Raw genomic sequence first — 72,089 nt, forward strand, 5'->3', positions numbered from 1 at the left:
GTTGAGGTAACCTAGTGCTATTCGAAAATTCTCCGGTTTCATGCGATTCGGAATGAGTTTGTTAACAAGACTTGATCAACCTTGTTAGTGGATTCCTTTTGATGAGCATGAGATGGATGAAGTTAGAAAGCACAACTCTCTGTACCCTCCTTTTACTTTCTGTTATTTAGAATAAATAAAGCAAAAATAGTATTTTCTGTCTGTTTTCTGAATTATCCATGCAATAAAAAATACCCCAAAAATAAAAGTTCTCCAAATGCCCTGAAATTGAAATATGATTTTTTGTAGAATATTTAAGAATATCTGGCACTGAGAACACACCAGAGGGGGCAACCACCTGGCCACGAGGGTGCAGGGCGCGCCCCACCCCCTGGGCGCGCCTCCCTGCCTCATGGGCCCCACGTGACCCCCCTCCACTTATTCCTGCACCCACACACTTCGTCTTCCTCCAGAAAAAATCACCACACAGCTCAAACCCGTGTTCTAGCTCGTTTTGCTGCGATTTTCGATCTCCTTGCTCAAAGCTCCATTCACAAAACTGCTTTGGGGGATTGTTATTTGGTATGTGACTCCTCCAATGGTCCAATTAGTTTTTGTTCTAGTGCTTTATTTATTGCAAATTTTTGCTACTTAGGTGACCCTGTTCTTGAGCTTGCATGTCAAATTTATTTGGTCCCAAGTAGTTCTAATGCACGATATAGTCTCTAGGCACTTGTGGGAGTAGTTGCTATCAATTTTGTTGAGTTTGGTTCACTTTTATTTTGAGTCACTAAAATTTCAGAAATTTTCAGAAAATGATGAACAGATTATTGAGGGGCTCTTCGAGCCGAAGCTCAAAGGATAAGCAAAGTGAGGAGAATAAGAAGCCCAAATATAATCTCCCTCGCACTGCGGAGGTTCGGCCGTGTGAATGGCCTTGTGATGAGTTCCTGAGAGCCGCTGGAATTTATGATGATTTTTATCACTTGGCTGAGAATGCAGGCCTCACTGACTTCCTCCGCGACCAGCGCGAACAACACGTACTTCATTTTGCCGGAGGCCGCATGCATACTTAAGCGTGACACCTGCTCCAGAGGCTGAGCCGGAGCCACCACTTGACCCTTATCGGCAGTCTGTTTATCAGTGGGATCCGGAGGAGATCGCCAACCAGTGGCACCCAGAGGGTTCTTCTCAGTACACTAGAGAGGACCACTTTGATCCTTGGGCATAGACCAAATTAGGCCAAAAGCCTAATCTTGGGTGGGGGGGACGTATTTCTCACCGGGGGAGTATAAACTTTACCATTCTGTTTGGGAACCGCCTATAATGTGTATAGCATGGAAGATATCGAGATCTCTCGGTTGTTATGTTGACAATGAAAGTATGCCGCTCAAAATATTATTTATCTCTATTTCAAAACTCGAGCTCTGGCACCTCTACAAATCTCTGCTTCCCTCTGCGAAGGGCCTATCCATTTACTTTTATGTTGAATCATCATCTTCTTATTAAAAAGCACCAGTTGGAGAGCACCGCTATCATTTGCATCCATTACTATTAATTTATATTGAGTATGACTATGACTGGATCTCTTTTACCATGAATTACAATGTCTAGTCAGTCCTTGATCTTCAGAGGTGCTCTGCATTTATGTTTTGCGGTCTCAGAAAGGGCTAGCGAGATACCATCTTGTTATATTATATTATGATTGTTTTGAGAAAGTGTTGTCATCCAAGATTTATTATTATTGCTCGCTAGTTGATTATGCCATTGATATGAGTAAACATGAGACCTAAGTGTTATTGTGAATATGGTTAGTTCATAATCTTTGCTGAAAACTTGAATGTTGGCTTTACATATTTACAACAACAAGAGCAAACAAAGTTTGTAAAAGTTTTTCTTTATCACTTTCAGTTTGTCAAGTGAATTGCTTGAGGACAAGCAAAGGTTTAAGCTTGGGGGAGTTGATACGTCTCCAACGTATCTACTTTTCCAAACACTTTTGCCCTTGTTTTGGACCCTAACTTGCATGATTTGAATGGAATTAACCCGTACTGACGCTGTTTTCAGCAGAATTGCCATGGTGTTATTTTTGTGCAGAAATAAAAGTTCTCGGAATGACCTGAAACTTCACGGAGAATATTTTTGGAAATAATAAAAAATACTGGCGAAAGAATCAACCGAAGGGGGCCCACACCCTGGCCACGAGGGTGGGGGCGCGCCTACCCCCCTGGGCGCGCCCCCCTATCTCGTGGGCCCCTGGAGCTCCACCGACCTCAACTCCAACTCTATATATTCACGTTCGGGGAGAAAAAAATCAGAGAGAAGGATTCATCGCGTTTGATGATACGGAGCCGCCGCCAAGCCCTAATCTCTCTCGGGAGGGCTGATCTGGAGTCCGTTCGGGGCTCCGGAGAGGGGAATCCGTCGCCGTCGTCATCATCAACCTTCATCCATCACCAATTTCATGATGCTCACCGCCGTGCGTGAGTAATTCCATTGTAGGCTTGCTGGACGGTGATGGGTTGGATGAGATTTATCATGTAATCGAGTTAGTTTTGTTAGGGTTTGATCCCTAGTATCCATTATGTTCTGAGATTGATGTTGCTATGACTTTGCTATGCTTAATGCTTGTCACTAGGGCCCGAGTGCCATGATTTCAGATCTGAACCTATTATGTTTTCATGAATATATGTGAGTTCTTGATCCTATCTTGCAAGTCAATAGTCACCTATTATGTGTTATGATCCGGCAACCCTGAAGTGTCAATAATCGGGACCACTCCCGGTGATGACCGTAGTTTGAGGAGTTCATGTATTCACTAAGTGTTAATGCTTTGGTCTGGTACTCTATTAAAAGGAGGCCTTAATATCCCTTAGTTTCCAATAGTACCCCGCTGCCACGGGAGGGTAGGACAAAAGATGTCATGCAAGTTCTTTTCCATAAGCACGTATGACTATATTCGGAATACATGCCTACATTACATTGATGAACTGGAGCTAGTTCTGTGTCACCCTATGTTATAACTGTTGCATGAGGAATCGCATCCGACATAATTATCCATCATTGATCCAATGCCTACGAGCTTTTCACATATTGATCTTTGCTTATTTACTTTTCCGTTGCCACTTTTACAATTACTACCAAACTTCCACTGTTACTTTTGCCATCGTTACCGTTACTTCCATACTTCTTTGCTACTAAATATTTTGCTGCAGATATTAAGTTTTCCAGGTGTGGTTGAATTGACAACTCAACTGCTAATACTTGAGAATATTCTTTGGCTCCCCTTGTGTCGAATCAATAAATTTGGGTTGAATACTCTACCCTCGAAAACCGGTGCGATCCCCTATACTTGTGGGTTATCAGTCTGCAACATTCAGATCCGTATGTATTTTGCAAATCTCTATGTCTCCCTCCTTGACTTGATCGCGGATGGAATTGAAGTGTTTCTTGATGTGTTTGGTTCTCTTCTGAAATCTGGATTCCTTCGCCAAGGCTATTGCTCCAGTATTGTCACAAAATATTTTCATTGGACCCGATGCACTAGGTATTACACCTAGATCGGATATGAACTCCATCCAGACTCCTTCATTTGCTGCTTCTGAAGCAGCTATGTACTCCACTTCACACGTAGATCCCGCCATGATGCTTTGCTTGGAACTGCACCAACTGACAGCTCCACCATTCAATATAAATACGTATCCGGTTTGTGACTTAGAGTCATCCGGATCAGTGTCAAAGCTTGCATCGACGTAACCATTTACGACAAGCTCTTTGTCACCTCCATAAACGAGAAACATGTCCTTAGTCCTTGTCACCTCCACTCCTGGATTACTTTGGTACCTCCCTGCCAAACTTATAGCAAGGCACACATCAGGTCTGGTACACAGCATTGCATACATGATAGAACCTATGGCTGAGGCATAGGGAATGACTTTCATTTTCTCTCTATCTTCTGCAGTAGTCGGGCATTGAGTCTGACTCAACTTCACACCTTGTAATACAGGCAAGAACCCTTTCTTTGATTGATCCATTTTGAACTTCTTCAAAACTTTATCAAGGTATGTGCTTTGTGAAAGTCCAATTAAGCGTCTTGATCTATCTCTATAGATCTTGATGCCCGATATATAAGCAGCTTCATTGAGGACGCGGGTGCTTTGTGTGGAACTACGAGGATGCTAAGGAGGCGGCTTCTATGACTTTTAGAAAACTGAAAATTCTTCCTCCAACGTGGTCACCGAGTTAGGAGCGATAGATCGCTACGAGCTGGCTAACAAAGCTCAAGATGGTGGCAGCAATTCCAACAATAAATTAACCGCCCGACTGTCGAGGCGGGTCCTCCACGACGAGCGGGGCATGAGAATCCCACTCAGGTGAAACCTAATCCTTAAAAACTCAAAGTATACGCAATTTGCAAGTCTGTTAGGCATGTTCCTGTGCAGTGCCATCAAGCTTTTTGCAAGTGTTGCAATAAATGGACCATTTAGCTTCTGTTTTCATTGCTTTTCCTTCTTGGGAATGCGTTGCTGCTATGTGTGGATTTCAAGCTAGAGGGTAGGGTTTCTAATACATTCGTCATTCATGTACGACTAAGCGAGTTAAGAATAGATCTAGTAGCAGTGTGATCCAGGTTTTGGAGGGGTTCCCCACTTGTAGAGAAATTAAGCAATCTTTTGCAGTTACATACTTCTCGCCCTATGTGATGAGGTTTCCTAATCCCAGGGAAGTTAAGAAACCATGTTTTCAGGAGCGGATGAACCTAAAATCATTTGGGGTTCTCGTGAATGTGTCACAGTGGTCCGTTGTTGTAGGTGCTAAAGGAGTACTGGCATGGGTGAACGTTAGTAACATTCCCATTGATAAGAGAGTGAAAAAGATGTGGCATGTGTGGGACTGGAATTTGGATGTAGAGATGTTGATGATTTTCCCCTGTGGCTGAGGGTGCTTTCTTTTGTGGGGTGGGGGTGGGGGCGCTTCTATGACTTTTATTATGAAGTTGAGAAGGCGTTGTCGCATTGGTGAGAAATCCTAAGAAAAAATAGGGAGAGCTGAATGTGGATAGTGAAAAAGAGGCCTCCGTGCATACGCGTAGGAGGATGAGGACATTTGGTCCTTGAGATAACAATAAAAAGCACTAAATGGGTTTGATGAGTTGTTAGATCTCGATCTAGTAGTCCTGAAGGCGTGAGTGTGACCAAAAGAAGGATAATCTTCTATGACATATGATGGCATCAAACTTTATTTACCATTGCAAATATCGAGTACGAGTTTTGCACAACTAAAAAAACCATCCGAGACTAGCCTTTAGAGGCATATTTTCATAGAAGAAACTCTAAGCACCACAAGTCATTCCGTGACTCAAACCCGAATGGGCTAGATAGCTCTGTGCTATCCTAGCAAAGTAGCAAACAGGGTGACACCTTGTTCTCATTTTTTGCACATACAAAGGCTGAGGACCCGAGTATGCATATACATTTCTTTCACATAAAAACATTGTTTGTCCCTGTTGACCAGTCAAGGGAATGTGAATATTTGGAATGACAAAGTTGTTGCTAGATTCATGTTGTCAGATAAAAACTATTCTCTCCGTTCCAAAATAATTGTTGTGGTTTTAATTGAAATTTGAACTTAAACCACGACAAGAATTTTGGAACGGAGGGAGTACTTGAAATTCTTTTGAAAACTTGAAAGAAAAATTTCATGCGCACACATGTGAGTAATTTACCACTATAAATGTTTGATGATTTTTAAAAAGAATTGTGATTCTGTAATGTTTTTTTACTTTATTTGTGGACTAAATTGTTCCCAAACCACAAATCCCACGACTAACCACGCAGTTTGCAAGGGTGTATTACACTGTTAAATTTCGGTAAGATCAAATCCCACATTTTCGGTTTTGTAAAGCAACTATAAAATGGAAAATCACCGCAAATACATACAGTCTATACAGTCTCTCTGATAAGGTTCAGTTCTTTGAACAGTCAAAACGAAAATGCACCAAAGGCTGCACAGGCTCAAATTATTGTCCTGTTTCTTTCCGTTTTGGGGTATGCGATGCTGGCTCGCAATGGCCTCTCCAGTTTTCCTCTTCCGCTGCCCTCCGCTTTGACGTCAAATCAATCGGCTGGTGAGCCAGCTGGGCATTGATTCACGGAGCCGCGCTTGCTTTTACCATCCCTCTACTTCTGGTCCTCTTCCACCTCGCGAGCAGAGCAGTTCACACTTGAGAGAGGCAGAGACGTTGAGGATGCAGGCTGCTGGTGCTACTTCGGAGGAAAGGAGCAGGGGCTCGCCGTCGGCCATGGAGAAGGGCGGCGACCAGAGCGCCAGGAAGGCGAGGCTGGAGCTGGTGGTGGCCAACGGCCCTGTGAAGCGACAGATGGTCGTGCACGAGGCGGGCGAGATCGTGCCGGCGGAACAGGGCCCGACGATGGAGGTCTCCGTCAAGATGGACGTCGCCGTGCTCCACTGCCCCTTCTGCTTCCTCCCCTTCAAGCCACCAGTCTTCCAGGTTCAGACTACACCCCATCGATCTTTGTTTGTTCCGTGCACCTGATCCAGGAAGGCGCGGGTTTCTTGATGTGGTGTTGGATCAATTTGTGCAGTGCAGCGGCGGCCACCTGGCCTGCGGCGACTGCCGCGGCGAGCGGCCCGGGAGCCAGTGGCAGTGCGAGAGGTGCGAGCGCGGCGGCCCCTTCCACATACGCAGCACGGCGATGGAGGCCGTCGTCTCCTCGGCCAGGGTCGAGTGCCCGCACGACGGCTGTGGGAGGTACATCACCTACCACAAGCTCGAGGACCACCAGAGCGCGTGCCCGCACGCGGCATGCAGGTGCCCGGTTCCCGGCTGCGACTTCGCCGGCCCGCCGCCCGCGCTCCTCCACCACCTCAACACCCTCCACTCCGTGCCCGTACATAGCGTCCAGTACGGCAAGGTGCTCCAGCTGCAGGTGCCGGTGTCGGAGCCACGGCGCTTGCTGTTCGCGGAGAAGGACGGCCGCGCATTCCTCGTGGTCGGCGGCACGCTTGGCCTGGGCGCGCCTATCGCCGTGTCGGTGGTGTGCATCAGGACGGGGGCGTCCTCGCTGCCGCACTACGCGACCAAGGTGTGGGCCAAGGGGCCACCGGCGGCGGCCAACGGCAGGGCCGACATCGTCAGGGCGGACATCGAGGTGACGAGCAGCAAGGAGCCCGGCGCCATCGCCGTCGAGGACCTGACGTTCTTGACGGTGCCGTCCAAGCTGCTGGGTGGGGCTGGGCCGTCCAGGACGGTGTCTCTCCACATTCGCATAGACAAGATCACCTCCTAAATGATTCCATGAAGCTTAGTAATCTACTGACCTTCTTATGCTAATAGTACATATGATCTAGTTTAGTTTGGTTTACTTCAGCTTGTGAGCCTTGCAGCAATTACTTCAACATTCGACAAGTATTTCTACTTGTTAATTTCCAACAGTGCAAGAGGTATTCTGTGGCTGTTGGATGTAAGATATTTTGGGGTAGCAAGTGAACTAAATGTATGGTGGTTACATGTGTTTATTAAGAAATTGCCGTATACTTATTCCACTAAGTTATGCATTATGTGATGGTTCGTTGCTTTAATTTTTTTAATATATACCCTCTGTAAAGAAATATAGAGTGTTTAGATCACTAAAGTAGTGATCTAAATGCTCTTATATTTTCTTTACGGAGGGAGTACTAGCTACAACGCATTTCAGTTGTACTAGTATTTGTGAGCAGAGTGTCCATATAAGTTGAAGATAGCTTTATATGACGATCAGGTAATGTGTTATGACATGACATTGGGGACACATAATTTGGCATGCCGCAAAATATCTCTGTTGAGCACACAAACAGAGGATAGGTATAACCACTGAAAAAAGAGAAAAAGGAATAATAGATTAACTCTAAAAGAGGATATATAAGAATAGATTTACAATGTAAAAATCACTGGCGCACGCACGTTGACATTCAAGTTTGTTCCATGTGTTACACACATCAAGTGTGAATTTTCATAAACATTTTACATATGAATTTCCTTTTGTACCCTAGGACCATGCTCTCACGTGCAACTTGAATTACCACACATATATTCCACACTTTTGAATTAGTAATCCCATGATACTACCGTACTATATTAGTATTAGCATTTCGGTAAAAGTACTAGACTAGTATAAAAAATGTAGAGCTCTACTACCCAACTGAATTATGATGTCATGCTGGTCTAATTAATATGAAACGCAAGTACACAAACAGAATTAAATTAAACCATCTAAGTTGAAGTTTCATTTAACTAACATCAAACAGGTCTCACAACTGAAAGGACCAAGTTCAGATTACATTCAAGCCATTTCCGCAAAATAAACCATACATGGCTTGCATAGTAGTTGCATGCCTCCATTCCCATGTCAAACAGAAAACATGTGCCAATCTGCTGCTGCTTCAGTTCCATTTCGACAGGATGAGTGGATGATGCCCTCATGCTCCAGATTAAGTTACTTCTAGCAACTTGACCTGAAATCCAAAGATCTAGATTTGTTCCTTATAGAGCACACATGGTGATTGTTTTATAGGGTATGCATCAAATGTAGATAACTATGTAAACCATCCAACCACAAACTTGTTGGGAATCGTAGCAGAATTTTAAAATTTCCTACGCATCACCAAGATCCATCTATGGAGTATACTAGCAACGAGGGGAAAGGAGTGCATCTACATACCCTTGTAGATCGCGAGCGGAAGCGTTCTAATGAACGGGGTTGATGGAGTCGTACTCGCCGTGATCCAAATCACCGATGACCGAGTGCCGAACGGACGGCACCTCCGCGTTCAACACACGTACGGAGCAGCGACGTCTCCTCCTTCTTGATCCAGCAAGGGGGAAGGAGAGGTTGATGGAGATCCAGCAGCACGACGGCGTGGTGGTGGAAGTAGCGGGATCCCGGCAGGGCTTCGCCAAGCGCAAGCGGGAGGGAGAGGTGTTGCAGGGGGAGAGGGAGGCGCCAGGGGCTGTGGTGCTGCTGCCCTCCCTCCCCCCACTATATATAGGCCCCTTGGAGGGGGGGCGCCGACCCTGGAACCCATCTACAAGGGGGGGCGGCGGCCAGGGGGGGAAACTTCCCCCCCAAGTCAAGTGGGGCGCCCCACCCCCAGGGTTTCCAACCCTAGGCGCAGGGGGAGGCCCATGGGGGGCGCCCCAGCCCACTAAGGGCTGGTTCCCTTCCCACTTCAGCCCATGGGGCCCTCCGGGATAGGTGGCCCCACCCGGTGGACCCCCGGGACCCTTCCGGTGGTCCCGGTACAATACCGATAACCCTCGAAACTTTCCCGGTGGCCGAAACTGGACTTCCTATGTATAATTCTTCACCTCCGGACCATTCCGGAACTCCTCGTGACGTCTGGATCTCATCCGGGACTCCGAACAACTTTCGGGTTTCTGCATACTAATATCTCTACAACCCTAGCGTCACCGAACCTTAAGTGTGTAGACCCTACGGGTTCGAGAGACATGCAGACATGACCGAGACGCCTCTCCGGTCAATAACCAACAGCGGGATCTGGATACCCATGTTGGCTCCCACATGTTCCACGATGATCTCATCGGATGAACCACGATGTCGAGGATTCAATCAATCCCGTATACAATTCCCTTTGTCAATCGGTATGTTACTTGCCCGAGATTCGATCGTCGGTATCCCAATACCTTGTTCAATCTCGTTACCGGCAAGTCTCTTTACTCGTACCGTAATGCATGATCCCGTGGCTAACTCCTTAGTCACATTGAGCTCATTATGATGATGCATTACCGAGTGGGCCCAGAGATACCTCTCTGTCACACGGAGTGACAAATCCCAGTCTCGATCCATGTCAACCCAACAGACACTTTCAGAGATACCTGTAGTGTACCTTTATAGTCACCCAGTTACGTTGTGACGTTTGGCACACCCAAAGCACTCCTACGGCATCCGGGAGTTACACGATCTCATGGTCTAAGGAAAAAATACTTGCCATTGGAAAAGCTCTAGCAAACGAACTACACGATCTTTGAGCTATGCTTAGGATTGGGTCTTGTCCATCACATCATTCTCCTAATGATGTGATCCCGTTATCAATGACATCCAATGTCCATAGTCAGGAAACCATGACTATCTGTTGATCAACGAGCTAGTCAACTAGAGGCTTACTAGGGACACGTTATGGTCTATGTATTCACACATGTATTACGATTTCTGAATAACACAGTTATAGCATGAACAACAGACAATCATCATGAACAAAGAAATATAATAATAACCATTTATTATTGCCTCTAGGGCATATTTCCAACAAAACTATGACAGTCCTTTGTCGAAAAACAAACTATAACAGTCATGGGTCACCTCGAGGTCAGTTGATACACAAATGCACCATTTTTGACTACTAGATACTTGGAAATGGGGGAGCATGGTTGACAATTTGATTGTGATTCATGCATTCCAAAGTAATCAAATACTCAGAGCATTTTGCAAAATTATTTGGTAGAGAAAAATTATGGAATTTAAGTTTGTCATTTTTACTGAGATAACTGAAGAAAAGATAGTGAAGTTAAGCATACAAGTCAAGGATGCAAATTATGACCCGATACTAAGCCTTGATGTGTTCCTGAAAACCAACTCAACTGTAGTGTGTTTATCCACAACGAATTCAGCTGCTAACTACAGACTATAAAGTGAGGTCTGAAGTGACAAAAGAAATAGCAAACAAGCAAGAAAATTCAGTTATTTGCAACATGGCAATATCAAGTAATCAGTTTTCACTTAGCACACATGAACTCACAAGTTTAACTCTAATGTTATGTTTGTAATGTCCGAGAAAAAAATTACTATTAATTAAACAATTAGGTAGGCCTTCTTAAATTTTCGTCAACATATCAATAGCCTAATAAACAAGATAGATTACCACTCGATCAAACAAGATAAATTAATTCAACAGCTTCTGAAAACAAATCAACTACTACTTCTACAAGTGATGGTGATTTCTAGAAAAATAATCTGAAAACAAGGGTACATTCATATAAATAAACAAGTCACAATTCAAGCAACAAATCGTACACAAGATTGTGAGTTCTGGGGGGGGAGGGGGGGTCTAGGAAACTGATTGGTGCCAGGGAAGCTGGACCCCCAGTAACAAAACAGGCATTACGCAACTGTTTATAATGCTAACGAATCCATGAAAAAAAACCAGAGCAGGGCACACATGATCCAAGTGACATGGTGAGCAATTTGTACCAATGAAGTAGACACGAGACAAATAAATGTAACAAACAGATCGCACAGGAGATCACCTACTCCATGTTATCAAGCATCTTGAAGCTTCTCGTCGTCATCTGCGGCAGGTAGAGGTGCCATCCGCAAAAAGAACGGAAAAGCAGGACCCGAAATTGCTCTGCGTACGACTTTAAAATGTACGATTCAGTCCGATCCAGTGATCCCACGATTGCCGCTGATGCAGAGATTTGATCTGAGGGTGACTGAGCAGTGTCGTACAAAGTCGTACAAGTATTTATCGTATGTGTAGCACTGCTCAAGCAGGACCTCTGTAGAGTTAATTGCACGTTGGTACCACACTTGCGCACCTACTCACGAATCAGTACCACTACTCGTGCATGTCGCAGTTCAGTACCAACTCAGGGCCTAAGTGGTGCATAACGGGCTAAGGAGCGTATAAGCGCGTATTGACCGCGTATCCGACAGGTCGGGCCCACATGTCAGGTGACACGCTGGCCGAATCGGCGCGTGGACGGGTCGCTGACTCGGACGAGTCCGGCCTAACGGGCTAGGTCGAACCGAGCCGCCGGTTCGAACCCTAACTCTCGTTCCCCTCTCCCTCTCCTCCCCGTGCTCCTCTGTGTCAATGGCGACGGCGAATCCGGGCGGCGGCGGTGTAGGCGGCGGCTCGAGCAGCGGTGGCGGTGTGGGCGGGTACGGAGATCCTCCTTGCCTCGGGGCCGATGTGCACCCAGGATTGGCCGAGGGCGACGGCGACAGTTCGTCGTACTACTCGAGCGGCGAGGAAGAAATGGAGGAGGCCCCGCTGACCATGGAGCAGTGCCTACGGATGGCAGAGATCTGGGTCGCCAACCCTTTCACGAGCCATCACTGGACCCATGGATGTGGTGGAGTGTTGTAAGTCCTCCTCCCTCTCCTCTGTTCTTTCTTCCAATTTGGGGGCTAGGGTTAGTGTTAATGAAAATGTCCAAATTTGCTGGCACTTGTAGTGTGGAGGAGGCTATCTGGGATGTTAGGATTCACTTTGATGCCCTACATAATTTGGATAGGAAGATATGCAGTTCTGATGTCACTTTTCTCAATCTGTATGCACTGTTGCATACACAAGGATTTACATTCTCTGATGAATTGTATCACATGGAGAACACATGCATAGGAGAGCAGAGAGAGCATGGCCTAGACTTGATTGACACAAACATTAAATTGCAGCAAATTAAGAAGCAGCATGAGCATACTTTAGTTTTGAATCTGTTAGTTAGAGCAACAGCCACTGACAGTGCTGCAATTCAGAGAAATGCTGAACTACAAACCATTCTTTATGCACCACCAGTTGTGTATGATCTCAGTGAGCCAGATGTGCTTGCTGTTGATGACCAAGGGGTTGTTTTTAATAGTCAGGGCAGTAGTAGTACCAATGTTGAAGCTAGTGGTTTTTGCACACAAGAGAGCAAAAATCTAGGTAAACAAAAGCTGAAATCTGTGATGGAGGATGAAGTTTTGTTGGAGGAGGGATATTACAGTAGTGATAATTCAGAAGGGGCATATGACAGTGACAACTACTTGGAGAAGTACAGGATTTCTCAAGACACAGAGATAATAGATGGAAAGAGACAAGCAGATGAGGAACAACTAGCAGATGATCAAGATGAATATTCAGATGATGAGTCAGAAGAGGAGGAACAACTGCATTATGAGGGTGACACTGAGGTTGAGGATCTGTTTGAGAGGGAGGAGGAAGAGAGTGGGGATGAAGAGAGGGAGGAGAGCTTGAATGTGGAGTTAGCTCAACAGTTGCAGGTAGAACCTCCAAAGAAGAGACAGAAGCTGCCAATTAGGAGGTGCCCCACCACTAGAACACATTCTAGTGTTTTAAAGGAGGTGAAGAAAGATTTCATTCCTTCATCAGATGAAGAAGAAACGGGTTGGCTGATGGATAGTGAAGATGATGGGCACGAGCCACTGCAATTTGTCCTAAAGAAAAGCAAGAAGAGTAGGGCACAGAAAAGAAAACCTAGGATATGGTTCAATGAAAAAATGGAGCACCCACACCAGCAATTATGTAAGTACATGTGCTTCACAAATCAGCAGCAATTCAGAGATGCTCTGTTGAGCTTGCACATTTCACAGGAAAGAGATTTCAGATATCATAGAAACTCTGACCAAAGGATCATTGCATGTTGCAGAAATGAGCACTGCCAGTTCCACATTGTTGCTGTTGTGATCAAAGGTGAAAAGACTTTTGCTATAAAAAATGAACCTGGAGCACACTTTCCCTACCACTACAGAGTCTTCCAGGGTTAGTGCAAAGTGGCTTGCAAAGACATATGAGTCATTGTTCAGGTCTGATCCAACCACTAGCATACAAACTCTGATTGATGCCTGCAATGAGAAGTATGGTGTTGAGGTTCCTAAGCACATGGCCTATAGGGCCAAAAACTTAGCTGTGGAAGCTGTCTTAGGAGAGCACAAGAAGCAGTATCCCAGGTTAAGGGACTATGCAGCAACCATCATGCAGACAAACCCTGGAAGTAGGGTTGTAGTTACAACTCTAGTTCCTAAAGCAACAAAAAAATACCACATCCAGGGCCAAGGTTTCATGCAATGTTTTTCTGCTTAAATGGAGCAAGGGAGGGATTTCTCAATGGATGCAGACCTTTCATTGGTTAGTTAGTTGTTTCTTTGCTTTAGTTTCATTGCTATGTACATGATTACACCTTTGCTGTAGTTTCTTTGCTATGTACTGACTTAATTGGTTCTTTTTTTTGCAAAACAGGTGTTGATGGATGCTTTATTAAGCTGACCACAGGTGCACAGATCCTTGCTGCAACTGGCAGAGATGGCAATAACAACATTTATCCAATTGCATTTGCCATTGTTGGTCAGGAGGATACATCAAATTGGTGCTGGTTTCTGCACCAACTCAAGATATGTCTAGGAGGAGAAGTTGGCCAATTTGGTCCTTATACTATCATGTCAGATAGACAGAAGGTAAGTACTTAGTTTGCTGTGTGATTTCAGTAGCATACTTTGTTGGGTTTTTTCAACTGTATCTGTAGTCAGTAGCTTAGTTTGCTGTTGTAATTTCAACAAGGGCTACTCAATGCAGTGAATAGAGTATTTCCAAACTGCCACCAGAGATATTGTCTTAGACACTTATATGCAAATTTTCAGAATGCTGGTTTTAGGGGGGAAGATCTAAAGAAATGCATGGATAATGCCAGTTATGCTTACAATGAATATAAGTTTAATATTGCTATGAATGATTTGAGAAATGAGTGTGAGGATGCTTGGATCTGGCTTAATGCAATTCCTAAGAAAACATGGGCAAGGCATGCTTTTGACGCTAACTGCAAGACAGATTTGGTTGTTAACAACCTATCTGAGGTGTTCAACAAGTATATCCTTGATTTTAGGAAAAAGCCTATTAGGACTATGGTTGATGGTATTAAGGACAAGCAAATGGTGAGGTGGCATGAGAAGAGAGAGAGAGGAAAGGCAGCTTTCTGGGAGATCACACCACACTATGCTGAGAAGCTAGAGCTGGAAAAGGAGAGGGCTAGATACTGCAAACCCATTCAAGCTGGTGTTAATTTATGGCAAGTGACCAGTGGGTAGCAAACACACCCTGTGAACTTGGATAATCATACATGTGGTTGCAAAAAATGGGACCTCAGTGGCCTACCATGCAACCATGCAATTTCAGCAATTAACAAGGCCAAGAGGTTTCCAGAGGACTTTGTTTGTAAATTCTTCAGAAAACCATTTTATGTGGCAGCATATGAACCTATGATCTTTCCTGTTCCTGGTGAACATGACTGGATAAGGACACCTGGACCAGACATAGAGCCACCAGAATTTCATGTTAGGAGAGGAAGAAAGCAAGAGAAGAGGATCAAGGGCAAGTTTGAAGTGCCAAAGCCAAAGGACAGCAGTAGAATGGCCAAATAACATGCTCTAACTGTGGTTTCCAAGGCCATAGATACACCAACTGCCTGAAACAATTGAAACCAGATTTGGCTATGAGGAAAAACAAGCATGTGGTAATACCAAATCTCACTTCTTTTGTATTAGTTGACTAGTGCATTTGTTAATATTTTAATGTTGTCTACTAATACCAATCTCACTTCTTTTTGCAAGACCAAGAGGTCACAGCAGCAACCTACACCTGCAAGATCACAGCCCCCACCCACAAGATCACAGCAGCAGCCTCCACCTGCAAGATCCTAGCCTGCACCAAGATCACAGCCTCCACCTGCAAGGACTGGTGCAAGATCTGGAGCAAGGTCTGGTGCAAGGACTGGTGCAAGATCTGGAGCAAGGTCTGGTGCAAGTTCACAGCCATCAACTAGTGGTGCAAGGCCATTCACTGCCCCAAGATATGCAACTCCTTCTACATCTTCTGCCCCATGAAGTCACACTGGTTGGATGACCTGGTTTTCTCCTAGGGGTAACAGATGAGTGTAATGAGTTGTTGTTTCTCAAAACTATGGTACTGATCAATGTTTTGTGTCCTGAACCATGGTTGGATGCTTAGGTTTGATTGTACTGAACCAACAAGTCAAACTGGTTGGATGATTATGTTTGAGTGTACTGAATTGCTATCAACTATCTTAGTGTTATGGGCAATGTTATGCTATCAATTTGGCAATGTTAAGGTTTGATGATTATTTGATGATTAGTGTTATTGGCAATGTTAAGGTTTGATTATGAGATTTGATGATTAGTGTTATTGGCAATGTTAAGGTTTGATAATGGTTTAGGGGGTTCTCAACGTCGACGGAGCCTAAATGCCTAACCACTTTGGTTTAGGGGGTTCTCGACGTCGGCGGACCCTAAATGCCTAACCACTTTGGTTCAGGGGGGTCCTCGACGTTGACGGACCCTAAATACCTAACCACTTTGGTTTAGGGGGTTCTCGACGTCGACGGACCCTAAATACCTAACCACTTTGGTTTAGGGGTTCTCGACATCAGCAACTAAGAGTTAACAAACTGGTTCACAACAACAACATATTGATTAACATAGTGGTTCACAGCAACTAAGAGTTAACATAGTGGTTCACCGTAACAACATAGTGGTTCACCACAACACCATAGTGGTTCACAACAACTTAAAGCAACAACATAGTGGTTCACAACAACTACACATCCATAGTACATAACTTAGTTCACAACAACACCATACTTCACAAAAGGTCAGCAAAGCAAGCATTCTTCTTCTTCATGTTGATCTGGATCTTGCTCTTGCTCTTCCTCTACATCTTCATTCTGACAAGATGTCCAGCATCCCCTTCAATTTCTACTTGTTCTTCTCCTTTGACTTCAACAGTTCAGCAATCTAAATCTTTAGCTGATCCCTCCTTGCTGTGAGCTTGTCATGCCCCTTCTTGAGATCACCCATGTGAAGGAGCAGCTGGGTGTTCTCCTGGATGAGCTTTTCCTCAGATTTTTTGAGTTCATCAACCTGGAATTGCAGGTTCCTGGTGGATGTACTAAGCACTTCCTTCTCTTTTAGATAATTGAACTTCAGGTTCCTGATGCAAGTGCCTTGAGATTGTGTCAGGTTCATCCGTACTTTATACTTCTCCTGCAGCTTGAAGATCTCTGCATCTTTCTTCCCCATCTCTGTCTTCATGTCAGATACAACTAAATCAGAAACATGCACATTCTGCATCTTAGCCTGCAAATAGCTGAAATCTACCATCCTATCCTCTTGAGCATTGAACAATTGGTGCACATCCTCAACCAATTTGTCATAGTTGGCCTCTAGATTATTTTTTTCTTTAATCAAATGGTGAATAGTGAGTGAACTCTCCAGGTTATCCTTCCCCCTATCACTCTTGCTGTCATGATACATTTCCCATAGCTTCAACAAGGCATTCTGCAATGTAGGAGGCCACTCTGGGTCAATACAGAGAACAATACCACAGTTGTCATCTTCCTGCAATATAAACAACCATAGCATGTGCAAAATCAATCACCTAGGCAAATTATTTGAGCAATAAACTTTGAGCAACTGGCTTTAAACAATGAACTTTGAGCATCTTTAAACAATGTAGGACCCTAAATGACTAGCCACTGAATTAAAAAAATGAACTTTAAGCATCTTTGAGAAACAACTTTAATAATATAGCCAACTAAAGAATGAACCTCTAACACTAAACACTAACTGGATTTTGAGCTTCTGACATTGAATCTCTCTGACATTGAGCTACAAAATGACCATCACAGCTACAAAATGACCATCACAGCTATGGTACAAGAGTACTCATTAAACAATGTGCATCAGCACATGGCTAGATTAAAGAACATGAATTCTATGCACTGGACTGGACAATTCTATGCACATGGCTAGATTAAACAATACAATTAACACAGAGTTTGGACAGAATCTTACACTCTTAGGACAGACTAAGAACCTCCTGCCCGTGTTAAATGCTTCGAATGCTACACGCCTCTCAGCCGCCACACCATGCTGATGGCAAAGAGCTCTGGGTGCTGTCTCAATGCCACTATAGTCTTGGTCTTCAATGCTAGCAGGAATCTACAGGAACAAAAGGAAAAGAAAATCCCCAAATCAAATCAAATCCCCCCAAATCAGATAACCAAACCCTAACCCTAGCTCTACAACTCACCCGGTAATGCATGGCTTCGTCGTCAGAGAGGTTCATGTATTGCACGCTTGAGTCCTGGCTGCTCTCGTCCTCCATGGCGCGACGGCGAGCCGGTTGAGGTGGTGGCGGCGGCGGGCGGCGAATCGAAGAAAGGAGGGAGAGCGAGAGTGAGAGTGAGGTCGAGCGAGAGTGAGGCGAGTCCGACCCACGACCGAGCCGACCGAGCCCATGTAACCGACCGCACCGGCCTCGTCCTAGTCAGCGCACCGGGCACACACCGATTGGCCACCGTGTCACCTGACAGGTGGGCCCGGCCTGTAAAATACATGGTCAATACTCACTTATACGGCTGTCAGTCAATTTTGTAATAGTTAGGCCCTGAGTTAGTACTGAACCGCGACATGCACAAGTAGTAGTACTGATTCGTGAGTAGGTGCGGAAGTGTGGTACCAACGTGCAATTAACTCACCTCTGTAAGGCTTGCCCTCGTTGTTGAGCCCATTGTTGAGAAACATTTCCAGCTTGACGGTGTTGAGATTGAGCACAAGAAGATAGGAGTCATTATTCCTTATGGACCAGAACTCCATGTAGACATAGCCAGCTTTCATTGCCAGGATGCGCACCCTCTTCATCCATTGGTAACGACGAAGCCTTTTCAGGGAGGGAAACTGATTCAGCAGCGAGACCTCCTGCTTGACCACCCATCCACCATTGGCGTCACGGACCCACAGCAGCACGCGTTGCTCCTTGCTGGACACGATGCACAGCCCGCCGTGCTCCGCCATGTGCGCCACACAGTAGGATTCGCCGACGGGGAACGGCGCGGTCATGTACGACCACACCATGGTCGTCGTGTCAACCACCAGTATACCCTCCTTCACTTCGTTGTAATCGTCCTTCTTGGTGTTGGACCGCCAGTAAGCGAACCGCCCCGCGGCAATGCCGTCAGTGTAGCACTCGGAGCACACGGAGCCATTCTCGACCCAGCTGCCGGTGCGGGGGGAGAAGACGAATGAGGTCTCGTCGTCCCCGGGCTGTATGGCGATGACCTGGAACGAGGCGTCGGCCTCGTCGGCGACGATGGCGTAGAAGAACAAGAGCCGGTCGTCGGGCGGCTTGAAGAAGACGACGGTGCGGTCGAGGGGGCCGTAGACGGCGAGGTCGGTACTGTAGCGGCCGAGGGAGAAGAGGAGGCCGCCGTCGCAGCCGCGGAGGCGCCACTCGTCGTGGTCGTGGACGTTGGGGTGGTGCATGAAGTAGAAGTCGCCGTCTGCCGCGGCGGAGGCCAGCTCGGGGTTGTTGCGCGAGGGGGCCTGGATGAAGCAGACATCAGGGCGGTAGAGGGGGAACTTCTCGCGGCCGCGGTCGGTGACGAGGACGCCGACGAGCGGGGGCCTGCGGAGGGAGCCGAAGCGGCGGAAGACGGCCGGGTCGGAAGCCACGCGGCCCCAGCGCTTGCAGACGCGGGCGGCGCTGGCGAGCGACGCCATGTCGGGGAGGCGGCGGAGTATCTTCCCGAGGAGTTCGGCGCCGAGGGCGGCCAAGGGCGGGGCCATGGGCTTCTTGAGGCTGGACCCCTCGCCTCTCCGCCATGGCTCCATTTCTTTCTGACGAGATTGCTGGACCGCTGAACTGCTCTGCTTCGCTCTGTCTTGCGAGGGAGGGGATTTCTCCTTTCTTGCCACGTTCGGCGCCAAGATGTTTGGGATGTACTGATATGGCGCCAAAATCGTTTCGCATTAGGCGCGCGCCTACTTTTCGCGCCAAAATCGTTTGGCATTGGCGCGAAAATAGACCCGAGCCTGCCGAGGGCCTGTATATGTTTTAAGATCCTTTTAAAAAAAATTAAGAAAAATAATTTATGTGTGGGAGCACTCATTCATCATGTGACCGAAAATTCATGATAAAAAAAACCTGTTCATCCGTCGATTGGCACGGGCAATTGGATCGGCTGCCCTGCCTTCTTCATCGTCTAAATAATCTAGTTCATCTTTCTCTCCACGCCCACACGATTTCTTCTTCCTCTGGTTCCCGCCCTTGTCTGCTTCGGTCGAACCATCCGCTCCCACCCCCAATGCCGGGCGGTGCTCCCCTGCGCCTCGTCAGCCCCTCCACTTTGCCAACTGTTGTGTTGTTGCAACCTCGGTCGCCCCTCTACCCCACGACCTCTCGCACCGGCACCCCCCCCCCCCCATCCGATGGTCAACCCTCACTCCATCGGACTTCCCTCTACCTGCGATGTCATGCCATCGTCGTCAACTTCATGTCGTTTCTGTTCAAGCCCTCGTCGGAGTCCCCCCTCCCCTCCCACGCGGATGTGCCACAACAACAAAATCCTTTAGTGATTTTGTGTGGATAGTTGGGGTCTAGCTTGTGTGTTGGTATCAATGGTGTGTGTGCGGATTGAGTTTGTGCATGAGCTCATATACTACCGTTGTACCACATAAGAGGACTTGAAAAGGAAAGGTACTTCACTTGCACTCACTCATATACTTGTGGTCTCAGATCCACTTCAGATTTTTTTAGCCTCCATTATTGCTAATGGTTTGTCGTGGACATTTCAGTCTCATAAGTGCCTTGTCACTGACGGGAATGTCCTTTCCGCTAGAAAATAACCCACGTTAGCGAGAAATCAAAGTGTTAAAACTGGGAATGAAAACCAAGCTTCGACTACGGATGGAGTGTGTGTCGTCGTACTCATCTCTCCTCCTTGGCGATGTCGCCTTGGCGATGGTCTTCTGTCAAACTTCGATGGTTTGTGTCATCCTACAGTTTCGTCATCGGTTAGGTGGATGCGCGGTCTAGGGACCGGTGTGGAACCCTGACGGCGGCTCTGGAGAGCATGGTTGGTTGTAGAGCGTCGAATTTCATCACTTGGATGGTAGAGTTATCTGCTCGTGTGCGACACGTCCTCGTGCATGTGTGGAAGCCAGAGCCATGACTCTGGAGGGTGTCTTCTATTGCAAGATGTCGATTTGGGTCTCTTGGGAGACAGAGTCGTCGACTCGTCTGTCAAGAGGCCTCGGGATGGTGTGCGTTGTTGTGGTCTGTATGCCGGAGCGACGGCTCTGGTTCGTATTGTAGGGTGTTGACTATGGCCATGCGGGTGACGTAGTCGTCGACTCACAACATCGGGGGGGGGGGGGGGGGGGGTGTATGGGGCATTTGTATTGATTTTCGGCCGTCTCTCCTTATTAACCGGACAATTCTTTTCTCATGGTTGCTCAAAACAAAGTCTCCCTGGTATTTTTATCCAATTTTGACCATAATTTGTTTGCGGCGTAATTTTGACCATAAATTTAACTAAGTATGAATTATGAGACCAAAATAATTACTGTAACATATACTACTTATATTTTGTTAGACAAATTTATGGTCGAAATTTGACCAAAATAGAGGGCCTCAAGATTTTTATCGCTCTTGAAAATGATGGACCCACACATCAGTAACGGCATCTTTCCATCCCTCCATCCCCTTGTCCTTGTGTCAACTGATGTCCGGTGGATCCGTGGGAACACATCGCCGCGGCGCAGCATGGCCAGCGGCGCCGGCGAGGATGACGCGACGTCAGGGTGGGCGTGGCGTTCAAGTACGGCCTCTTTCACCCTGACTCGTTCCTCTTCTTACTTGCCTAGGTTTTGCTGGCCCAATCTAGTTCCGCTGACACCAGATTCAACGGCGAATTGTATGCGCTGCTGAGGTCAGGGGAGACACATCCCCAATCTCTCAATTCTTTTTCTCGTTTCCTTTTCAATGGCGAGCGACAGATGGAACTGTCCAAGATCGAGATATGGAGGAACGGGTCTTGGATGGATTCAAGAATGGAAGAGCATGGGAAGGAAGGAAAGGTTTCAGCTTGCCGTCCCTTTCCCTCCCCGTTAGTCAATCCCCTCTCCAACATCCAGCACAACACGTACTCCAGTTCTCTACTGTCTAGAGAACTCGGTGCTGCTTACTGCCCACACCTTTTAACTGGCCCACCGCCACCATTCTTGTCTCCTTCTCCTATGTTTGTCATTTCACTTCATCATCGTATCGACCGATTCCTCTCCACCGGTGTCTTCCTTGCGCGGTATCGAATCCATTCCTTCTTCCGTAAAAGCGTAGACATTGTAGCTTCCTTCATGCTATGGTGTGGTGCCATGACCATGATTATTAGGTTCCTCCATGACCATGATTGTTATTTGTTAGCTTCCTTCATGTTATGATGCCATGACCATGATTGTTAGCCTCCTCCAGTGGATATGCACGCGGTGCGCTGAGCATCGGCGGCAGGATTTGGACGCTTCTTCCTTCACCAAATCTCCCATGTCATATCAAGTTTATGCCTCCAATCACATAACCACTTGAATCCATTTTTGGTGTTTATTGTGGTTACTGGTTGCCAAGCTCTTCATGACTGTATGCTTTTCACAGAGTGTTCCTCAGACTTTTGAGAATTCTCGGATACACATGTCAACAAAGTCCCAAGTACTATAAGGGCACATCGTCACGAGTTTGCTGACAAGATCATTTTCGTGTTCCTGGATCTGGACAAGTAACTGTTTCTCCTCTGCTTCTTTTCAGGAAATTGGCTCTGCCATCACAAGGAACCTGCATCGCTGAACTCTGAATATTACCGCCAAATCAGGGATTTTTTCTCTGCAACGGCATCATGCTACGGTCCCGACTGTTCTATATTTGCTCCATTATCTTCACATTCTATTTTGCCCATGTGCAACAGACGACTGCACAGATCACGGCACCATGGGAAGGTAAAATCCACCTTCACCACCATACCTCTTGTTTAGTTTGGTAGGTGTTCTTGTTCATTTTACATTTTCCTCATAACCATGGCCCACTTGAGGAGAGATGCAAAGGAGCACACAAGTCCAGGGTGCTACATTTTTTTTCTGTATTCTTCCTGCATTATGAGACCAACTTGCTGTACATTTGGTTCAACTGGTCTGCAGTCGATGCTTTGAGAGCTATCAGAGGCAGCTTGAGTGATCCACTGGGACGTCTCGATAACTGGAACCGTGGAGATCCATGCGTCGGAAATTGGTCCCGTGTTATCTGTTACAATGTAACAGCAAGCGATGGATACTTTCATGTGCGGCAACTGTATGTGCATAAGTGTTCTCCTTGTCAATCATGTCCATATCATTTATACAACCCTTCTCCTTTGCTTCTATTCTGGCTTGCTTTTGGTCAGGAGTTGAGAACATGGGCTTGGTCGTATACTGTTTTGTTGACTTTCTTAATAGATCATTTTGCCATCCTTGATTCTGTTTTGATTCGTTGACAGATTCATTTAAAATAAACCAGAAAAATGTTTCAGCGTTCATTACCTTCTTGCAAAATAAACCATATTATTTATGGTATCAGCATATTTGATGGAGCTGAAAGTGCAGTAAAAAAGGATGCAAAATGTGTATAGATGGAGTAGAGGAGCATTTTCCCTCTGAAAAGTGAAAAGTCTCATGCTTATTTTAATTCCAGATGAATCTAATTCCTGTGACATTTTATTATAATATGTTTTGCTTGATGATATCCTCGTATTATGTGATTATAGGGAGCTTCTACGGTTAAATTTATCTGGGACTCTAGCTCCTGAGCTTGGCCAGCTGTCTCGCATGAAAATAATGTAAGTGCAGTGAGCTGAGCTCGCTAATTATCATGTGGATTGCCTGTTCATTTAATCCAGTCCTACATGCACAAGGGGTGACTGAGTACTTCTTTTAATTTCCTTTCAAGGGATTTTATGTGGAACTCAATTGGTGGGAGCATTCCTAAGGAGGTTGGCAACATTACTTCCCTGGAACTATTGTAAGTCGAAATCTACACCACGGATTAGAAACATGGTCTACCTGAATCAATTTCCTTAATATATTTCTGCTTAGACATGGAGGTTATCATTTTTCTGTATATGTTAACTTAGTTATTGCTTGCAGGTGTTTCAATAAATAGTTGTTTCTCTGAGATGATTTCACAGTTTGTTTTGCTCCTGTAACAAGGTGTGCATTGTTTATATTTGCAGGCTCTTAAATGGGAACCAGTTGACTGGTTCTTTACCAGAGGAAATTGGCTTCGTTCCTAATTTGAATAGGATTCAGATTGATCAGAACCATATATCCGGATCCATACCTAAATCATTCGCTAACCTGAACAAAACCGAGCACTTGTAAGTAGGATATGTTGTAGCCTCTCTGTTAACGAGTGATAGTTATCCTTATCCTAATGGATTTCCATTTACTATCCAGTCACATGAACAATAATTCGTTGAGTGGTCAAATTCCACCTGAACTGTCCAGATTACCTTCACTTGTTCATCTGTAAGTACCTGACCTCTGCACGTGCCATAATATTGGTTCTCATTTATACCCTACTGACAGTATAATTGGTTTGCAGATTGTTGGATAACAATAACTTATCGGGCTATCTTCCTCCAGAATTATCACAGCTACCAAAACTGCTTATTGTGTATGAAACCTACTATTGTGCAGTAGTTTGAATAATATACAGTTCTTGATTATTTTTGTTGGGTGGGTTGGATATCAATCTTTGAGCTTGAATTGGACTAAATTTCTCGGTCTTAAATGAAGCTCATAAGCAGTAGTTCTTTATTTGTTGTTTTGTAGCTTGAATGAATAGTTTACGGTTTACTTACAACTTAGAGAGCAACACAAACAAAGAATGTCTGCTCCACTGTTCTCTTTTACTGAAAAGTAGCTGCTGGCATGTTCCCTGTGCCAACTTATTCAATGGTAAGTTGCTTTAACTAGCATTAGCTGAGTTAGTTGTTTAGGATTACTTCTGATTTTACCCTGATCTTTACGGCATTATTTCTTGCCAGTAGTAAACCACTGAAAGCTTATATGCTGCTGAAACAATATAACTGCTAGTCGATTTTGCATTTTTCTCTTATTTATATACCATGAGTAATTCAAAGTAATTGGAAAGAAGACCCATAGCAATTCGAGTAACTTCCAGTTCATTTTCTTAGTTTTTTTGTCATGTCTTTGAGATATCACATTTATAAGACATATATACACTCACTGTATGTCTGATTACCTCTTTTCAAAATGATCCCAGCCAGCTAGACAATAACAACTTCTCAGGAAGTTCAATTCCTTCATCTTATGGCAATATCACCACACTTCTGAAATTGTAAGTATGTTCTACATCTCTCTGCTTTTGTAGCCAGAACGATTTTCACATTGGTCATCATTATTGCAATGAGAATGGCCCTTAATTTGGTTGATTAAAAGAAATAAAGAATCTTGGCTTGCTTTTCTTTTAAAGTATTATGACAGTTTCAGATTAATCTAATTGATATGGTCTACATTAGGAGTTTGAGAAACTGCAGCTTGGAAGGTCCCGCTCTTGATGCCAGTGGAATACCGCAACTTGGCTACTTGTACGTAGAATTCTGAACTACGTACTACCTATTTGTTTAGGAAAAAAAATCTCACCCGTGATGCTTAGGGGAATTTGGCAGCTATCACTTGCTCTAATCTTTTTTTTCGGGAAAACGCAAAGGACCTTTGCGTTTCATTGTATTGAAAAGAGAGAGTTTAATGTTACTTGCTCTAATCTTTGTTGTGTTGTTTCAGGGATATTAGTTGGAATCAGTTGACGGGTCCTATACCATCTGGCAAACTAGCGAGCAACATAACTACAATGTATAAAAATAAGGCCCTCGCAAAGATTTCATGCCATTTTGTTTTTTAAGTATTATTTATTGATCCCTTTCCCCCCAAGGAAACTTCTATTTTCAGTTTACACTCACTTTTGCAAGTTGTGCAGAGATCTTTCCCACAATCGTCTTAACGGTTCTATTCCTGGAAGTTTCTCTGGCCTTCCTAATCTCCAAAGATTGTAAGTCTGATATTACATTCACCATGCTATTATGTCCTTTAATATTTGATAAGGGATAAATCTCTAGAAAAGGGGGATGCTCTTACTTCATTATTGCTCAATAGTAGTGAATCATTCCCTTTGTCCCTTAGGGTATTCTCGCATGGACAATGATTGATTGCAGAGTACCTTCTGCGGGTCCATGCCATGACAACAACTTTAATTTTCAACAAACATAAGTTTAAACAGTTTTGCATGACAGTACTGTTCATGAATGATCATTTGAATCAGGCTGAGCTGATTTTTTTTTGGTCTTCATTTAGGTCAATGGAGAATAATAACTTGGATGGTTCTGTTCCATCTGATGTCTGGCGAAATATTGATTTCAGTGGAAATAGAAGCCTGATATTGTAAGATCATCATAAACTGAACCTTCTGCTTCAGCTTTTTGATTTTAGAGAACGGTATATAATTGACATATTTCTTCAGGACTGGTAATCTAATATCCCCCCTTACATATTTTGCAGGGATTTCCATAACAACGCTCTCACGATTCTATCAAATCCTCTTACACCCCCTGCGAATGTTACCATCCTGTACGCATTTCTATTGAACAATTATCTTTTCCATTTTTCAGATCCATTCGTCATTTCCGGTACCTTATATTTTCTTTCCTTTACCATCCATGTTTTTAGGTTATCTGGTAACCCCATATGCACATCACAAAATCAACTGAATATATCTCAGTATTGTCAATCAACTTCAGTTGTTGTTCCTGGAGGTTCCACAAATAACGATACACTTTGCCCGCCATGCTCAACTGACCTTCCTCACGAAAACATACTAAGGTCACCAATCCCGTGCTTATGTGCTATTCCACTTCACGTCGATTACCGGCTGAAGAGTCCAGGATTCTGGGATTTTGTTCCATACGAAGCCGAATTTCAACACTACTTATCATCTGGTCTTTCATTGTCCTCGTACCAATTGGAAGTCTCTACTTTTATGTGGGAAGAAGGCCCGAGGCTGAAGATGAACCTGAAGCTTTTCCCAAACAACACTGCGTTGTTTAACTCAGGTGAAGTGCTGAGACTGAGAGACATGTTCACAGGGTGGCTAATCACGGACTCGGATATATTTGGGCCCTATGAGCTTATCGACTTCATCCCAGGGTGGTACGAAAATGGTATGCATATATGTTACTCTATCTTCACTCCATTCTATATTTCGTTTGGTTGCAATTTTTTGTCACCATGTTTATTTGGTCGTGTATAGATGTTTGTATTAGTGATCACACGTGCAGTTACATGCGCACATTCGAACTGCCGAGGCCTCCTCTCTTCATCTTCCCCAACGCAGATCCCCAAACCCCACGAATAAGCATATTACCGTTGCCCACTTGTCCTCAAATGTCTTTTTAATTAATTGGTCAAGTATACCCCTGTGCTGGAACCTTGCCGTATTCCCTGGGCCAAAGGCCAATATATGTATATGTACATGCATGTAAAAATAAGCAAAGAAGAGAGTAACACAACATCTAACGGTTTTCCCAAACCCCACGAATAAGCATATTACCGTTGCCCACTTGTCCTAACTTAGTAAGCTTCATTGTATGTCTCAAATGTCTTTTTAATTAATTGGTCAAGTATACCCCTGTGCTGGAACCTTGCTGTATTCCCTGGGCCAAAGGCCAATATATGTATATGTACATGCATGTAAAAATAAGCAAAGAAGAGAGTAACACAACATCTAACGGTTTTCTTGGCTCACGATAAATAAAAAATAGTTTGGGATCACGAGGATCGAATACAATATATCTAGGTCTACAGAAAAGAATAGTTTGGGATCTTAAATGAATAGTTTGGGATCTAAGAGGATGTGGATAGCACTGTTGTGGAAGTATCCATCATATATGGTGCTCTTTATCAAATGTAACCACTACAAAAGTGTTGCCAGCTTGGTATGCAGCAGTTGTACAATTATTGAAGAGAGAACTCACATGTTCCCATGCTTTCTTTTCAGTACTACCGCGTCGTACAAAGTCCAGTCTCACTACAGGTGCCACTGTTGGTATTGTCATCGCAGCATTTGCTGCAGCGGCAATTCTTTCATCCCTCATTACTCTAATTATATTGAGAAGGCATTCAAGTCAAATTTCAAAGAGACGCAATGGTAAACCATTCATTTGTTCTTTCTATGGTCTAAAATTGTTAGATTATTCATCTCTTTTTCAAATACATTGTAATATTTCAGTTATCCACCTTTTCTTATTTAAAACAGTTGTCACTTCTTTTGTTTCTGATTTTGTTAGTACAGAGTTGCAGCATTGTACGTATTGTCATGATTTTTTTATATGAGTTGCTATTCATCTGAGCTTGTTGTGATGAAATTGTTATGGTCATTCAATGACAAAATTCTACTGACTTTGCAGCGAAAAAAATTCAGATGAAGATTGATGGCGTAAAAGACCTCACTTTTGAAGAATTATCAAATTCTACAAGCAATTTTAGTGACTCGGCACTAATTGGTCAAGGAGGGTATGGAAAAGTATACAGGGGGGTTCTGGCTGATGGAACAGGAGCTGCAGTAAAACGTACACAACAGGGATCTCTTCAGGGTTCAGAGGAGTTCTTCACAGAGATAGAATTGCTGTCCAGGCTGCATCACCGAAACCTGGTTTCTTTGGTTGGCTATTGCGACGAAGATAATGAGCAGGTTGTCCCCCCAACTTCTTTTTTATATATAGTTATATACTAATCAGAAATACTAATTTCATCAAATGCTGCTTTATTATTCAGCTGCTTTCGTGTTCTAGAATGGGCCATGGAAAATTTGATATCCATATCTATTGCGATCCATGTATCTGGTGAAGTACATATGCATCAACACATTATCAACCCATTTCTATACATCAACACACGTTTAGGCTATTTCTGCTAGATTAATTCAACATATTGTTTATTGTTTAGTGCAGAAGTGATTCCTTGTCCATAGACATTGTAAGCTCATTTTCTGTTGATTGGCACTTGGTATCGAGAGCTCATCTTCAGGGCACTCTTAATGGCAGAAGCTGGCCTGTTGCTGTTTATGCCTAATGTTACTTAATTTTTGGTCCAACCTTATGACGATTAAACTCATACTTTGAACCATGTATTGCAGATGCTGGTGTATGAGTATATGCCAAATGGTAATCTACGCGATCATCTTTCAGGTCAGAACTTCATTTCTGTAGCCACTAAACTGCACCTCAGAATTGTACACTTGGTCATAATTTCTGAAATGTGCTTATCTTACTGAATTACTTTGTTCCATGTTTATCCTGTCAGGCAAGGGTGTTTTTCTATTTATCTACCATGCACAGATATGCAATCTTTGGCCTTTTCTCTTGCCACAGATCACATAGTTACAGACTTACAGTCACTCAATTAGATGTTAGATCCAGCTGAGAAATGATATCGAGACAAACGTATGAAATCTCCCTGTCGTGATCATTGTGACACACATAATAGTCTAGTGCATGCCATCTTGATGATAAATGTCTCTGTTCCATCAATAGTTCCTCAGCTAGAACTCACAACTGATCACAGCAGGGAAATTCAATCACTCATGAGGTGTGAAGGAACCTAATTTTGGATATCTATGTTTTGGATTTTGATGGTCAGGCTCAAGCCAATGAAATCTCCATGCATTTTTGCTTGCTTGCAAATTATTTTTGCTTTATTGTACGTGTGTAAGATATCCCTCTACCTTGCTTTTGGTGTGCTGCCTGTCCTGTAAAGTTCCTCTAACTAGTGCTTTATTTACGTAACAGCTCAAGCTAAAGAGGCTCTAAGTTTTCCCATGAGGTTACGAATTGCACTGGGATCATCACGAGGGATCCTCTACTTGCACACGGAAGCGGACCCTCCGATATATCATCGTGACATCAAGTCTAGCAATATTTTATTGGACTCGAAGTTTGTAGCAAAGGTTGCTGATTTTGGTCTCTCGAGGCTTGCCCCACTGCCGGCAATGGAGGGGGTCGCCCCTGGTCATGTGTCCACTGTCGTAAAGGGTACCCCGGTGAGTATAACATTTTATATCTTGGCATCAACTAGTTGCGCATAAATAAGCATGTGGCACTTGAGGTGAGGATCTGTATTAGTTTTGAGTGTCACGTATCTTTTAACATGCCAGTTCTGTCGAGCGGGGGTTGTAGTGGTTTGTCTCTGGTGGGCGTAGCGGTGGCGGGTCATTCGCGCTCTGTCGAGCTGCCGTTGTTGGCATTTGCTTCTTCTTCTTTTTCTTTTGGGCTTGTTGTGCTGTTCGCCTCAGCGATCCTGTATCGGTGTTGGTTGCTTTGGAATACAAAGCGGGGGAAAACCCTTTTTCGGTAACATGCCAGTTCTCGGCGTCATGTTAACGACACCGCATTGTTGATTTAGTTGCTGTTGTTTACACCATGCAGGGTTATCTTGACCCGGAGTATTTCCTCACGCATAATCTGACGGACAAGAGCGACGTGTACAGCCTCGGTGTCGTTTTTCTGGAACTGCTGACTGGGATGCAGCCCATTTCTCATGGGAAAAACCTGGTCAGAGAGGTAATCATCAAAGTTCAAATCGATGGAGCAGGGAATATATTGCACTGTGGTGATTTTTGTGATGGTAGCAAACTGAAACTGAATTGTGACAAAAATACATTACATGCATATGCAGGTTGTGGCGGCGAACCAGTCAGGGATGATATTGTCGGTGGTGGACACGCGGATGGGGCCGTGCCCTGGGGAGTGCCTAGAGAGGTTCGCGGCGCTGGGGCTGCGGTGCTGCCGGGACGAGACGGACGCGAGGCCGTCCATGGCGGAGGTGGTGCGGGAGCTGGAGACGATATGGCAGATGACACCAGAGACGGATAGCGTGCCGTTGGAGTTGGAGTCGGAGTCGGTGTCCATGGACCCCAGCCGCACAGGCACGCAGCCGTCGTCGTGGTCCGCCGGGGGGTCGATGATGGCCTACCAGTACATGTCGTCGTCGGACGTCTCCGGCAGCAACCTGCCCAGCGGCTTGGTGCCCAGCACTAACCCTCGCTGAGAAAATGTGAGAGCCTAATTAGTTGGTGATGATGTTTGTCCTGGTAGGCAGGAGTATTAGAAATTTGTGAGTTTCATTCGTGCTGGTAGTTGTTTGAAATTCGTTTCTACCCCCTGTTTGTAAATAAATAAAGATGTGTGTAATATTAAGGTATTAAATAAGAATGCGCGGGGTATCATCTAGTGTAGCAGGTGCGTGCCTAGAAGGCTACAATATTAACGTGCGTTTGCTGCCATACGATGTTTCAGATTTCCTTGCCACCACCAGGTACCCCACTAGACTTCCCTCGGGTCTCGCTGAAATTTTGATCCAAGATTCTGGAATTTATTTTGGTATAATTTTGTCTAAATTTCATTGAAGTTGGACATAATTTGAATTTGTCGCGGGAAGCTATTTGGGCACCCTCTGGAATTTTCATTGAAACTTTGAAGCCCAAGTACAAACCGTTGCACATGACCCTTGTCAGATCCACGGTAGAACACAAAATCCCATTTCAGGGATGGCACGTTCCTTTCTCGGCTTCTCACTCCTGAAACAATCCGGCAGACTGTGAGGATTGTCTCAGGGACCTCCTGTACATGCCTCGCCGTCGCCATGTCCACGTCCACAAGACCACAACGCCCGGAGCAACGCTCCCCGTCACCTCCCTTCCCCGTGCATCGACAACTTCCCCCACACCACGCTGGCTCTAGTGTATTGAGTGGCATGCGCTCGTCGCCCGTCCATGCCTCCCCGAGAACCGAGGGCTTTACCGGAGCCGCTGAGGCATTGCCGACCATGGTGGTAGTGCGAGTGCAACTAAGCATGTGCGGTCGAATGCCAGGAGTACGCGGAGATCATCATTGTGGTGGACGAAGGACAAGTGAGTACTATTTGATTAGTACTACACGTCCGTCACGAGCTCTGGGAGTCCAGGGGTTTAGTAGCATATGCGCCAACTTTTAATGGTCAACCATGATAAACCCCCGGATTTCGTTGCTTCCTTCACCAAATCTCTTTCTCCATCATCACCTCTGGATTTTGTGTGGCGTGTGGTGCTCCGTGAGCCTCCACACAACAATGAGAGTTGATGCGGGGTTTGTTGGCACTAGGAGCTGCCAAGATATATTGGTAGCCAGACGCATCGACAAAGCTTCATTAGGGCCAAGGGAGGCAATGCCCCCCCCCGCCGCCAAACTAACGGTATGTGTGGAGTGAGGTTCTCAATTTGCTTTGGAATGACGTACACACACTAGGGCCAGGGTATACTGAGGTTCTCAATTTGTTTTACTTCAAGGAAATACCTCTAATATTAATCTTAAAATTGTCACACGGGAGGCTGGTGGAAACTAGCGCTATGCATGGTTCAACTTGCCGCGAACGTTAGAACAATCATATTTTTTGTTGCTATTTTATGGAAGTATGGTTGGTGTTGTGTTTATTCCCTTTGCTCTATACTTTGAAAGGTTATACCATTTTTCTATTCAATTTATAGATAAATAAAACTTATAATTTCTGCTATAATTGACTTGAGCAAATGGCATATCTGCAGTTGGAAGTGGAAAGAGTTGGAGACAAACCTGTCGGGTGTCTCTTCTTGATCGTGTTTGTCGGGTATGTTATGGATGTAACTTCCCTGTAGAGACCAGGAAGTACTGCTACACCATAGATGTGAGGGAGAGGGCGCGGTATCTGCTTGTGGGTGCAACTTTTCTCTAGGGCAGCTTCGACGAGCTCTATCTACCCCAAGTTTGAGATCTTACTCAGGGCTGCTCAGTGGTCCATTGTCATGATCGACAATCCGAGCTCGGTTGAGGTTGTTGAGGTCAATGTGCTGATAAGGAGACATATGCTTGTGACAACGGGCCACCATTCATTTCGACGTTGGAGCTTCGAACGTTCATCGGATCGGTCTACTCTATTCCGTACGAGGCTGATTTTGATTTTTTTTCCTTGGTCTTTCCGCGAGGATAAGTTTTGGTGTAGAGTTGGTAAATTATTACTCATTTTCATATTTGTTCCCACAATATGGTTTCATTATGTAATAGGAATATTTATGTTAATACTGAATAGTAGTATACTTCTCTAGTTACATTCAATGTTAACTTTCAACTGAGAAAAAACACTTTCAGAGTTCTTCAGTGTCTTATATATATGGGGTGCTAGTGCTACCGAAGGGGGCCGCTGCCCCCCTCCCCCTAACCATTGGGAATAACTTCGAAGGTTTTTTATGGGCTTAGTGCATCTCCAATGCAAACCCCAAAAACGAACACCGTAAATGTAAATGTCTGCGATGCGGGAGGGACCCATGCATGTGGTTGCTTGTGGTGAACGGGGCTTGCCTGCTCCGCGGCTGTGCTCCCATTCATGCTCCGCAGCTGTGCTCCCATCCGTGCTCCGTGGCTTGTGGTTTATTTGTTGGTTTTTTCTCTACTGATTTTAGGGAGACGTGGGTAGCGCTGAGGGATTAGTGGGAGCACAGATGGGAGCACAACTGCGGAGCAGGCAAGCCCTGTCCGCTTGGTTGGATATGTGCGTGTGTGGTGTGTGGTTGAGAGAAGAGAGAGAAAAAAGAGGCCCACAAGGTTGCTTTTTCATTGGTCAAGTGGATGTCCGGACTCCCCTATAGGCCATAGCCCCTGCAATTGGTTTCAAAATATGGGAAAACGGACATGCACATATAGAGGTCTTCATTAAATGACAGAAGTGATTCGGACATCATAATACCAACCACTTATCGTCACAATATTTTTATAGCTATATTGAAACTACCATGCTCAGGTTGTTTTACACAATAATATTATCTTACAATAGGTACTGGCATTGTGAGATCATCTACATCTAAAAAATGTGGAAACTAGCTGTAGTGAAAATTCACACGATATAAACAATATTTCTCGAAAGCGGATTTTGCGAAACTATTTGCAGGCAGAACATGTATCCGTTCCGAACATGGTTTTGAGAACTGTGCAAATAATGGCCAGGTTGTCTAATTTCTGGAATACGATCGAGATGGCAAAATGGTTCATATTTCATACTGCCCTACGGTATGCTGTCCATATCAACCTGTCCCAGTGCCCTATTTCAGAAGCATTTATTTCGTTCGACCAGCTTGCACATAGTGAATGATTTGGTTCTACTAATGGATAAAGTGGCGGCGTACAACACAAGCTGTGGTACCTTAGGCATCCATTCGGATTATTAGATTCGGACTTATTTTGCCATCTAATGCAAACCTGTATAGATGCGTTGACCGGCCCGGATGTGATTTTTCACGCAAAGTAGAAACAAGAAGGAGGAGGGGTGGGGTGGAGGGCTTTACAGGCGTCCGGATCGCTGCCACGTCCGCTTCTGACCACCCCTGTCAATGATGGGGAACGAATAGCGGTGGTCATCTTAGGCCGACATTTGTAAAAATTATCCAAGTATGAATAATATCGCAAGGATTATTTAAACGAATGTGGCGTACAATTTACGGGTCAGCGTTGGAGCTGCCCTTAACTCCAAATTAAGCGTCGGAACGCGGATGATAACTACTCACACCAAGTTTGAAGCAATACTCACACATAATCATTATCTTCATACCAATGTTATTATACAATTTCAGAGCTTGTCATCCTAAGAGCAACTCCAACAGGGCGATCCATTTCGTCCGTGAGTGTCCGTTTGGCTCGGCGCGGACACAAAACGCGGCAACGAGGGAGGCGCTCTATATGCTAGGGTTAAACCCTAGCCAGCACGGCCTTGTCAACGCCGTCGTGGACGCCACGGCCAGCACCGGCTCATCCGCGTTTCCTCGGATGGTGCTGCCCGACTCACCATGCGCGTCGATTTGCACCCCGATGCCCGGCTTCCACGTCTACCCGCAGGCCTCCTGCCTCTCTGGGGAGTGCTCGCCCGAGGTGAGCGTAGTGGCGCCTTCCCCGCCCGCGCCCATCGACCTCAACGCCACACCTGTGGCCGGTGGCTCGTCATCCGGAGGCGCGAGGAAACGCGCGCGGCAATTGCTGGCGGACATGCTACCGGATGCCCGCAACCTGTTCGACGGAATGCCGGCAGCCGGCGACGAGGACTACATGCAAAACCTCATCTTCCAGGGCAGTGCGCCGGCCGCTGGCTACGATCCCGACGAGACACAAAGCCAGGACGGCCGCGGGGCGTTCAGGCCGGCCGCTGGCTATGATCCCGACCAGGCGGCCTTCATGCGTGATCAGGTCAGCATGGACCTGGACGGCTTCCCACTTGACCACGAGTTTCCAGACGACTACGGGCTAGAGGAAGAGGACGAGTGCGACATCGAAGCGGAGCCTTTGTTCGAGGACGAGCTCGCCAACCAAGCCGCCGGGCTGAAGACGAAGCGCAAAAGCAAGCGGACGAAGGCATACACGGCGGCCGAGGACAAGCTTCTTTGCGAGTGTTGGAGAGACATTGGACAAGACCCCAAGACCGGTGCCGAACAAAAGCATTCAACTTTTTGGTTCGTGTCCACCAGGAGTTTCATGAGCGCAAGAAGTTTCCGCCTTACCAAATTGTGAGCACGTGCGGGTGGGTGTCCATTTCGAAGCGATGGAGGGTGATCCAACAAGAGTGCAACAAGTTTTGTGCCACTCTTGAGAGCATCAAGGCCCGCCCCGTGAGCGGCATCGGCATGCAAGACATGGTATGCTAGCAAGACGCCCTCTTTTGTTCATGCTTGCGTGTTCATTTGCATACCATTTGCCAATATGCTTGCATGGAAACATTTGTAGGCATTTCAAGCTTTGGAGGCATTCAAGGTCCAACACAATGGCAAGTGCTTCAATCTCTCCCATTGCTTTAGGGTCATCAAGGACGAGGAGAAGTTCAAGGCGCAATATGCCGCCCTCAAGTCGCGTGGGGGGAAGAAAGCCGTGGAGGAGGTTGGGGACGGCGAGCCGGCACGGCCGCGGGGGAAGACCAACTCCAAGAAGGAGGACAAGCAGGATGCGGCATCGAACGCCTTGATCGCAAGCGTGGAGGGCATGATGAACAAGAAAGACTCAAGGGAGGAGGAGCGGCGGAGTTTCAAAGAAGAACAAATGAACGCCTTCGTGGAGATCCAAAGGAGGAGGCTTGATATGGACGCGGAGATGCAAGCCAAGCAGTTTGAGATGGAGGCGGAGAAGCAAGCCAAGGTGCTAGAGACCGAGTCCGCCAACGCCAAGACCAAGGCGAAAGAAGTGGCTCTCGCGAGCATGATGACCGGGGTGGAGATCATGAAGGTGGATCTCAACACCGTGTCACCAAGGAAGAGGCCGTGGTTCGAGAAGATGCGGGCCGACATGCTCAAGTTCACCGACGAGTGATCTCGTGGCCGCGAGCGCCTTCCTTTTTTGTATGCCGGCTTGTGTGCTGGCATGACCATGGGACCGCGATGGCGTGGTCGAACTCAAGTCCCATCCCTTTTTTGTGTACTGGCATGTGTGCCGGCCGCTGGCGAGTGCCCTAGCATGAACTTTATGGTGATATTTTTTGAAGCCGGCAATGTATGCCGGCGCTGGCATGGTGCCGGCATGAGACATGGCCGCTGGCATGATCTATGGGTGCGGTCCTTTTTTAAAAATTGAGTGCTGACATGAAATGGGTCGACACGTTGGACGCGCTGCCAACCAAAATGCAAAACAGGGCGGACGCCGGGCGGGCCGCTGTCCCAAACGGATAAAAAACAGACAAATGCGCCGTCTATTTGGGTCGGCCCATTGGAGTTGATTCCATGAGCCAATTCAGTGAACAACCGAACAATTGAATTCATATTCATGCGCACTACAGTTTCATTGCCGAATTGGTACTCCATGGAGTGTAAAACAAATTTAGTCTTGCTTAACGGCATTGCTGCCAAAACTCAAAACAAAAGAAAAGGAGGGGTAAGAGCAACTCCAATGGGGCGACCCAAACGGACAACGCATTTGTCCGCTTTTTGTTCGTTTGGGTCGGCCGTCCGCCCGGCGTCCGCCCAGTTTTGCATTTGGGTCGGCAATGCGCCCAACGCCCCGACCCATTTCATGTCTGCATTCAACTTCTAAATAAAAAAGGCCCGCGGCCGATCATGCCAGCGGCCATGTCTCATACCGGCACCATGCCAGCGCCGGCATACAATGCCGGCTTCAAAAAATACCATAGTTGCACACAAAAAATGGTGGGACTTGAGTTCGACCACGCCATCGCGGCTCCCGTGGTCATGCCGGCATACAAAAAGATGGCCCGCGGCGTGCCTCCGGCCCTTCCTCTTGGCCGACTCCCTTGCCCGCTGTTCGGGTGTCAGCGCCTTCTTCGGCTTGGTCGCCACGGCGGTCTTGCGCGGGGCACGAGGCTTGCCTTTCCCGGAGGGGCGACGGCGCCAGACGAGGCGAGGGAGGCGAGGCCGGCAGCGGCGTCGAGGTCGAGGTCGATGGCGTCCTCCATGGCTGGTTGGGGGACGGGGGCGCGCGCGGGCGGAAGCGTTTTTGGGGAAAATGGGGGGCGGGAATGTTGGTGGCTGCCACCGACCGGCGGGCCCGGGGAAAGGAGTAGGCGCGCGCGTCTGTCTCGTGCCCGCGCCGACGCAAATCCGGCTCAAAATTAGGCCTGGAATGGGTCGCCCGCGGACGAAAAACGGACACGCGTCCGTTTGGGTCGGCGCGTTGAGCCGCCACTTTTGTCCGCGTCGACCAAACAGACGCGGGTGATGAAACGGGTCGTCCCATTGGCGTCACGCTTATTGCGTCGCTGCCCAGTCGCTAAAAGGAAACAAATAACACTATTGAGAAATTTGAGATTGATTGCGAAAAGCTGGTGGCTACGTTGAGACCGTCGAAGGCGTGAACCAGGCTGCCGGCGGCCAGAAGCTGGGCCGCTCCACGGACGACCTGACCTTCTTCATCCTGCCGCTCTTGAGGTCGTAAACCCCGATGCACCGCTTCTGAAAGCCACGCCTGCCGTAGAGATAGCGATTGCGCTCCTCCGTGCGCCACGCCGCGTGCTCCAGCTCGTCGTCGGTGAAGTAGACGCGGCCGGCCCTGAGCCCGGCGTGCTCCTTCGTCGACACGCACAGCGAGTTGTTCAGCCCGACGAACTGGGCCGCCTCGCCGATGTCGTGGGTCTCCTCCCACTGCCCCGCCGCGCCGTCGAGGACGTACACCTTATGGAGCACGTCCACTTCAGCCAGAGCTCCTCCGAGCGCTTGACGACGACCATCAGCCGGCCGTCCGGCGCCGCCACCAGGTACTTGTGGCACATCGAGTAATTGTCCGTCAGCCTCGGGGTTGCCGACTCCGCCGCCTTGTCCTGATCCGCCAGCGTCAGCCTCGGCGCGACCGCCGTGCCGGTCATCTCGCCGTCGGCACCAGGGTCGGGCTTCCACGCCTGCACGACGCCCGAGCACGTGACGGAGTAGAACCGGCCGTCGTGGTGGATGGCGTCGTCGATGGCGTCGGGCGAGGGCGCCAGGCGCCACACGGGGTCCTCCGCCGACGCGAAGGCCGGGGCGCCGAAGTCCCTGTGCAGGATGAGCATCGCGGCGTAGCAGCCCGGGTGCGGGGAGGCCGAGAGAACGACCTTGCCGTAGAAGTACTGGAGCATCTGGGTACCGGCGAGCGTGAGCGACGAGCGCGGCCCGACTGCCTCCCATACCGGGCCCCTGAGACTAGGAGGGTGCGGGCTGCCCAAGCGGACCTGCACGAAGCGTTCGATCTCCAGAGCGTAATGGAATCCGGCACAGTCGGCGTGGATCGTCCCCATGGTGGTGACGTCCGGCAGCGCCGCCTGCTCGCCAGTGACCGGGTTGACGAGGTGCGACCTTTCTTTTTCTACGAGGTAATTACACCACTGGTTGTGCTTGAACTTGCTACGAATGTGCACTTTAGTGCCTGAACTTGAAAAATACATTGAACTGGTTCCATAACTTGACATGGACGTGCAAATATGGTTCACATCTTATATGTATAAGTCCACGGCCCTGACGAGGCACCCCAAGTGTCCTAGTTTATGTGGAAAAACCCCTGGAATTGTTTTCTCCTTACATAAAAGACCTCGGTGAGAAACAAATATATATTCACACGCTTGTGGTGCGGGATCGAACCTGTTACCTGTACCTTCATGTGGGAGTGGCTAACCAGCAGACAAGGTGAAATTTGTTGTCATATATATATATTCACACGCTTTTTATACAGCAGGTTGAACAACATAAACAAATTAATTTATTCGATCAAAAATAGTGCCGGGTCAATTATTTGAACCTGCACCCTAATACTATATAGCGGCCACAAATACCACTCCAACCAAGAACATGTAATTTTACAAAGGATAAATTTCTCTTTATATAACACAATGCGCTCGTGTGGTGTAAAATGGACCATTTTCAACATTTCAGTTTTTTCCAGTTTTTGTAAAACTATGTAAATTATAATTGTGTGTTATAAATGATATATATATATATATATAATTAAATTAAAGTACATTAAAAATTCATATGATTTAATAAAATATCTCCACAAATAATTTTAAAAAATATATTAAATATTAAGTTAAATTAATTTTACAATCTTTAAAAGTGCTCACATTTTTAATGAAATATTAAAATAATTTAAGAAAGTTTTGTATATTTAAATAGATTCCCATATAATTCTAAACATTTCCACGTTATAAATAAAATATTTATGTAGTACATTAAAGTGTTCATACTTTAATAAAAAAAGTGTTGTTTTAAAAAGTTTATATAATATATAAAAGTTTGTGTGTTTAAAAAAAAGCGAACCTAGTGCATCCTCAGATTGCAGATCCTCACATGAATAATATTTGAATAAAATAGACATTTTTATAATTCGTAAATATTTAAATTGTATGTATATGTTTTAAAATAACACATGAATTATTTTTAAAATGACATGTAAAATTTAAATTCTTTTTGAAATCATGTTTGTTATATAGTCATAAATATTAATTATACTTTAGAAACATGAGACCTTTTTGGTAGAAGTGGTATCCAAGGCTGATATATAACATTTTGTCGGATGTTTGGATCACAAACCCGACACTATTTTTTGCTGGGTTATTAAATTCCTTTAATTTATGTTGTTTCGCCTAGTGTACATAATGGTCATGAATCCAGTTTTGACTATACAACTGTGCTGCGGTCGACTGGCTAGCCGCGAGCTAACAGTAGTTCACTGGTTCGATTCCCTGCCAGTCTAGCTTTCAGTTTTATTTCAGCCCTTTATCTGTGAGGTCCTATTTCTAAGAAAATAGTTTTAAGGGGTTTTCCAAAAAATAGGCCGCACGCCCTGCCATTCAGTAGCTGATAGCGGGCCCCATGCCATGTCGGAATGCCTTGTCAGCATCGTGTGCGTATGCTGAAGAGATTTGAACTGTATTTGCACGCTCATGCCAAGTTATGGAACTAGTTCAATGTATTTTTCAAGTTTAGGCACTAAAGTGAACATCCGTGACAAGTTCAAGCACCAACGGTGTATTTACCTCTTTTTCTGCTGCCCCTCGTATCGTACCCATGAGCAGGACCCCACGATTCGTGCGGGCTCGGTCGCTGGAAAAGGAGCCGATCGTTGGATCAGAAACGGATTAGAAACCTGTATTGATTTCCCTTGTATATAGCTAATTTTTTTAAAAAATAATACTTTTTTATTAAATTGCACAAATATTACGCCGAAAAATTATTTTTCAAAAATAATACACCGTCGGCCCGCAGCGGGCCGACTGGACCTAGTCAGCCCGCAGCCAGCCGAGTGGGCGCAGTCGGCCAGTAGCCGGCCGACAGCTGGCCCGCCTGGCACGTGTCGGCCTCGGATTGGGCTGGCCACGTCGCGAGGGGGGGGGGAGGGAGCTGTCGGCGCGGGCGCGCCCCTGTCAGCCTACCGCGGGGCGATCGACCGGCTGCTGGCCGACAGGGTGCGGCCCCACCTCGCGCGCGGCTGGCCCGGCTCCCTGCGCCCTTATCCTCCCTTTCCTCCACGCTCCACGCCCAAGCTTCTGTTCTTACTTTCTCCTCTCTCTATACAAAAATGCCACCAATTTCTACACCTAAATGAGCCAGTTTTTTGCGATTTTGGCACCGTGAATGAATTCAACTTAGTTAGGGCAGCCAAAAGAGGTCTCGATCTACTGATGGGGTAGCTCGTGGTGGTCGTGGTGAGCATTTTGGTGGAGGTGGTGGTGGTGAAGTTGCGGCAGTGTGGTTGAGGTGGTGGAGGTGAAGCTCGTCGTTCGTCCTTCTTCGTTGGAGGCGGAGCACCGGCAGTTTGGTGGCCGCCGTTCGTCGTTCTTCGTTCGCACGCACGCTTCAAGGGTATATTTCAACAAACATTTTATTTTTCGTAGGTGCTCCGGTAGTATTTGTTAATATGTTTCGATGTGAAATAAATTAGGTGTGCGATTATTGTTATTTGCCCCGGTAGTATACATAAATATATTTAGATGTCAACTAATTAGTTGTGTAAAAATGTGTAGTTGCTCCGGTAATATTCCGTACTATATGTGGATGTCAAATATTTAGGAGTGTCAGTATTTGTAGTAGCTCCGAAAAAAAGGTCCGTAATATAGGCAGTCCAGTCAAATATATTAATCTATCAATATTTGTAGTTGCTACAGCAAATATTCGTAATATACTTGTAGGTGTGTGAATTGTATTAGGTGCTCCGTTAATATTCTGTAATATATAGCTAGCTAATATATAGACATGTCTAATATTTGTTAGTGGGGGTATATTAAGTTGTTGCTTAATACTTGTATTTCGTTGTTGAAAAAAATAGGTGAGCCGAGATGTCCGATGTAGTGAAGTTCAGATTTTACTACGGTCCTGGTACTGTCCAAACAACTGAGATGGGAGAAGATCTGAGTGAATTTACTCACATAGAGGTGCCAATGAGCGCACCTCAAACATGGTCTGTCAGTCAGTTGAAAGAATGGATTGCGGCAAGTTTAGGTCTTGATACTGAAACACACACCGTCGGTGTTCATGCATTGTGGACACGGTCAAGTTCAATAATTTACTTTTATTTGAGGCCAATAGAGGGAGACTCCGATTGGGTGCGGTGGTTACAAGGTTGTGAACGAAGGGGATGCAATCCTGTTGCTTTAGTGCTTCCCGTCGTGAAGGAGGTCACTGCACATGAAGGCGAGGGTGGCTACGAAGGACAGAGCAGTCAGGTAGAAGGAGGAAATGCTTATGATTACGAACAAGGACAGAGCAGTTAGGTAGAAGGAGGAAATGCTTATGGTTATGAACCAGGGCAGAGTAGTCAGGTAGAAGGAGGAAATGCCGATGGTGATTACAATGGCGAGGTGGACGCTGACGAGGTAGATGGGCACATGCAGGACTAGATGGAAGAAGAAGACACCGATGTTGAAAGGGGTCATGCCGATGATTCTGACGAGTTAGATGAAGAAGAAAATGCAGAGGAGGTCCCGAATCCTGAATCGTGGAATCATGACTTCTCATCTGCAATGACCGTGAATGATGGACATGATTCAGCCTGGCAATATCACCAGAACAATATTGCGACGGGTGCTATGTATCCGAACAAGCAAGCCCTGAAGGATGCAATAATTAATTGGGCAATGTCCACGCAAAGGGTTTTCACCAGTGCTACAACCCTTCTTGGAACGAATTCAGAACAAGATACAGACTGTATACGAGGCTATCACGTGCACCCGGAGAACCGACGTTGTTCAGCACCAGCAGCAGCAGCCGCATCACTCCATGCACCGACATCAACCACGTCCACGTCTAGCACCTCAGCCGACAACCAAGCCACCCCGTCCTGACAAACCTGGCAGTTCAACGTGGCAACACCCGCAGCACTATGGTCCCACGCCGAGCTTCGTGTTTTCTCTACAGCCACAGCAACACGGTCCCTCGTCAAGCTTCGTGTTATCTCCACAGCCACAGCAGCACGGTCCCTCGTCCAGTTTCGTGTTTGAGCCAGAGCAACCGTCATAGCCAGCAGGTATGTGTCTTCATATTTATTGTTTTCAATATTAATTGACGCGACCTCATTCTTCATGATGAAACTGTTGGAGATCATAGCAGAATTTTAAAATTTCCTATGCATCACCAAGATCCATCTATGGAGTATACTGGCAATGAGGGGAAAGGAGTGCATCTACATACCCTTGTAGATCGCGAGCGGAAGCGTTTAAGTGAACGGGGATGATGGAGTCGTACTAGCCGTGATCCAAATCACCGATGACCGAGCGCCGAACGGACGGCACCTCCGCGTTCAACACACGTACGGAGCAGCGACGTCTCCTCCTTCTTGATCCAGCAAGGGGGAAGGAGAGGTTGATGGAGATCCAGCAGCACGACGGCGTGGTGGTGGATGTAGCGGGGATCTCGGCAGGGCTTCGCCAAGCTTCTGCGAGAGGGAGAGGTGTTGCAGGGGGACAGGGAGGCGCCAGGGGCTGTGGTGCTGCTGCCCTCCCTCCCCCCCACTATATATAGGCCCCCTGGGAGGGGGGGGGCGCCGGCCCTGGATCCCATCTACAAGGGGGCGGCGGCCAGGGGGGAAGCTTGCCCCCCAAGGCAAGTGGGCCGCCCCCCACCCCTAGGGTTTCCAACCCTAGGCGTAGGGGGAAGCCCAAGGGGGGGCGCCCCAGCCCACTAAGGGCTGGTTCCCTTCCCACTTCAGCCCATGGGGCCCTCCGGGATAGGTGGCCCCACCCGGTGGACCCCCGTGACCCTTCCGGTGGTCCCCGTACAATACCGATAACCCCCGAAACTTTCCCGGTGGCCGAAACTGGACTTCCTATATATAATTCTTCACCTCCGGACCATTCCGGAACTCCTCGTGACGTCCGGGATCTCATCCGGGACTCCGAACAACTTTCGTGTTTCCGCATACTCATATCTCTACAACCCTAGCGTCACCGAACCTTAAGTGTGTAGACCCTACAGGTTCGGGAGACATGCAGACATGACCGATACGCCTCTCCGGTCAATAACCAACAGCGGGATCTGGATACCCATGTTGGCTCCCACATGTTCCACGATGATCTCATCGGATGAACCACGATGTCGAGGATTCAATCAATCCCGTATACAATTCCCTTTGTCAATCGGTACGTTACTTGCCCGAGATTCGATCGACGGTATCCCAATACCTTGTTCAATCTCGTTACCGGCAAGTCACTTTACTCGTACCGTAATGCATGATCCCGTGGCTAACTCCTTAGTCACATTGAGCTCATTATGATGATGCATTACCGAGTGGGCCCAGAGATACCTCTCCGTCATACGGAGTGACAAATCCCTGTCTCGATCCGTGTCAACCCAACAGACACTTTCAGAGATACCCGTAGTGTACCTTTATAGTCACCCAGTTACATTGTGACGTTTGGTACACCCAAAGCACTCCTACGGCATCCGGGAGTTACACGATCTCATGGTCTACCGAAAAGATACTTGACATTGGAAAAGCTCTAGCAAACGAACTACACGATCTTTTGTGCTATGCTTAGGATTGGGTCTTGTCCATCACATCATTCTCCTAATGATGTGATCCCGTTATCAATGACATCCAATGTCCATAGTCAGGAAACCATGACTATCTGTTGATCAACGAGCTAGTCAACTAGAGGCTTACTAGGGACACGTTGTGGTCTATGTATTCACACATGTATTATGATTTCCGGATAACACAGTTATAGCATGAACAATAGACAATTATCATGAACAAAGAAACATAATAATAACCATTTATTATTGCCTCTAGGGCATATTTCCAACAGTCTCCCACTTGCACTAGAGTCAATAATCTAGTTACATTGTGATGAATCGAACACCCATAGCGTCCTGGTGTTGATCATGTTTTGCTCTAGGGAGAGGTTTAGTCAACGGATCTGCTACATTCAGGTCCGTATGTACTTTACAAATATCTATGTCTCCATTTTGAACACTTTCATGAATGGAGTTGAAGCGACGCTTGATATGCCTGGTCTTCCTGTGAAACCTGGGCTCCTTGGCAAGGGCAATAGCTCCAGTGTTGTCACAGAAGAGAGTCATCGGGCCCGACGCATTGGGAATCACCCCTAGGTCGGTAATGAACTCCTTCATCCAGATTGCTTCTTGCGCTGCCTCTGAGGCTGCCATGTACTCCGCTTCACATGTAGATCCCGCCACGACGCTTTGCTTGCAACTGCACCAGCTTACTGCCCCTCCATTCAAAATATACACGTATCCGGTTTGTGACTTGGAGTCATCCAGATCTGTGTCGAAGCTAGCGTCGACGTAACCCTTTACGACGAGCTCTTCGTCACCTCCATAAACGAGAAGCATATCCTTAGTCCTTTCAGGTACTTCAAGATATTCTTGACCGCTGTCTAGTGTTCCATGCCGGGATTACTTTGGTACCTTCCTACCAAACTTACGGCAAGGTTTACATCAGGTCGGGTACACAGCATGGCATACATAATAGACCCTATGGCCGAGGCATAGGGGATGACACTCATCTTTTCTCTATCTTCTGCCGTGGTCGGGCATTGAGCCATGCTCAATTGCACACCTTGCAATACAGGCAAGAACCCCTTCTTGGACTGATCCATATTGAACTTCTTCAATATCTTGTCAAGGTACGTACTCTGTGAAAGACCAATGAGGCGTCTTGATCTATCTCTATAGATCTTGATGCCTAATATATAAGCAGCTTCTCCAAGGTCCTTCATTGAAAAACACTTATTCAAATAGGCCTTTATACTTTCCAAGAATTCTATATCATTTCCCATCAATAGTATGTCATCCACATATAATATGAGAAATGCTACAGAGCTCCCACTCACTTTCTTGTAAACACAGGCTTCTCCATACGTCTGTGTAAACCCAAACGCTTTGATCATCTCATCAAAGCGAATGTACCAACTCCGAGATGCTTGCACCAGCCCATTGATTGAGCGCTGGAGCTTGCATACTTTGTCAGCATTCTTAGGATTGACAAAACCTTCCGGCTGCATCATATACAATTCTTCCTTAAGGAAGCCGTTAAGGAATGCCGTTTTGACGTCCATCTGCCATATCTCATAATCATAGTATGCGGCAATTGCTAACATGATTCGGACGGACTTCAGCTTCGCTACGGGTGAGAAAGTCTCATCATAGTCAACCCCTTGAACTTGTCGATAACCCTTAGCGACAAGTCGAGCCTTATAGATGGTCACATTACCATCCGCGTCTGTCTTCTTCTTAAAGATCCATTTATTTTCTATGGCTCGCCGATCATCGGGCAAGTCAGTCAAAGTCCATACTTCATTTTCATACATGGATCCTATCTCGGATTTCATGGCTTCTAGCCATTTGTCGGAATTCGGGCCCGCCATCGCTTCTTCATAGTTCGAAGGTTCACCGTTGTCTAACAACATGATTTCCAGGACAGGGTTGCCGTACCACTCTGGTGCGGAACGTGTCCTTGTGGACCTACGAAGTTCATCAGTAACTTGATCCGAAGCTTCATGATCATCATCATTAACTTCCTCCCCAGTCGGTGTAGGCACCACAGGAACATCTTCCCGTGCTGCGCTACTTTCCGGTTCGGAAGGAGTGACTATCACCTCATCAAGTTCCACTTTCCTCCCACTTAATTCTTTCGAGAGAAACTCTTTCTCCAGAAAGGACCCATTCTTGGCAACAAAGATCTTGCCTTCGGATCTGAGGTAGAAGGTATACCCAATGGTTTCCTTAGGGTATCCTATGAAGACGCATTTTTCCGACTTGGGTTCGAGCTTTTCAGGTTGAAGTTTCTTGACATAAGCATCGCATCCCCAAACTTTTAGAAACGACAGCTTAGGTTTCTTCCCAAACCATAATTCATACGGTGTCATCTCAACGGATTTCGACGGAGCCCTATTTAAAGTGAATGCGGCAGTCTCTAAAGCATAGCCCCAAAATGAGAGCGGTATATCGGTAAGAGACATCATAGGTCGCACCATATCCAATAGAGTGCGATTACGATGTTCGGACACACCGTTTCACTGAGGTGTTCCAGGCGGCGTGAGTTGTGAAACGATTCCACATTTCTTTAAGTGCGTACCAAATTCGTGACTTAAATATTCTCCACCACGATCTGATCGTAAGAACTTTATTTTCCTGTCACGTTGATTCTCAACCTCACTATGAAATTCCTTGAACTTTTCAAAGGTTTCAGACTTGTGTTTCATTAGGTAGACATACCCATATCTACTTAAGTCATCAGTGAGAGTGAGAACATAACGATATCCTCCGCGAGCCTCAACACTCATTGGACCGCACACATCGGTATGTATGATTTCCAATAAATTGGTTGCTCGCTCCATTGTTCCGGAGAACGGAGTCTTGGTCATCTTACCCATGAGGCATAGTTCGCACGTGTCAAATGATTCGTAATCAAGAGACTCCAAAAGTCCATCTGTATGGAGCTTCTTCATGCGCTTGACACCAATGTGACCAAGGCGGCAGTGCCACAAGTATGTGGGACTATCGTTATCAACTTTACATCTTTTGGTATTCACACTATGAATATGTGTAACATCACGTTCGAGATTCATGAAGAATAAACCATTGACCAGCGGGGCATGACCATAAAACATATCTCTCAAATAAATAGAACAACCATTATTCTCGGATTTAAATGAGTAGCCATCTCGAATTAAACGAGATCCAGATACAATGTTCATGCTCAAAGCTGGCACTAAATAACAATTATTGAGGTTTAAAACTAATCCCGTAGGTAAATGCAGAGGTAGCGTGCCGACGGCGATCACATCAACCTTGGAACCATTCCCGACGCGCATCGTCACCTCGTCCTTTGCCAGTCTCCGCTTATTCCGCGGCTCCTGTTTTGAGTTACAAATATGAGCAACCGCACCGGTATCAAATACCCAGGAGCTACTATGAGTACTGGTAAGGTACACATCAATTACATGTATATCACATATACCTTTGGTGTTGCTGACCTTCTTGTCTGCTAAGTATTTGGGGCAGTTCCGCTTCCAGTGACCACTTCCCTTGCAATAAAAGCACTCAGTCTCAGGCTTGGGTCCATTCTTTGACTTCTTCCCGGCAACTGGCTTACCGGGCGCGGCAACTCCCTTGCCGTCCTTCTTGAAGTTCTTCTTACCCTTGCCCTTCTTGAACTTAGTGGTTTTATTCACCATCAACACTTGATGTTCCTTTCTGATCTCCACCTCCGCTGATTTCAGCATTGAATATACCTCAGGAATGGTCTTTTCCATCCCCTACATATTGAAGTTCATCACAAAGCTCTTGTAGCTCGGTGGAAGCGACTGAAGGATTCTGTCAATGACCGCGTCATCCGGGAGATTAACTCCCAGCTGAGACAAGCGGTTGTGTAACCCAGACATTCTGAGTATGTGCTCACTAACAGAACTATTTTCCTCCATTTTACAACTGAAGAACTTGTCGGAGACTTCATATCTCTCGACCCGGGCATGAGCTTGGAAAACCATTTTCAGCTCTTCGAACATCTCATATGCTCCATGTTTCTCAAAACACTTTTGGAGCCCCGGTTCTAAGCTGTAAAGCATGCCGCACTGAACGAGGGAGTAATCATCAACACGTGATTGCCAAGCGTTCATAACGTCTTGGTTCTCTGGGATGGGTGCTTCACCTAGCGGTGCTTCTAGGACATAATCTTTCCTGGCAGCTATGAGGATGATCCTCAGGTTCCGGACCCAGTCCGTATAGTTGCTGCCATCATCTTTCAGCTTGGTTTTCTCTAGGAACGCGTTGAAGTTGAGGACAACGTGGGCCATTTGATCTACAAGACATATTGTAAAGATTTTAGACTAATTTCATGATAATTAAGTTCATATAATCAAATTATTCAATGAACTCCCACTCAGATAGACATCCCTCTAGTCATCTAAGTGAAACATGATCCGAGTTAACTAGGCCGTGTCCGATCATCACGAGAGACGGACTAGTCAAGATCGGTGAACATCTCCATGTTGATCGTATCTTCTATACGACTCATGCTCGACCTTTCGGTCTTCCGTGTTCCGAGGCCATGTCTGTACATGCTAGGCTCGTCAAGTCAACCTAAGTGTATTGCGTGTGTTTCGAGGCCATGCCTATACATGCTAGGCTCGTCAACACCCGTTGTATGCGAACGTTAGAATCTATCACACCCGATCATCACGTGGTGCTTTGAAACAACGAACCTTCGCAACGGTGCACAGTTAGGGGGAACACTTTCTTGAAATTATTATAAGGGATCATCTTACTTACTACCGTCGTTCTAAGCAAATAAGATGCAAAACATGATAAACATCACATGCAATCAAATAGTGACATGATATGGCCAATATCATTTTGCTCCTTTGATCTCCATCTTCGGGGCACAATGATCATCTTCGTCACCGGCATGACACCATGATCTCCATCATCATGATCTCCATCATTGTGTCTTCATGAAGTTGTCACGCCAACGATTACTTCTAGTTCTATGGCTAACGCGTTTAGCAATAAAGTAAAGTAATTTACATGGCGTTATTCAATGACACGCAGGTCATACAAAAAATAAAGACAACTCCTATGGCTCCTGCCGGTTGTCATACTCATCGACATGCAAGTCGTGATTCCTATTACAAGAATATGATCAATCTCATACATCACATATATCATTCATCACATCTTCTGGCCATATCACATCACATAGCACACGCTGCAAAAACAAGTTAGACGTCCTCTAATTGTTGTTGCAAGTTTTTACGTGGCTTGTATAGGTTTCTAGCAAGAACGTTTCTTACCTACGTAAAACCACAACGTGATATGCCAATTTCTATTTACCCTTCATAAGGACCCTTTTCATCGAATCCGTTCCGACTAAAGTGGGAGAGACAGACACCCGCTAGCCACCTTATGCAACTAGTGCATGTCAGTCGGTGGAACCTGTCTCACGTAAGCGTACGTGTAAGGTCGGTCCGGGCCGCTTCATCCCACAATACCGCCGAAACAAGATAAGACTAGTAGTGGCAAGAAAAATTGACAATATCTACGCCCACAACTGCTTTGCGTTCTACTCGTGCATAGTAACTACGCATAGGCCTGGCTCATGATGCCACTGTTGGAGATCGTAGCAGAATTTTAAAATTTCCTACGCATCACCAAGATCCATCTATGGAGTATACTAGCAACGAGGGGAAAGGAGTGCATCTACATACCCTTGTAGATCGCGAGCGGAAGCGTTCAAGTGAACGGGGATGATGGAGTCGTACTCGCCGTGATCCAAATCACCGATGACCGAGCGCCGAACGGACGGCACCTCCGCGTTCAACACACGTATGGAGCAGCGACGTCTCCTCCTTCTTGATCTAGCAAGGGGGAAGGAGAGGTTGATGGAGATCCAGCAGCACGACGGCGTGGTGGTGGATGTAGCGGGGATCTCGGCAGGGCTTCGCCAATCTTCTGCGAGAGGGAGAGGTGTTGCAGGGGGAGAGGGAGGCGCCAGGGGCTGTGGTGCTGCTGCCCTCCTCCCCCCCCCCCACTATATATAGGCCCCCTAGGAGGGGGGCGCCGGCCCTGGATCCCATCTACAAGGGGGCGGCGGCCAGGGGGGAAGCTTGCCCCCCAAGGCAAGTGGGGCGCCCCCCACCCCTAGGGTTTCCAACCCTAGGCGTAGGGGGAGGCCCAAGGGGGGGCGCCCCAGCCCACTAAGGGCTGGTTACCTTCCCACTTCAGCCCATGGGGCCCTCCGGTATAGGTGGCCCCACCCGATGGACCCCCGTGACCCTTCCGGTGGTCCCGGTACAATACCGATAACCCCCGAAACTTTCCCGGTGGCCGAAACTGGACTTCCTATATATAATTCTTCACCTCCGGACCATTCCGGAACTCCTCGTGACGTCCGGGATCTCATCCGGGACTCCGAACAACTTTCAGGTTTCCGCATACTCATATCTCTACAACCCTAGCGTCACCGAACCTTAAGTCTGTAGACCCTACGGGTTCGGGAGACATGCAGACATGACCGAGACGCCTCTCCGGTCAATAACCAACAGCGGGATCTGGATACCCATGTTGGCTCCCACATGTTCCACGATGATCTCATCAGATGAACCACGATGTCGAGGATTCAATCAATCCCGTATACAATTCCCTTTGTCAATCGGTACGTTACTTGCCCGAGATTCGATCGACGGTATCCCAATACCTTGTTCAATCTCGTTACCGGCAAGTCACTTTACCGTACCGTAATGCATGATCCCGTGGCTAACTCCTTAGTCACATTGAGCTCATTATGATGATGCATTACCGAGTGGGCCCAGACATACCTCTCCGTCATACGGAGTGACAAATCCCAGTCTCGATCCGTGTCAACCCAACATACACTTTCAGAGATACCCGTAGTGTACCTTTATAGTCACCCAGTTACATTGTGACGTTTGGTACACCCAAAGCACTCCTACAACATCCGGGAGTTACACGATCTCATGGTCTAAGGAAAAGATACTTGACATTGGAAAAGCTCTAGGAAACGAACTACACGATCTTTTGTGCTATGCTTAGGATTGGGTCTTGTCCATCACATCATTCTCCTAATGATGTGATCCCGTTATCAATGACATCCAATGTCCATAGTCAGGAAACCATGACTATCTGTTGATCAACGAGCTAGTCAACTAGAGGCTTACTAGGGACACGTTGTGGTCTATGTATTCACACATGTATTATGATTTCCGGATAACACAGTTATAGCATGAACAATAGACAATTATCATGAACAAAGAAACATAATAATAACCATTTATTATTGCCTCTAGGGCATATTTCCAACAGAAACGTTCCATCGCGCAGGAGCCTACGGATATCAGGCGTCTATGTCGGCATCACATGATACGTGGGGGAGTGATCAACATCCCGAGGAGAACATACAAGCTCAGATGTCGCAGCACACCCAGTGGATGAACATGTTTTCGACTCCTCCACCAGGCCCCACACAGGATACACAGCATGACCAGGGAGAGTCTGAGATTCCTCCTCGTCACTTAGGGCACCCGACAGGTGGGGATGGTCGCCGCTTCCAGATCCGCCTCCCCGCCAGGCCAGACGTCGTCACTGACGCTTCTATCTATCAGTAGAGACATTACCATCTGTTTCTGTGTGAGACTTATGTCTATTCTATGTATGAGGCAAATGACTATGTACTTATGTATGAGACATATGCCTACTCTATTTTAGTACTCTGTTATCCGAACTACAAGATCATATTTAGATAGAACATAATGCTCATACAACAAGACATTACAAACAACTAGATAGAACTACATCTAAATTAAATGGTACGTACGACTAAACTCACAACATACAGCATAAAAACTACATGAAGGCATCATCGTCATCCTCGATCGATGCAGAACTCTTGCCCTTCGACGATGAAGAACTCTTGCCCTTTGATGATGCAGAAACCTTGCCCTTCGACGATGAAGAACTCTTGCCCTTCGACGATGCAGAAACCTTGCCCTTCGGCGATGAAGAACTCTTGCCCTTCGACGATGCAGAAACCTTGCCCTTCGACGATGAAGAACTCTTGCCCTTCGACGATGCAGAAACCTTGCCCTTCGACGATGAAGAACTCTTGCCCTTCGACGATGCAGAACCCGGAAGCGGCGGCATGAAGATATCATCTTCGTCCTCGCTCTCCTCGGTCCATAAACATGGATTATTTGCTGCAGTCCTTCTGAAAGTTTCACTCTTCGGCACCACTACCTTCTTCCACCTTTCATGAAACCTAAGAAGTTCTTTACGTACCTCCTCATAGGTCCTTTCAGGCCACCCAAACCTACGTAATTCGTGAGCCAACTCATTCATTATGGTGTCACTACCGGTGAGTTCGTCCCATGGAACTACCCTATTGTCCATCCTGAAATCGGTAGCTAGCCTTAGAAGAGTCGTGCTCATCCCAGGGTGAAAACTACGATCGAAAGGATAATGGGACATCTCAACTACACTACACTGGAATGCTTATCCACCTCCGTCTGAAGGGGGTTTTATAGGTAGAGAGGAGAAAATGGCGGGGAAGAACGACTGCGGTATGGCGGGAAAGGGTTGGCGGGAAATGGGTGGCAGGAAACGGGTGGCGGGAAAGAGTTGGCGCAAACATATGGCGGGAAAGGGGTGGCGGGAAAGAGTTGGCGGGAACATATGGCGGGGAAAGGGTTGCGCGGAATACGTCATAGTTTTAAAAAAAATCCGGGGATTGTTCGGGAAAAAAATGGTGGCATGCACCAGTCGGCCCACAGCAGGCCAATTAATCCCTGTCGGCCCACTGCAGGCCAATTAGTCCCTGTCGGCCCACTGCTGGCCGACTGGACCTAAACTGGTGGCCGACAGGCCAATCGGCCAGCAGCAAGCCGATAGGATCTCAGTCGGCCTGCTGTGGGCCGACTAGGTCCAGTCGGCCTGCGGGAGGCCGACGGTGTATTATTTTGGAAATTATTGTTTGGGCGTAATATTTGTGTAATTTAATTAAAAAATGTATTATTTTAAAAAATTAGCTTCTATATATACGTACAACATTTGCTTCCTAATAAAAACTGCTCCGAAAATCACACTTTGGTCTATAACATTGTATTGCTCCCGGAAAATCACTGGTCGATGGATGAAAATTATAACTCCATCTACGGCAACCTCTACGTAACGAAAATTGTACCTCTGTCTCGGTGTATAAGTCATTCGTGTAATTCTAGATCGACAATTTAACCATCTAAATATGTATTATATATGATAAATATATATATATATATATATAGAAAGTACATCCGTGTAGAAATCTAGTGATATACTTTTTATGACATATAACACATATTTAAATCCTCAAATCGATGACCTAGAACTACGCAGATGATTTATACACTGGGATTTAAGTTGCCTTCGTTTCCTTCACACAATTACACATCTGTTTCCATCCATGCTACCACCAGTTTTAGCCATGCTTATACAATTGATTCAAGTTCATGCAGTTGTTTATCACGTTGGTTTCCATGGATTTGATGCATTTTCAACCACTGCCAATATTTTTTGCGGGAAAAAACCGGTCTATTTATCATGTATCATGACAGTACAAGCACTAGAATATAAAAAATAATAAAAATTACATCTAGACATGTAGACCAACTATCAACGACTGCAAACACTAAAGCGAGCAGAAAGCTTGGTGTTGACAAAAATGGCACAATCATAAAGAGTAGCTTTGAAGCCATAGTAAGATGAAGTCGAAATTATGATTGGAAGTCACCATTGATCCTTTCCGAGAAGATCAAAATAGTTATAAAGATGGTCCAAAACGAAGCTCGGATGTGAAAGTTATGACAATTTCACAGAATCAATCATGTGTTGTCACAAGATTATGACATAGATAGAAACACAGGTTCAAATGAAAACGTGCTCAATATGAAAATTATTAGTACCGTCAAAACGAACAAGTTTAGTTTTTGGATCATCTCAATCCAAGGTTGTATGCAACCTTTGGATCCTAAACAAGGCCGTTGACAGAAGCTGAGGCAGTCAAGTCGGAATATCCGACCTAATGTTTGACAGTAGCACGATGCTCCGAACTTTGTCGAACAATACGACCCAATGTCTAAACCTGCCAGAAAACACATTTTTGTCCGAATCAGACTAGGTTTTGACTTGTTGGTCGGGATTTTGAGCCTGTTTCTTGTACAAGAAGTCCATCCGCCTCATATATAGATGAGAGTGATGGCCGATTGAACAACACACAATCAATCTATCTATCTATCATATTTTTACCTTTACCTTTCCTTTCTCCCTTGTTCTTCTCCTTCCTCGTGCTTTGTTCGTTCTTCGTGTTGGAGAGCAGTGATCCACAAGGCCCTAGGGGTGATCAGGTTGACCTAGGGCAACCTGCTACTTGTGATAGGCGTTGAGATTTCCCCGAAGATGAAGGGTGATGTAGAATAGTAGCTGAAAGTATTTCCCTTAGTAAAGAACTAAGGTTTATCGAACCAATAGGAGATTCATCAACCAACTTTCAATAGTACCTGCACATACACAAGCAAATACTTGCACCCAACTCACGCAAGAGGGTTGTCAATCCCCCTGTACTCATTAATTGTAAGGATTAATTCTGATAGTGGTAGATATGTAAATTGTGAAACTAAATAAAAGTAAATAAATTGCAGCAAGGTGTTTAGGGTTTTAGTAATATGATGCGAATAAACCAGGGGGCATAGCTTTCACTAGAGGCTCTCAAAAACATAGCAATGGTGGGTACACAAATTACTCGACAATTGATAGAAATGCATAGTTATGACATTATTCATCGCATGATCAGTACATAGGCATTATGTTCGTGACAAGTAGACCGAAATGATTCTTCTCTACTACTATTACTCCACTTCGAGAGCGCTTCTATGTTTGCCTCTCTAGGTATTAAGTTCACGACAAACAGAGCAATGGTTTAAGCATGATTACATAATGTAGACAAAATAAGATCAATCAATATGATCGAAGCCCGCCATTTTAGCCTTAGTAGAACCAATACAAATACGTGCCTCGCTACCCCTTCTGTCACGAGATGAGGACATTGCAAGATTGAACCTACTATTATGCACCACTTCCACTGAAGATCTACTCATCAACTTGGCCAAAGAAAACTCATATATCAGAAAGCATCACATAGCTATAACAATCACACACAATAAAGTTCAAGAGAACATTGTATTGAAGATCAGAGAGAGAGAGAGAGAGAGAGAGAGAGAGAGAGAGAGAGAGAGATCTAGCTACTGTTATGGGCCCGTAGGTCCTGTGAGGAACTACTCATGCATCATCGGAGAGGCAGCAACGTTCATGTAGAGTCACTCCATGATTGATTCTGCTCTGGCAGAGTACCGGCGGAGGCCTCCAGATGGGATCACGGAAAAACAGAGGCTTGCGGCGGCGAAATAATTGTTTCGGGTCACCCCCTGGTGGTTTATGAATTTTAGGGAATTTATTGGCTCAGAATTAGGTCAAACGGAGTTACGAGGGGGTCGCTGTCGGTGTTAAAACCGGCAGATCTCGGATAGGGGGTCCCGAACTGTGCGTCTGAGGATCGAAGGTAACAAGAGACAGGGGACACAATGTTTACCAAGGTTTGGGCCCTCTTAATGGAGGTAATATCCTACTTCCTGCTTGATTGACTTTGATGAGTATAGGGGTTACAAGAGTTGATCTACCTCAAGATCGCAATGGCTAAACCCTAGATGTCTAGCATGTATGATTATGATTGCCTCTATGGACTAAATCCTCTGGTTTATATCGACACCGGAGGGGTCTAGGGTTGTACAGAGTCGGTTTACAGAGAAAGGAAACTTCATATCCGAATGCCAAGCTTGCCATCCACGCAAAGGAGAGTCTCATCCGGACACGGGGGAAGGCCTTCTATCTTGTATCTTCACGGCCCATCAGTCCGGCCCATGTCACATAGCCCGGACGCCCGGGGACCCCCTAATCCAGGACTCCCTCAGTAGCCCCTGAACCAGGCTTCAATGATGATGTGTCCGGCGAGCAGATTGTCTTCGGCATTGCAAGGCGGGTTCCTCCTCCGAATACTTCAAAGCAGTTGAACAAGAGAACTATATCCGGCTCTGCATAACAACTACAACCCTGAACCACAAGGGTGAAATATTTAAACAAAATAAGTCATGTCCACTGACAGCTTTTTTGGTGAGACGTTATGTCTGGCCTTATCACTATTCTGAACCGTTTTGTGGCCTCCCGCTTCGCGCTTCGAGGTGCGGCCTCCATTGACACGTCCTGTCAAAGTAGAGGTCGTGTCCCCTTATTGCGGGATTCTCATCAATACGAGTTTGAGTAATCCAACCGTGCCGTCCGAACGACCCCTTGGGAATAGGCGAGTTTTAAGGCTTGTGAGGGGGCGCTTGATATTCACTGCCTTTATAAGAGGATAAGGAGCCATCTTTCTACCTCACGCCTTCTTCTTCCTCAGCCCTTCCATCCCTGAGCTCCAGCGCCCAAGTTTCGATCTTTCCGTCACCACCAAACACTCAAGCCATGTCTGGATCTGGCTCGCAAGGCAAGTGGATGGCTTCCTCCGTCATGGAGAGGAACATCAAGGAACTCCGGGAAGCAGGGTATTTGGGCGCGGACATCACCCACCAGCTTCCTGCCAAAAAGAGATCATCCCTACTCCGGAGCCTAACAAGAGGGTAGTGTTCATCCCCCACTTTCTCCGTGGACTAGGGTTTCCCCTCCACCCTTTTGTCCGTGGCCTCATGTTCTATTATGGGCTAGATTTTCACGATCTAGCCCCGAATGCCTTCCTCCATATTTCGGCGTTCATCGTCGTGTGTGAGGCGTTCCTCCGCATCCCCCCCCCCACTTCGGCCTATGGCTCAAGGTCTTCAATGTGAAGCCAAAAGTGGTCGATGGTCAACAGGCGGAGTGTGGCGGCGCCATGGTGAGCAAGCTCCCCAATCTCACATGGCCCAAGGGGGCATTTGTGGAGACCGTGAAGGGATGGCAACATGAGTGGTTCTATATCACGGAACCTCGCGACGCCACATGGGCCGCCACTCCTGAGTTCAAATCCGGGCCTCCAATGCAGCTTACATCGTTGCTTAACAAGGGACTGGACTGGGCGTCGTCCGATGAGGTGAAGACGCTGCAGAAGCGTGTCCAGAGTATGATAGAGAAGAACACCAGCCTTGCCGATGTGATCCAGGTGATGCTTTTTTGCCGGATTCTCCCCTGCCAGCGCCGGACTCTCCGTATGTGGGAGTTCAATCCGGCTGGCCCTCGGACCCTGCAGCGATTCTTCGGCATGATGCACAAAGAGATCTGGAAGCTGCTTTTCTAGGCCCAGAAGTCGTGGCCGGGAACGACCGAAGACCTCGGCCTCGACCGCACTCATCCGGCCACTCCAGTAAGTTTTCAGATTTCCAAACATAACCTCAACTTGTAAATCCAAGGAGTATGCTGAGCCTTCCATTCTACCTTCAGGGCTGGACAAAGAAGGCGGAGCGGATCCAATGTTCGGCTCCGCTGCCCAAAGACCTAGCCATTCCTCTACTAACAAAGATGCTGGTCCCGGCGCCGTACCAGGCGCCGGAGAAGAAGGCAAAGAAGAAGGGCAAGGAGGCCAAGGAGAAGCGGCCTTCGCCGTAAAGGTACTTCGGACGTTGCGTCCGGAGATACCGAAGCTCTCTCCTCCCATGAGGGAGATGAAGACTAAGAGGAAGAGGAGGAGAGAAATTCTCCCCTTAAGGTGGGAAGAAGAAAAGGGCGGCATCCGTTGATACGTCTCCGTCGTATCTACTTTTCCGAACACATTTGCCCTTGTTTTGGACTCTAACTTGCATGATTTTAATGGAACTAACCCGGACTGACGCTGTTTTCAGCAGAATTGCCATGGTGTTATTTATGTGCAAAAACAAAAGTTCTCGGAATGACCTGAAACTCCATGGAATTTATTTTTGGAAAATATTAAAAATACTGGCAAAAGAATCAAGGCCAGGGGGCCCACACCCTTGCCACGAGGGTGGGGGCGCGCCTGCCCCCCTGGGCGCGCCCCCCTGCCTCGTGGGCCCCCTGTGGCTCCACCGACCTCAACTCCAACTCCATATATTCGTGTTCGGGGACAAAAAAAATAAGAGAGAAGGCTTCATCGCGTTTTACGATATGGAGCCGCCGCCAAGCCCTAAACTCTCTCGGGAGGGCTGATCTGGAGTCCGTTCGGGGCTCCAGAGAGGGGAATCCGTCGCCATCGTCATCATCAACCATCTGTTGGGGAACGTAGTAATAATTAAAAAATTTCCTACGTGTCACCAAGACCAATCTAGGAGATGCTAGCAACGAGAGAGAGGGAGTGCATCTTCATACCCTTGAAGATCTCTAAGTGGAAGCGTTACAAGAACGCGGTTAATGGAGTCGTACTCACGTCGATTCAAATCGCGGAAGATCCGATCTAGCGACGAACGGACGACGCCTCCACATTCAACACACGTACAGCCCGGGGACGTCTCCTCCTTCTTGATATAGCAAGGGGAGAGGAGAAGTTGAGGGAAAGCTCCGGCAGCATGACGGCGTGGTGGTGGTGGAGCTCGTGGTTCTCCGGCAGGGCTTCGCCGAGCACTATGGAGGAGGAGGAAGGGTTGGAGGAGGGAGGGGCTGCGCCAGGGAAGGAGGTGCGGCTGCCCTCTCTCTCCCTCACTATATATAGGGGGAAGTGGGTGGAGGAGGCGCCCTAGGATTCCCTAGGGGAGGGGCTGCGGCCACAGGGGAAACCCTAGATGGGTTTGGGCGCCTCCACCCCTAGGAAACTTGCCCCCCAAGCCGGGAGGGGTGGCTGCCCTAGGGGAGACGCCCCGCCTCTCCAAGTTACGTGAGATGGGGTGGGAGGGGCGCACAGCCCTTAGTGGGCTGATGTGCCCACTCCCCTTGGCCCATACGGCCCCCAACGCTTGCCGGGGCCTCCGAAACCCCTTTCGGACACGCTCGTCGTCACCCGGTACCCCCGGAACGATTCCGGACTCCAATACCCTTCGTCCAATATATCGATCTTCACCTCCGGACCATTTCGGAGTTCCTCGTCATGTCCGGGATCTCATCCGGGACTCTGAACAACCTTTGGTAACCACATACTATTTCCCATAACAACTCTAGCGTCACCGAACCTTAAGTGTGTAGACCCTAGTGTTCGGGAACCATGTAGACATGACCGAGACGTGCTCCGGCCAATAACCAATAGCGGGATCTGGATACCCATGTTGGCTCCCACATGTTCCACGATGATCTCATCGGATGAACCACGATGTCGGGGATTCAATCAATCCCGTATTCAATTCCCTTTGTCTATCGGTATGTTACTTGCCCGAGATTCGATCGTCGGTATCCCCATACCTCGTTCAATCTTGTTACCGGCAAGTCACTTTACTCGTTCCATAACGCATGATCCCATGGCTAACTCCTTAGTCACGTTGAGCTCATTCTGATGATGCATTACCGAGTGGGCCCACAGATACCTCTCCGTCATACGGAGTGACAAATCCCTGTCTCGATTCGTGCCAACCCAACAGACACTTTCGGAGATACCTGTAGTGCACCTTTACAGCCACCCAGTTACGTTGTGACGTTTGATACACCCAAAGCACTCCTACGGTATCCGGGAGTTGCACAATCTCATGGTATAAGGAAATGATACTTGACATTAGAAAATCCCTAGCAAAACGAACTACACGATCTTGTGCTATTCTTAGGATTGGGTCTTGTCCATCACATCATTCTCCTAATGATGTGATCCCGTTATCAATGACATCCAATGTCCATGGTCAGGAAACCATAACCATCTATTGATCAACGAGCTAGTCAACTAGAGGCTTACTAGGGACATGTTGTGGTCTATGTATTCACACATGTATTACGGTTTCCAGTTAGTACAATTATAGCATGAACAATAGACAATTATCATGAACAAGGAAATATAATAATAACCATTTTATTATTGCCTCTAGGGCATATTTCCAATAGTCTCCCACTTGCACTAGAGTCAATAATCTAGTTCACATCACTATGTGATTGTAATGAATCCACACCCATGGGGTTTGTTCATATCTCGCTTGTGAGAGAGGTTATTAGTCAACGGGTCTGAACCTGTCAGATCCGTGTGTGCTTTACAAATCTCTATGTCATCTTGTAGATGCAGCTACCGCGCACTACTCGGAGCTATTCCAAATAACTGCTCTACTATACGAATCCGGTTTACTACTCAGAGTCATCCGGATTAGTGTCAAAGTTTGCATCGACGTAACCCTTTACGACGAACTCTTTTACCACCTCCATAATCAAGAAAATTCCTTAGTCCACTAGTTACTAAGGATAAGTTCGACCGCTATCATGTGATCCATTCCTGGATCACTCTTGTACCCCTTGACTAACTCATGGCAAGGCACACTTCAGGTGCGGTACACAGCATAGCATACTGTAGAGCCTACGTCTAAAGCATAGGGGACGACCTTCGTCCTTTCTCTCTCTTCTGCCATGGTCAGGTCTTGAGTCTTATTCAATACTCACATCTTGTAACACATCCAAGAATTCCTTCTTTGCTGATCTATTTTGAACTCCTTCAAAATCTTGTCACGGTATGTATTCATTTGAAAGTACTATTAAGCGTTTTGGATCTATCCTTATGGATCTTGATGCTCAATGTTCAAGTAGCTTGATCCAGGTTTTCCATTGAAAAACACTTTTCAAATAACCCTGTATGCTTTCCAGAAATTCTACATCATTTCTGATCAACAATATGTTAACAACATATACTCACCAAAAATTCTATAGTGCTCCCACTCACTTCTTTGGAAATACAAGTTTCTCATAAACTTTGTATAAAACCAAAATCTTTGATCATCTCATCAAAGCGTACATTCCAACTCCGAGATTCTTACTCCAGTCCTCAGAAGGATTGCTGGAGTTTTGCATACTTGTTAGCATATTTCAGGATTGACAAAACCTTCTGGTTGTATCACATACAACCTTTCCTTAAGAAAATAGTTGAGGAACCATTGTTTTGACATCCTATCTACAAGATTTCATAAATAATGCAGTAACTGCTAATATAATTCCTACAGACTCTTAGCATCGCTACGAGTGAGAAAGTCTCATCATATTTAACTCCTTGAACTTGTCGGAAAACATCTTAAGGACAAGTCGAGCTTTCTTAATGGTGACACTTACCATCATTGTCCGTCTTCCTTTTAAATCCATCTGCACCCAACAGCCTTACGACCATCAAGTAGTTCTTCCAAAGTCTATACTTTGTTTTTATACATGGATCCTCGCTCGGATTTTATGGCCTCGAGCCATTCGTTGGAATCCGGGCCCACCATCGCTTCTCCATAGCTCGTAGGTTCATTGTTGTCTAGCAACATGACTTCCAAGACAGGATTATGTACCACTCTGAAGTAGTACGCATCCTTGTCGACCTACGAGGTTTGGTAGTGACTTGATCCGAAGTTTCATGATCACTATCATAAGCTTCCACTTCAATTGGTGTAGGTGCCACAGGAACAACTTCTTGTGCCCTGCTACACACTAGTTGAAGTCATGGTTCAATAACCTCATCAAGTCTCCACCATCCTCCCACTCAATTCTTTCAAGAGAAACTTTTCCTCGAGAAAGGACCCGTTGCTAGAAACAATCACTTTTGCTTCCCGATCTGAAATAGGAGGTATACCCAACTGTTTTGGGTATTCTATGAAGATGCATTTATCCGCTTTGGGTTCGAGCTTATCAGCCTGAAACTTTTTCACATAAGCGTCGCAGCCCCAAACTTTTAAGAAACGACATCTTAGGTTTCTCTAAACCATAGTGCATACAGTGTCATCTCAACGGAATTGCGTGGTGCCCTATTTAAAGTGAATGCGGTTGTCTCTAATGCCTAACCCATAAACGATAGTGGTAATTCGATAAGAGACATCATGGTATGAACCATATCCAATAGGGTGCAGTTATGATGTTCGGACACACCATCACACTATGGTGTTCCAGGCGGTATTAGTTGTGAAACAATTTCCACAATGTCTCAATTGGGTGCCAAACTCGTAACTCAGATATTCATCTCTATGATCATATCATAGAAATTTTATCCTCTTGTCACGGCGATCTTCAACTTCACTCTGAAATTACTTAAACCTTTCAATAATTCAGACTTGTGTTTCATCAAGTAAATATACTTAGCATTTACTCAAATCATCTGTGAAGTAAGAACATAATGATATCCACTGCGTGCCTCAGCACTCATTGGACTGCACACATCAAAATGTATTACTTCCAAAAAGTCGCTTTCTTGTTCCATCTTACTGAAAACGTGGCCTTTCAGTCATCTTGCCCATGTGGTATGATTTGCATGTCTCAAGTGATTCAAAATCAAGTGAGTCCAAACGATCCATCTGTATGGAGTTTCTTCATGCATATACACCAATAGACATGGTTCGCATGTCTCAATCTTTTCAAAAACGAGTGAGTCCAAAGATCCATCAACATGGAGCTTCTTCATGCGTTTTATACCAATATGACTCAAATGGCAGTGCCACAAGTATGTGGTACTATCATTACTATCTTATATCTTTTGGCATGAACATGTGTATCACTACGATCGAGATTCAATAAAACATTCATTTTAGGTGCAAGACCATTGAAGGTATTATTCAAATAAACAGAGTAACCATTATTCTCCTTAAATGAATAATCGTATTGCGATAAACATAATCCAATCATATCTATGCTCAACGCAAACACAAAATAACAATTATTTAGGTTTAACACCAATCCCGATGGTAGAGGGAGCGTGCGATGTTTGATCACATCAACCTTGGAAACACTTCCAACACATATCGTCATCTCACCTTTAGCTAGTTTCCGTAGCCTTTTATTTTGAGTTACTAACACTTAGCAACCGAACCGGTATTTATTACCCTGGTGCTACTAGGAGTACTAGTAAAGTACACATTAATATAACGTATATCCAAAATACTTCTGTCGACCTTGCCAGCCTTCTCATCTACCAAGTATCTAGGGTAGTTCTGCTTCAGTGACTGTTCCCCTCAATACAGAAGCACTTAGTCTCGGGTTTGGGTTCAACCTTGGGTTTCTTTACTACAACAGCAACTGGTTTGCCGTTTCATGAAGTATCCCTTCTTTCCCTTGCCCTTCTTGAAACTAGTGGTTTTACTAACCATCAACAATTGATGCTCCTACTTGATTTCTACTTTCGCGGTGTCAAACATCGCGAATTGCTCAAGGATCATCATGTCTATCCTTGATATGTTATAGTTCATCACGAAGCTCTAATCGCTTGGTGGCAGTGACTATGGAGAACCATCACTATCTTATCTGGAAGATTAACTCCCACTCGATTCAAGCGATTGTAGTACTCAGACAATCTGAGCACATGCTCAACGATTGAGCTTTTCTCCCTTAGTTTGCAGGCTTAAGAAACTTGTCAGAGGTCTCATGCATCTTGACGTGGGCACTAGTCTGAAATCCCAATTTCAGTCTTTGGAACATCTCATATGTTCTACGACGTTTCAAAAATGTCTTTCGCGCCTCAATTCTAAACCGTTAGCATTACGCACTGAACTATCACGTAGTCATCAAAACGTGTATGTCAGATGTTCGCAACATCCACAGACGACGCTCGAGGTTCAGCACACCGAGCGGTGCATTAAGGACATAAGCCTTCTGCGCAGCAATGAGGATAATCCTCAGTTTACAGACCCAGTCCGCATAATTTCTACTATCAACTTTCAACTAAATTTTCTCTAGGAACATATCTTAAACAGTAGAACCAAAGCGTAAGCTACACATAATTTGCAAAGACCTTTGGACTATGTTCATGATAATTAAGTTCATCTGATTATTTAATGAACTCCCACTTAGATAGACATCCCTCTAGTCATCTAAGTGATACATGATCCGAGTCAACTAGGCCGTGTCCGATCATCACGTGAGACGGACTAGTCATCATCGGCGAACATCTTCATGTTGATCGTATCTACTATGCGACTCATGTTCGACCTTTCGGTCTCTTGTGTTCCGAGGCCATGTCTGTACATGCTAAGCTCATCAAGTCAACCTAAGTGTTTCGCATGTGTAAATCTGGCTTACACCCGTTGTATGCGAACGTTAGAATCTATCACACCCGATCATCACGTGGTGCTTCGAAACAACGTACCTTCGCAACGGTGCTTAGTTAGGGGGAACACTTTCTTGAAATTTTAGCGAGTGATCATCTTATTTATGCTACCGTCGTTCTAAGCAAATAAGATGTAAAAACATGATAAACATCACATGCAATCAAATAGTGACATGATATGGCCAATATCATTTTGCTCCTTTTGATCTCCATCTTCGGGGCGCCATGATCATCATCGTCACCGGCATGACACCATGATCTCCATCATCGTGTCTTCATGAAGTTGTCTCGCCAACCATTACTTCTACTACTATGGCTAACGGTTAGCAATAAAGTAAAGTAATTACATGGCGTTCTTCATTGACACGCAGGTCATACAATAAATTAAGACAACTCCTATGGCTCCTGCCGGTTGTCATACTCATCGACATGCAAGTCGTGATTCCTATTACAAGAACATGATCAATCTCATACATCACATATATATAATTCATCACATCCTTTTGGCCATATCACATCACATAGCATACCCTGCAAAAACAAGTTAGACGTCCTCTAATTGTTGTTGCATGTTTTATGTGGCTGGTATGGGTTTCTAGGAAGAACGTTTCTTACCTACGCAAAAGCCACAACGGTGATATGCCAATTGCTATTTACCCTTCATAAGGACCCTCTTCATAGAATCCGATCCGACTAAAGTGGGAGAGACAGACACCCGCTAGCCACCTTATGCATCAAGTGCATGTCAGTCGGTGGAACCTGTCTCACGTAAGTGTACGTGTAAGGTCGGTTCGGGCCGCTTCATCCCACAATGCCGCCGAATGAAGATAAGACTAGTAATGGCAAGCAAATTGAACAAATCATCGCCCACAACTACTTTGTGTTCTACTCGTGCATAGAATCTACGCATAGACCTAGCTCATGATGCCACTGTTGGGGAACGTAGTAATAATTCAAAAAATTCCTACATGTCACCAAGATCAATCTAGGAGATGCTAGCAACAAGAGAGAGGGAGTGCATCTTCATACCCTTGAAGATCGCTAAGCGGAAGCGTTACGAGAACGCGGTTGATGGAGTTGTACTCACGGCGATTCAAATCACGGAAGATCGGATCTAGCGCCGAACGGATGGCGCCTCCGCGTTCAACACACGTATAGCCCGGGGACGTCTCCTCCTTCTTGATCCAGCAAGGGGAGAGGAGAAGTTGAGGGAAAGCTCCGGCAGCACGACGGCGTGGTGGTGGTGGAGCTCGTGGTTCTCAGGCAGGGCTTCGCCAAGCACTATGGAGGAGGAGGAAGAGTTGGAGGAGGGAGGGGCTGCGCCAGGGAAGGGGGTGCGGCTGCCCTCTCTCTCCCTCACTATATATAGGGGGAAGGGGGTGGGGGAGGCGCCCTAGGGTTCCCTAGGGGAGGGGCGGCGGCCACAGGGGAAACCCTAGATGGGTTTGGGCGCCCCCACCCCTAGGAAACTTGCCCCCCAAGTCGAGAGGGGTGGCTGCCCTAGGGGAGGCGCCCCCACCTCTCCACGTTACGTGAGATGGGGTGGGAGGGGCGCACAGCCCCTTAGTGGGCTGATGTGCCCCCTCCCCTTGGCCCATAAGGCCCCCAACGCTTGCCGGGGCCTCCGAAACCCCTTTTGGACACGCTGGTCGTCACCCGGTACCCCCGGAACAATTCCGGACTCCAATACCCTTCGTCCAATATATCAATCTTCACCTTCGGACCATTCCGGAGTTCCTCATCATGTCCGGCATCTTATCCGGGACTCCGAACAACCTTCGGTAACCACATACTATTTCCCATAACAACTCTAGCGTCACCGAACAAGTGTGTAGACCCTACGGGTTCGGGAACCATGTAGACATGACCGAGACGTTCTCCGGCCAATAACCAACAGCGGGATCTGGATACCCATGTTGGCTCCCACATGTTCCATGATGATCTCATCGGATGAACCACGTTGTCGGGGATTCAATCAATCCTGTATTCAATTCCCTTTGTCTATCGGTATGTTACTTGCCCGAGATTTGATCGTCGGTATCCCTATACCTCGTTCAATCTTGTTACCGGCAAGTCTCTTTACACGTTCCATAACGCATGATCCCGTGGCTAACTCCTTAGTCACATTGAGCTCATTATGATGATGCATTACCGAGTGGGCCCAGAGATACCTCTCCGTCATACGGAGTGACAAATCCCTGTCTCGATTCGTGCCAACCCAACAGACACTTTCGGAGATACCTATGTGCACCTTTATAGCCACCCAGTTACGTTGTGACGTTTGATACACCCAAAGCACTCCTACGGTATCCGGGAGTTGCACAATCTCATGGTCTAAGGAAATGATACTTGACATTAGAAAGCTCTAGCAAAACGAACTACACGGTCTTGTGCTATGCTTAGGATTGGGTCTTGTCCATCACATCATTCTCCTAATGATGTGATCCCGTTATCAATGACATCCAATGTCCATGGTTAGGAAACCATAACCATCTATTGATCAACGAGCTAGTCAACTAGAGGCTTACTAGGGACATGTTGTGGTCTATGTATTCACACATGTATTACGGTTTCCAGTTAATACAATTATAGCATGAACAATAGACAATTATCATGAACAAGGAAATATAATAATAACCATTTTATTATTGCCTCTAGGGCATATTTCCAATAGTCTCCCACTTGCACTAGAATCAATAATCTAGTTCACATCACTATGTGATTGTAATGAATCCAACACCCATGGGGTTTGTTCATATCTCGCTTGTGAGAGAGGTTATTAGTCAACGGGTCTGAACCTGTCAGATCCGTGTGTGCTTTACAAATCTCTATGTCATCTTGTAGATGTAGCTACCACGCACTACTTGGAGCTATTCCAAATAACTGCTCTACTATACAAATCCGGTTTACTACTCAGAGTCATCCGGATTAGTGTCAAAGTTTGCATCGACGTAACCCTTTACGACGAACTCTTTTACCACCTCCATAATCGAGAAAATTCCTTAGTCCGCTAGTTACTAAGGATAAGTTCGACCGCTGTCATGTGATCCATTCCTGGATCACTCTTGTACCCCTTGACTAACTCATGGCAAGGAACACTTCAGGTGCGGTACACAGCATAGCATACTGTAGAGCCTACGTCTAAAGCATAGGGGACGACCTTCGTCCTTTCTCTCTCTTCTGTCGTGGTCAGGTCTTGAGTCTTACTCAATACTCACACCTTGTAACACAGCCAAGAATTCCTTCTTTGCTGATCTATTTTGAACTCCTTCAAAATCTTGTCACGGTATGTATTCATTTGAAAGTACTATTAAGCGTTTTTGATCTATCCTTATAGATCTTGATGCTCAATGTTCAAGTAGCTTGATCCAGGTTTTCCATTGAAAAACACTTTGCAAATAACCCTTTATATTTTCTAGAAATTTTACATCATTTCTGATCAACAATATGTTAACAACATATACTCATCAAAAATTCTATAGTGCTCCCACTCACTTCTTTTGAAATACAAGTTTCTCATAAACTTTGTATAAACCCAAAATCTTTAATCATCTCATCAAAGCGTACATTCCAACTCCGAGATTCTTACTCCAGTCCTCAAAAGGATTGCTGGAGTTTTGCATACTTGTTAGCATATTTCAGGATTGACAAAACCTTCTGGTTGTATCACATACAACCTTTCCTTAAGAAAATCGTTGAGGAACCATTGTTTTGACATCCTATCTACAAGATTTCCTAAATTATGCAGTAACTGCTAATATAATTCCAACAGACTCTTAGCATCGCTACGAGTGAGAAAGTCTCATCGTAGTTAACTCCTTGAACTTGTCGGAAAACATCTTAAGGACAAGTCGAGCTTTCTTAATGGTGACACTTACCATCATTGTCCGTCTTCCTTTTAAATCCATCTGCACCCAACAGCCTTACGACCATCAAGTAGTTCTTCCAAAGTCTATACTTTGTTTTTATACATGGATCCTCGCTCGGATTTCATGGCCTCGAGCCATTCGTTGGAATCCGGACCCACCATCGCTTCTCCATAGCTCGTAGGTTCATTGTTGTCTAGCAACATGACTTCCAAGACAGGATTATGTACCACTCTGAAGTAGTACGCATCCTTGTCGACCTACGAGGTTTGGTAGTGACTTGATCCGAAGTTTCATGATCACTATCATAAGCTTCCACTTCAATTGGTGTAGGTGCCACAGGAACAACTTCTTGTGCCCTGCTACACACTAGTTGAAGTCATGGTTCAATAACCTCATCAAGTCTCCACCATCCTCCCACTCAATTCTTTCAAGAGAAACTTTTCCTCGAGAAAGGACCCGTTGCTAGAAACAATCACTTTTGCTTCCCGATCTGAAATAGGAGGTATACCCAACTGTTTTGGGTATTCTATGAAGATGCATTTATCCGCTTTGGGTTCGAGCTTATCAACCTGAAACTTTTTCACATAAGCGTCGCAGCCCCAAACTTTTAAGAAATGACATCTTAGGTTTCTCTAAACCATAGTTCATATGGTGTCATCTCAATGGAATTGTGTGGTGCCCTATTTAAAGTGAATGCGGTTGTCTCTAATGCCAAACCCATAAACAACAGTGGTAATTCGATAAGAGACATCATGGTATGAACCATATCCAATAGGGTGCAGTTATGATGTTCGGACACACCATCACACTATGGTGTTCCAGGCGGTATTAGTTGTGAAACAATTTCCACAATGTCTTAATTGCGTGCCAAACTCGTAACTCAGATATTCATCTCTATGATCATATCATAGAAATTTTATCCTCTTGTCACGACGATCTTCAACTTCACTCTGAAATTACTTAAACCTTTCAATAATTCAGACTTGTGTTTCATCAAGTAAATATACTTAGCATTTACTCAAATCATCTGTGAAGTAAGAACATAATGATATCCACTGCGTGCCTCAGCACCCATTGGACTGCACACATCAAAATGTATTACTTCCAACAAGTCGCTTTCTTGTTCCATCTTACTGAAAACGAGGCCTTTCAGTCATCTTGCCCATGTGGTATGATTTGCATGTCTCAAGTGATTCAAAATCAAGTGAGTCCAAACGATCCATCTGTATGGAGTTTCTTCATGCATATATACCAATAGACATGGTTCACATGTCTCAATCTTTTCAAAAACGGGTGAGTCCAAAGATCCATCAACATGGAGCTTCTTCATGCGTTTTATACCAATATGACTCAAATGGCAGTGCCACAAGTATGTGGAACTATCATTACTATCTTATATCTTTTGGCATGAACCTGTGTATCACTACGATCGAGATTCAATAAACCATTCATTTTAGGTGCAAGACCATTGAAGGTATTATTCAAATAAACAGAGTAACCATTATTCTCCTTAAATGAATAACCGTATTGCGATAAACATAATCCAATCATGTCTATGCTCAACGCAAACACCAAATAACAATTATTTAGGTTTAACACCAATCCCGATGGTAGAGGGAGCGTGCGATGTTTGATCACATCAACCTTGGAAACACTTCCAACACATATCGTCATCTCACCTTTAGCTAGTTTCCATAGCCTTTTATTTCGAGTTACTAACACTTAGCAACTGAATCAGTATTTATTACCCTGGTGCTACTAGGAGTACTAGTAAAGTACACATTAATATAACGTATGTCCAAAATACTTCTGTCGACCTTGCCAACCTTCTCATCTACCAAGTATCTAGGGTAGTTCTGCTTCAGTGACCGTTCCCCTCAATACAGAAGCACTTAGTCTCGGGTTTGGGTTCAACCTTGGGTATCTTCACTAGAGCAGCAACTGATTTGCCGTTTCATGAAGTATCCCTTCTTTCCCTTGCCCTTTTTGAAGCTAAGTTGAAAGAAAAATCTCTGAATGCTAGAATGAAATATGATCCTGCTTATGCTACTTCACCTGTCTTTGTTACTGATAAGGATTATGAATTCTCTATTGATCCTGGCATAATTAGTTTGGTTGAATCTGATCCTTTCTATGGCTATGAATCTGAAACTGTTGTGGCACATCTTACTAAATTAAATGATATAGCCACCCTGTTCACTAATGATGAGAGAACTCGCTACTTTTATATCCTTAAAATATTTCCATTCTCATTAAAGTGTGATGCTAAGATATGGTTTAATTCTCTTGATCCTGTTTGTGTGCGTAGTCCCCAGGATATGATTTATTACTTCTCTGCTAAATATTTCCCTGCTCATAAGAAACAAGCTGCTTTAAGGGAAATATATAATTTTGTGCAAATTGAAGAAGAGAGTCTCCCACAAGCTTGGGGGAGGCTTCTCCAATTACTTAATGCTTTGCCTGATCATCCTCTTAAGAAAAATGAAATACTTGATATCTTTTATAATGGACTAACCGATGCTTCCAGAGATTACCTGGATAGTTGTGTTGGTTCTGTTTTCAGGGAAAGAACACCGGATGAAGCTGAAATTCTATTTAATAATATGTTGACAAATGAAAATAATTGGACACTTCCTGAGCCAGCTCCTGAGCCTATTCCTAAACCAACTCCGAAGAAGAGAGGTGTTCTATTTCTCAGTCCTAAAGATATGCAAGAGGCAAAGAAATCTATGAAAGAGAAAGGTATTAAAGCTGAAGATGTTAAGAATTTACCTCCTATTGAAGAAATACATGGTCTTAATTCACCACCTGTTGAAGAAATATATGATCTTAATCCATCACCAATTGAAGAAACTCATGGTCTTAATAACCCGACACAGGTAGTAAAGGTAAATTCTCTCTATAGAGTTGATGAAGGTGATATTCCTCGTTATAAGTCTGCTAGACAATGCTTGGATGAGTTTGACAATTTTATTGTTAAACAAGAAAACTTCAATGCTTATATTAGTAGACAATTGAAATATAATTCCGATACGCTTGAACACTTGGGTGATTATATGTCTAGAGTTAAAGGTGAACTTAAACTCATTAGTAAACATGCTTCTATGGTTACCACTCAAGTAGAACAAGTACTTAAAGCTCAGAATGATTTGCTCAATGAATTAAATAGTAAGAATAATGATTATGCTGTTAGAGTGGCTACTAGAACTGGTAAAATGACTCAGGAACCTCTGTATCCTGAAGGCCATCCTAAGAGAATTGAGCAAGATTCTCAGAGAAATAATATTGATGCACCTGGTCCTTCTAAAAAGAAGAAAAAGAAAAATGATAGGACTTTGCATGCTTCTAGTGAACCTATTGCTGAACCACCTGAGAATCCCAATGATATTACTATTTATGATGCTGAAACACAATCTGGTAATGAACATGAACCTAATGAAAATGTCAATGATGATGTTCATGTTGATGCTCAACCTAGTAATGATAATGATATAGAAATTGAACCTGCAGTTGATCTTGATAACCCACAATCAAAGAATCAACGTTATGATAAGAGAGACTTTGTTGCTAGGAAGCACGGTAAAGAAAGAGAGCCATGGGTTCAGAAACCCATGCCTTTTCCTCCCAAACCATCCAAGAAAAAGGATGATGAGGATTTTGAGCGCTTTGCTGAAATGATTAGACCTATCTTTTTGCGTATGCGATTAACTGATATGCTCAAAATGAATCCTTATGCTAAGTATATGAAAGAAATTGTCACTAATAAAAGAAAGATACCGGAAGCTGAAATTTCCACCATGCTTACTAATTACACTTTTAAGGGTGGAATA

General features: G+C 45.6%; 3 protein-coding genes across 4 annotated transcripts; 2 read left to right on the plus strand and 1 right to left on the minus strand.

Moving 5' to 3' along the window:
- The first annotated feature begins 6,097 nt into the window (after nt 1-6,097).
- LOC123168600 (putative E3 ubiquitin-protein ligase SINA-like 6) lies at nt 6,098-7,517 on the plus strand. Its single transcript, XM_044586486.1, has 2 exons — nt 6,098-6,490; nt 6,585-7,517. Exons 1-2 carry the CDS (start codon nt 6,227-6,229, stop codon nt 7,287-7,289), a joined length of 969 nt encoding a protein of 322 aa, XP_044442421.1. The 5' UTR covers nt 6,098-6,226; the 3' UTR covers nt 7,290-7,517.
- An 8,794-nt stretch (nt 7,518-16,311) lies between these two features.
- Nucleotides 16,312-19,526, minus strand: LOC123167047 (uncharacterized). Its single transcript, XM_044584884.1, has 4 exons — nt 18,329-19,526; nt 17,881-18,174; nt 17,643-17,789; nt 16,312-17,186 (listed from the first exon to the last, which is right to left on the minus strand). The coding sequence occupies exons 1-2, from the start codon at nt 19,458-19,460 to the stop codon at nt 17,903-17,905; spliced, it is 1,404 nt and encodes a 467-aa protein (XP_044440819.1). The 5' UTR covers nt 19,461-19,526; the 3' UTR covers nt 16,312-17,186; nt 17,643-17,789; nt 17,881-17,902.
- Nucleotides 19,527-21,293: 1,767 nt separating this feature from the next.
- LOC123168852 (probable LRR receptor-like serine/threonine-protein kinase At1g06840) lies at nt 21,294-30,959 on the plus strand. 2 transcript variants are annotated; one of them, XM_044586716.1, is made up of 21 exons: nt 21,294-21,448; nt 22,426-22,613; nt 22,812-22,962; nt 23,414-23,485; nt 23,596-23,667; nt 23,879-24,022; nt 24,102-24,173; nt 24,250-24,321; nt 24,934-25,008; nt 25,190-25,258; nt 25,455-25,523; nt 25,648-25,719; nt 26,022-26,108; nt 26,226-26,294; nt 26,394-26,884; nt 27,721-27,870; nt 28,130-28,413; nt 28,858-28,909; nt 29,510-29,760; nt 30,146-30,280; nt 30,396-30,959. In XM_044586716.1, the coding sequence occupies exons 2-21, from the start codon at nt 22,514-22,516 to the stop codon at nt 30,765-30,767; spliced, it is 2,859 nt and encodes a 952-aa protein (XP_044442651.1). In that variant the 5' UTR covers nt 21,294-21,448; nt 22,426-22,513; the 3' UTR covers nt 30,768-30,959. The 2 variants fall into 2 exon arrangements, with proteins under 2 accessions (XP_044442651.1, XP_044442650.1); XM_044586715.1 differs by lacking the exon at nt 22,812-22,962 and having other exon boundaries at nt 30,396-30,958.
- Nucleotides 30,960-72,089: the final 41,130 nt, after the last annotated feature.

Source organism: Triticum aestivum, chromosome 7D (genome assembly GCF_018294505.1).
Source record: "Triticum aestivum cultivar Chinese Spring chromosome 7D, IWGSC CS RefSeq v2.1, whole genome shotgun sequence".
Lineage (NCBI taxonomy): Eukaryota > Viridiplantae > Streptophyta > Magnoliopsida > Poales > Poaceae > Triticum > Triticum aestivum.

Coding starts and splice junctions, on each gene's coding strand:
- LOC123167047 (XM_044584884.1), bottom strand. CDS start 19,460: ATGGAGCCATGGCGGAGAGGCGAGGGGTCCAGCCTCAAGAAGCCCATG. Junction 18,175..18,328: donor CGAGGGCAAGCCTTACAGAG/GTGAGTTAATTG, acceptor TGTATTTTACAG/GCCGGGCCCACCTGTCAGGT.
- LOC123168852 (XM_044586716.1), top strand. CDS start 22,514: ATGCTACGGTCCCGACTGTTCTATATTTGCTCCATTATCTTCACATTC. Junction 24,322..24,933: donor CTACCAAAACTGCTTATTGT/GTATGAAACCTA, acceptor AAATGATCCCAG/CCAGCTAGACAATAACAACT. Junction 25,009..25,189: donor ATCACCACACTTCTGAAATT/GTAAGTATGTTC, acceptor GGTCTACATTAG/GAGTTTGAGAAACTGCAGCT.
- LOC123168600 (XM_044586486.1), top strand. CDS start 6,227: ATGCAGGCTGCTGGTGCTACTTCGGAGGAAAGGAGCAGGGGCTCGCCG. Junction 6,491..6,584: donor TCAAGCCACCAGTCTTCCAG/GTTCAGACTACA, acceptor CAATTTGTGCAG/TGCAGCGGCGGCCACCTGGC.